General features: G+C 38.8%; 3 protein-coding genes and 1 non-coding gene across 12 annotated transcripts in view; 2 read left to right on the top strand and 2 right to left on the bottom strand.

The window, feature by feature from the left end:
* Window positions 1–525: 525 nt before the first annotated feature.
* Window positions 526–644, bottom strand: LOC114460417 (5S ribosomal RNA). The gene has a single exon (XR_003673636.1). It is a non-coding gene; the product is annotated as a 5S ribosomal RNA (ribosomal RNA).
* A 14,503-nt stretch (window positions 645–15,147) lies between these two features.
* Window positions 15,148–40,837, bottom strand: LOC114460363 (dynein heavy chain 7, axonemal-like). Of its 6 annotated transcripts, none has more exons than XM_028442289.1 (21): window positions 40,429–40,837; window positions 39,972–40,059; window positions 37,371–37,628; window positions 37,137–37,285; window positions 36,875–37,013; window positions 35,942–36,108; window positions 35,581–35,836; window positions 34,597–34,893; window positions 34,328–34,506; window positions 33,667–33,859; window positions 33,220–33,381; window positions 32,936–33,130; window positions 32,616–32,749; window positions 32,373–32,535; window positions 32,205–32,285; window positions 30,020–32,107; window positions 21,498–21,640; window positions 18,706–18,834; window positions 17,416–17,597; window positions 16,694–16,876; window positions 15,148–15,742 (listed from the first exon to the last, which is right to left on the bottom strand). In XM_028442289.1, the coding sequence occupies exons 4-16, from the start codon at window positions 37,202–37,204 to the stop codon at window positions 31,787–31,789; spliced, it is 2,355 nt and encodes a 784-aa protein (XP_028298090.1). In that variant the 5' UTR covers window positions 37,205–37,285; window positions 37,371–37,628; window positions 39,972–40,059; window positions 40,429–40,837; the 3' UTR covers window positions 15,148–15,742; window positions 16,694–16,876; window positions 17,416–17,597; window positions 18,706–18,834; window positions 21,498–21,640; window positions 30,020–31,786. The 6 variants fall into 6 exon arrangements, with proteins under 6 accessions (XP_028298090.1, XP_028298087.1, XP_028298091.1 ...); XM_028442286.1 differs by having other exon boundaries at window positions 37,371–37,580; XM_028442290.1 differs by having other exon boundaries at window positions 40,562–40,837.
* A 6,571-nt stretch (window positions 40,838–47,408) lies between these two features.
* LOC114460367 (dynein heavy chain 7, axonemal-like) lies at window positions 47,409–51,287 on the top strand. Its single transcript, XM_028442296.1, has 9 exons — window positions 47,409–47,699; window positions 47,790–47,965; window positions 48,417–48,609; window positions 48,893–49,054; window positions 49,144–49,338; window positions 49,524–49,657; window positions 49,738–49,900; window positions 49,988–50,068; window positions 50,166–51,287. The coding sequence occupies exons 1-9, from the start codon at window positions 47,418–47,420 to the stop codon at window positions 50,484–50,486; spliced, it is 1,707 nt and encodes a 568-aa protein (XP_028298097.1). The 5' UTR covers window positions 47,409–47,417; the 3' UTR covers window positions 50,487–51,287.
* A 2,185-nt stretch (window positions 51,288–53,472) lies between these two features.
* LOC114460386 (pleckstrin homology domain-containing family H member 1-like) overlaps window positions 53,473–61,191 on the top strand; it is a 13,802-nt gene continuing 6,083 nt past the window's right edge. Inside the window, exons 1-5 of one of the 4 annotated variants that reach the window (XM_028442344.1) lie at window positions 53,473–53,590; window positions 53,728–53,761; window positions 57,766–57,909; window positions 57,997–58,094; window positions 59,471–59,612. In XM_028442344.1, the coding sequence (XP_028298145.1) occupies window positions 57,832–57,909; window positions 57,997–58,094; window positions 59,471–59,612 (318 nt within the window). In that variant the 5' untranslated portion in view covers window positions 53,473–53,590; window positions 53,728–53,761; window positions 57,766–57,831. Of the gene's footprint in view, window positions 53,591–53,727; window positions 53,762–57,626; window positions 57,910–57,996; window positions 58,095–59,470; window positions 59,613–61,191 lie in introns of those variants that run through there. The other 3 variants (XM_028442341.1, XM_028442343.1, XM_028442342.1) reach the window with 3 other exon arrangements.

Genomic DNA, 61,191 nt, shown 5'->3' with positions numbered 1-61,191 from the left:
ATAAGTGCACGTCCTCAAACATAAATTTAGATTAAAAAATACAGTTAACATTTTTTATAATAAAATGATGATTAAAAAAATATTATTTTTATAATTTTTCAATATATTACTATTATAAAAATTAAATCATTAGAAAATTAATTGTTAAATTGAAATAAAAATCCAATTTTTGTAATTTTAATATTACTATTGTTTTTCAAATGGTCTTTTTTCATTTCCTGTTTTTCAGACATGTACTTTGCAGTCCTTCTGTATATTTTTGCCTTCCATTTTGTGTACGTCATAGTGATTTTGTATGTTTTGGAGTTGTTTTGTGAAATATTTTCTGGATCATTTTGTGAAGCTTACTGTTGGGGGGTGCACAAAGTCAGTCCGTGGGCCACCAGTTGCCCATGTCTGCTATAATGGGTGACGTGTAAATATATTTTGTGCATGCGTGCGTTGAAAATAACGCTGATAAAAAGATTTTTTGGAGTAAAGTGGTGATGGCGCTCCCCTGTGGAGGTTTGAATTCGAAGCGAGCAAAACTTACAGCACCTGGTATTCCCAGGCGGTCTCCCATCCAAGTACTAACCAGGCCCGACCCTGCGTAGCTTCCGAGATCAGACGAGATCGGGCGTTTTCAGGGTGGTATGGCCGTAAGCGAGAGAAGCAGCCGCTAAAGGCCTACTTCTAGCTCCGTTTAACCCACAGCTGTGCTGTGTGTCTGTGGCACGGTTCACATTGATCCTTTGCAGACGCTGCCTTGCTCCCTCACACAAAGTGCGCCTGCGCTCACAATTGCTGCTGCTTCCTCCACCTTCCCTCTGCACTGATCAAACTGTACGCCTGTGTTTTTCAACCTTGGGGCCGTGTACCCACGCGTGGTGGCCTGGAATGTCTAGTAATTGAAAAAAATAAATAAATAAACATTTAAAAAATGCTGGTTAAAAACATTTTTGTTTATTTTTTTTGTCATTTTTAAGATACTATTTTTTTTTTTTAAATTTAAACACCATCACACATTCTCAAACAACTGTATTCTATATGTTCACTGCCTCAAATATAACTGTAGTTAAAAAACAAAAAGTGGCGTAAAAATGAAATCAATAAATATTTAATTTTTAACTAAAAATAAAAATACTATATTTGTATTTTTTTAGATTATTATTCGTTTTCAAAACAAAACACAATTTCAAAAAACTTTATTCAATACGTTCACTTCCTCAAACAAATTTAGTTCAAAAATACAGTAGAAAACATTGATAATTAAATAGTTAATTAATAGAATACATAATAATTAAATAATATTTTTTGTAAGTTTTTAGATTAATATTCATTTTCAAATTAAAACACCATCACGCAAATTCGTACAACTTTATTTTAGACTTTTATGCCCTTGAATATAAATGTAACTTAATAGGAAATAAAGTATACAAATGTAATCATCAAATAGTTAATTCATTATAAAAGGGAAAAAAAAATACTACATTTATAATTGTTTAGATTACTATTCATTTTCAAATTAAAACACCATCACACAATCTCAATGAATTGCAATCTATAAGTACACGTCCTCAAACATAAATTTAGATTAAAAAATACAGTTAACATTTTTTATAATAAAATGATAATTAAAAAAATATTATTTTTATAATTTTTCAAGATATTACTATTATAAAAATTAAATCATTAGAAAATTAATTGTTAAATTGAAATAAAAATCCAATTTTTGTAATTTTAATATTACTATTGTTTTTCAAATGGTCTTTTTTTCATTTCCTGTTTTTCAGACATTTGAATTCGAAGCGAGCAAAACTTAGAGCACCAAATTGTGCAACATAAAATCCTAATCTATGTTCAATTGCCTTTGAATCGATATATCACAAAACTATTTCCCCATAAATTTGGAAATTTACAGAAATAGAGGTGGGCCCCTGGGATCCATTTAAAAAAAGAAAAAAGGGCTCTGAGCGTCTCATCAGAAGAAGAAGAACAAAGTGAGTGGCGTTTTGAGTCCGGACTAATAAAAATCAGTCTTTCGGTCAGTTTTGTAACCAGTGGATGGCGGTAATGCACCTGAGTGCAAACTGCCAATAAATCCCAAAAAGAAGAAGAAACTTCAATTCACACATGTCATATCCTGACTGTTAACTTGTTATACAACAACACAAAACAAGGGGGGAAGCCAAGATAGCGTTCGGTGCGCATCGTTTCGCCTGAGCTCCGGAATGTTTTGGGCACTGATGCTGTATACTCAATAGAAGATACGACAAACTTAAACAGGAAAGTATTTCTATAATGCCATACAAGAATGTGACAAAGACAACTAATGACAAAATGCATGTGATGAATCAACACCTCCTGGAGCAAGATTAAAACAATTGAAGAAACTGAACAGTACAGTTGACGTTGGAACCTGAAGCTTTTGAACCTCCCAGAATCCCTCAATGAAACCACTGAAGATGTGAGAAAAAAAGTTTTTAGTACCTAAAAGCCAACAGGGACCGGACACCAGGCCAGAAGGACCCGGAACAGAAGCAGCAGAGAGAGCAGCCCCCCCCTCCCCCCCCCAGGGACGACGACCATGGCCATAGCTGCCTTGGGCACCAAGTCGCACCTCTGGCCCCCAGGTGCACCGACCGAGCACCCCAGAGAGTGCCAGATCGTCTTTTCTCGATGCTGCCCGCGCAATGAGCCCTAGCCCCTGGGCCAAGCCCCCGTTGGGGGTGTCACCACATCACAGCCCACAAACCGGCTACAGCCCAGCAGGACTGCACAGCCCCAGCCGGCGCAAGAACAGCAGCCCAGGCCCCGCCCCCCACCAGACAGCGCAAGCCACGGGGCAAAGCCCCCCACCGGTGCACGGGCGACCGGCAACCGCCACCTCAGATAGTGAGAGTGTATGTAATATACCATTCAAGAAAACTGTCAATCACAAAAAACGTGAAAACTAGACAACAACAAAACTTTCTTCCACGACTTAAGAAAACACAAAATATTATGAACATGTGGCTCCAACGTGATTTGACATTGTTTGGAAGAATTCTCTTAATGAAAGCTGAAGGTATCTCTAGACTAATATATCCTGCTTGATCTCTCTTTGTTCAGGAATCAACGTCTAAAGCACAGTTACTCATTGCGCGGCTCGCGAGCCACATGCGGCTCGTTACGCTATAATTGGCGGCTTGCATGGTAGCTTACAGTTTCACAATGCCCATTTGCCTTTGAATGCATCCTCTCCACTGTTTACCGACAATGCAACAATGGACTTATGCTGCGTTTACACCAAACGCGGTTTCTGCGGCACAAGCGAACAGATTACATGCAAAGTCAATGGTTTAGACGCGCTGGGAGGCGAATTATTCGCCGGTGGGGCGGCACGGACTGTTTCGCGCGTGGAAAGCGAAGGCTGCTGCAAGCGCGCTCCCGATTTTCGTGATATTCGCCGTTCGCTTGAGTTGAAAATATTGAACTCCAGCGGCTGTTTCGCGTGACGCGCAGGCGCGAAAGCCAATCAGAGTCCTTGTTGGCAATGACGTCAGGCAGGCAACACGGAAACCAGTATTTTCACCCGTTCAACCATTGAGGAGAAGCTAATCGTAGCGGTGTGTGACCACAGGGAGCTGTATGACACGGCCTGTTATTTTAACCGGGACCAGGACAAGGAAGGATTTGGTGTGGAGGAGAATCAGCGAGGAGGTGGAGCAGCAGGTAAATGTTCTCTCTGTAGTTTTCATCTTTGAAAGTCGGCAGTGAGCGAGGATAGCATTAGCTAATGATAGCATTAGCCGCTAACACCAGCTATTTTCAAACGGTGGAAATACCCTGTTGTCATGTCCTTTGTTGACCCCTTTCTTTTACCGCGAGAGACAAGCAGCAACATGGGGCAGGGGGTTGAGGAAGACAGGACTGCAAAGTATGGTCAACCATCAGAGACTGGAGGTTTGTTTATCAGTGCAGACATGTAGAAATATATACCATATTCAGGCCTTTATGCATCACAGGGCTTTTTCTAGTGGGGGATCTAAATCTAGTAAAATGATTTAAAATGTATAGTAATGTGTTTCATATATTGTTTGCTGTCACTCAGAGGTAAACAATCAGATGAGTGATGGAGAAGGACAGGGAACAGATAGTGTTCAGGGAGAAGATGATGGTGATGGTGCTACAGCAGCATCTCCTGCAGAAACAAGTGCAGCCAAACCATCTGATATGAACATGACAGAAGTTGTTTTGCATTCTGTTATAAATAAAATGTATCTATAAATGCTTGGTATATCAGTGATGACAATGTTGATCATTACCTCATTTAATGTTTAATTAAAATATATCTATGATCTTATTTAAGTAACAGTGACTTGATAAGCTATTTATATATATATAATGTATTTGTTTATTTTTAAGGAAAAAGAGCAAAGAAGAGGCCCAGCCAAGGAACTCCAAGAGAGGTGGAGCAGCTTATCCTACAAACTACAAATATAACATGAATAAAGTCAAGGGCATGCATGCCAGCTTCCGCTCATCCCAGTATTAAAATAAATCTGGTCTTAAATGAAAATGTATTGGCCGTGTTATTTCTTTTTTGTGGGATGTCCAATTTACATTTGCAAAGGTGACTTAGTATGTTGTCGTAAAAGTGGCTCGCCTTTTGATTTTGCACTGCCAATGTGGCTCTTGTGAAAAAAATAGTGAGGATCACTGGTCTAAAGAAATGAACAAAATATTTTTCAACTTTACTTGAAAAAATAAAAAGCACGATATAAAAAAAGATAAACTGTCAGGATCCAGGAAAGAAGGGGGTTTTGAACTGTTAAATTTTGTTGATTTGAACTATATTTCTCAAAGCTCCTAAGTCTATCTGGTATTTTATTCCAAATAATATATTTAACAACCTTGGTGGTCTTCGTTTTCTACTCACTTGTAATTATAGCCGAAATTAACATTACAATTATGTAAATTTTATCAACAGGCTCCTCAAGCTTGGAAAATATGTTACTCTCACAATTTCTCCCAACACAAATCTATAATTTGGAATAATGAAAACATTACGATCAAAAGGAAAACAATATTTAGACAAAACTGGGTTGATTGAGGTGTTATTTCTATAAGTGATCTCTTTGACTCTGAAGGAGCATTACTAAGCTATAAGCGTTTCCTCCTAATCAAATCATTCCCTGTTACTAGCAAAGAATTTAACATTGTAACCAAAGTTATTCCTGATTTATTCCTTTTAATGAAAAGTCATCTTCAGTTTCAAGAAACCCTAAGAGTGGAACGTCTTCTAATGGTAAATGGTTTAAATATCATGGACTGAAAGTGCACAAACAAACATATACGGAATACATTTCATGAAAAGAGGAAAATATCTCCAAGAAAAAAGGCCTTTTGGGGAAACATTTTTACAAACATTAATTGAGAAAAGGCTTGGACACTGCCTTACAAATTTTGTTTTAATAACAGGATTAAAGAAAATCTTATTAAAATCTTACACAACATTTTTCCATCCAATTTGTATTTCTCCAAACTTTTAGACACCGACAATAAATGCAGCTTTTGTAATAATGAACCAGAATCCCTCTCACATTTATTTTATTACTGTATTTGTGGTGTAATTGTTTTACAATTTCCTTGTTGATATTGAACTTTACCTAGAGCTGTTGTTGGGATCAGCCAATAGAGTGTGTGTGTAGAGTCACGTGATATACGGCAAGAATAACAAAGTTTAAGTCATTGTAAACTAGGAATGTGTGATATTTTATCGTTTATAATTTATCATCAAAAATATTCTCACCGGTAAGAATTTGTCATCTCACTATATAAACGATAAATTCCCATGTCGGAAATTAGCGAAGGCCACGGGCCATTTGTCCCTCAATTTAGCTAAAAATTACCAAAAAAAACACGTGTTCCACGAGACAAAACTGTCCTTGTTTGTTGCCAACTTATTATTTTCTGGAGCGGAACATTGTTTAAGGAAGCTCTGACGTGCACCGCCACCGCCCCCTTCACACACCGCCGTCTGTCTGTCTGTCTGTCTGTGTGTGAGGTGATCGTCACGGCTACCTGAAGCTGCCGTGCTGCGATACATCATGGACCGCTACTTGGTTAAAACCAGACAACCATCCAACAAAGGGAACACATTCAAGTTCCTCCGTCATGTCCACCCAAACTTCCACAAACATGGGGACAGAGATGAACCTGTAGCAACGATTATGAACTGGAAACTCAACTAAAGCTAACTATGCTAAGCTAACACACCGACACACAGACTGGGCTAAGAGCTAATGCTAACCACTCCAAATAAGGAACAGACCAAATAAAAAGAACACTTCTTACTGTCATAAAACCACAGACAGCCACCGATTTGTTAATGGTCAGATTTAACACTTGTATGTGTAGCGGGTCCCGGTCTGGTCTCCGCTAGCAGATGTATAGATAATTCTCCTGAGCGGAGTGCTGTAAGTGTAGGGAAGACACAGCAAAGCCTGACACATGTGACTCTTTCTCCATTCAATTGGATTACATTTATTTACACATTCAAATAAACCCCTTTCTGCATTTATGAATTATTCTTATTATTTCTGCTTGCAATGAAGCACTGTTATAACCACAGATGTTATTGTTTACACAAAATGACCATTTTACATATTTTCACAAAAATATGAAATTCAGTACAAAACCAAAAATCAACATATTTCTTCACAATCATGTCATCGAACTGTATCACCAATCATTTATATATTCTTGTTTAAACACCTTGTTTTTAACCTCTTAATTAAGAGAGTACATTTTGTCATAACTAAACATATTTTAAGTATTTACTTAATGAAATAGAATAACCTGACATGCAGTTATTGATTTACACACACACCATTAACTAACCAACTTATTAACAATCAGAAACATGACTAACTCCTGGCTTGTCACCAAACCCAAGAACTCTAACCACACCAACAGTCTCAGTTTAAGTACAGGCCCTAAACCTAGGCTTCAGTTGTAGCACATTTGTATCCCTACATTAGCATTAGCTTAAACAACCAAACAATGTATTGCACTCACACATCATATTTCACACATAAAGATAAAACTACAAACACATTATTGTCCCACAAAACAACCCACAAATGACCAGGAGCCAATAGAAATAGGTCAAGTACACACTTACTACGGTGTCGACCGCCTTTTTGCTAACTCTCCTCGTCACTTAGCATGAAACTTACATTTCTACACACATTTTAGCTAACAGGCAACTTATCACTGGAGCACCCTATTATGTTTTAAACACCTGTACTCACATAAAAGGTGAGAAACTAACCTGTAAGTGTAGGGAAGACACAGCAAAGCCGGACACATGTGACTCTTTCTCCATTCAGTTGGATTATGAGGCACGTCCGGTGCGCACCGCTTACGTTTCAGGTTAGTGTCGCCATCTAGTGTCCGTTTCACAGCATGACATGGTAAAGAAAAATGAAACATTGCAACAACAATAAACTTAAATTGACTTTGCATGGGAAGGAAACCAAAATAAAAACATCTCAACAAAACACTCATTTTGTGAGTATCACATATGGAAGGAAAAAAACTAACATGTCACATGTTGTGTGAAATAAATGTTAGCATGAATACTAATGTCACTATTAATCTGTCCCAATTTGTGAAACGCAATATTTTTTAATTATATTTCACGTGTTCACAGACAAAGCTGGTCCCATTAGATTAATGTAACTATTGAGATTATTACACCTAAATATACTGAATGATTAAATCATCAGATTGATCTGGTTCAATTATAGGAAATCAGAGAAATATTTATCAATAATAACTTTATGTAACTCATTATCAGATAAATGAAACAAGATTCAGCAACAGTAAAAACACTAATGGAGTTATTTTTGCTTTTCATGTGCTATTTTTTTTTTAGAAAATAATTTTTTTTCAAATGAGGAAATGAATGAATTACATATAATAACACTAATAATAATTTAAAGAACTCGTACTGTGCCTGTAGGAAGTATGCATTCATATAGTGGGCGCTTAAGGAGAGTTGCCAATTACGGGCATAATAATAACATACTCTGTCGTATTATTAAGGGGCTTATTTGCAGGTGCAAAGTAAAATAACATGTGCAATTTCCCTGGTTTAATTCTATGAGACATGCGCATGATGAATGTGTTGGGGTTTTTTTACTCATTTTTGTATTTTTTGTTTTAATTATTGTTTGTTGTTGCCATTGTAGTGTTATTCTGGAGTCATTTTGTGTTTCGTTTTTTTTTTTATGTAGTTTTGTGCATTTCTGTTGTCTGTTGTGTTGAATGAATGAATTAATGAGCTGAGCCACACACAGGGGTTTGCCATTCCGGAAGGTGATTTACTGTGTGAAACAAAATAACATCAGTACAGCCACTCCACATTTCACATCCCACAGAAATCTGCAAAAAAAACAAAGGAAGAGGTGCCACAGACATGTGAGACTGCACTAGTGAGCTTACATACACGTGCTAACAGGAAACTTTTCTAAGTGCTGGACTAACATTAAAAAACGCAATTTCACCCATAAACTGCTAACATAAATGATGGCAAAGGCCTTATAAAATATAAAAAATGTTAAAATATAACCTAAATAAAGTATTTGTTGAAAACTAACATTTCAACCAGGGGAGCTGATACAGCTGCTTACCTCCTGACTGCTTCCTCACAGAACTAAGGTAGGACCCACGAACTCACAGGAAGTAGAGTCACCGCCAAAATAAAAGTCTTCAGATAAAACATTTCAAAATAAAACCATAAAACCAAATACACCTTTTTTTTTAATCAAGGCCACAGGATTTTGGTGAAATCGATCAATAAGACCACATAGGCTACACATGGACCTTTTCACCTTCAGAAAACACCTCTAAACACACTTATTCTGGACTTGCTTTTAATGTGTAGCCATTTTATCTTGTAGTTTATCTATTGTTTATTACATTGTCTTTTTACTTTTGCTTCTATGCCTCAGTATTTTTACCTATTGTTTACGCACTGCGTTTTTTATCCCTGTAAAACGTCTTTGAGCACAGAAAAAGCGCTATATAAATAAAATGTATTATTATTATTATTAATAATAATAATAATAATAATAATAATAATAATAATAATAATAATAGCATTAGCCTAGCATTAACATTGACTATCATTAGCATTAGCCTTGCAATACCAATAGCCTAGCAAGAGCATTGTCACTTGAGGAGCCAATAAATGATTGTAAAAATTAAATTACCTACGTCTTCATGCTGTCTAGCTGAAATATGTGTTTGTGTGTGTGTTTTTCTTTTTGTTTTTTTTTGTCGTAATTCACTAGTAATTGAATTTTTGACAGCCTTTATGCTAACTGCTCGTGATCTTACCTCAAACAATCTAAAACCTAATTAACTCACATAGTATTTTCCCTTTAAAGTGGCCTCAACAGTGTAATATTTGGGTTCAGCATTAAGATAATAACAAGTAACTAAAAACTCCAAATAGAAACTTTTTTGCGTTCAAAAATTGTTCGATTTGTCCCGATGGAGCAAGTATTGGCGGAGTTACAGTAAATTAAAGTAATCACAGTGAGACGTTCATAGTCCGTAGGAAACCTGCGCATCCTAATTAACTTTACGCGCAAAACCTGACGTGAAAGTAAATATATGGTCATGCTACGTAAATATATTATTTTATCAGTCATATAAAACGTTTAGAGAGCCCATATCAATGCATACACATAAAAAAATATATATTCGTGTATCTTGATACATTTTGTACGTGTGTACGTGAACGTGACAAGGAGGAGGCGTTATTTAAAAATCACCTGCTGATTTTCAGTTACTCTGCGAGCAGCGAGAGACGGAGACAGACGTGCGGAGAGCTTTGAGCAGAGAAAACGTTTACCAGACCAACAGAAAAGTCTCTTTAGAGACTCCTACAAAACCAGAACCAGACCAGGACTTCAGACCAGTACCAGACAGAGAAAGACTTCAAACCAGAGGACAAGTTAAGACCAGGAGGAGACCATGGGGCCACGCATGGCAGAGTGTCCAGAGTGTAAGTCACGTTGAATTATTCTCATCTGATAAACCTACTTTAATCATTAGCATTAAACATGATGGAGCCTAAACATTGTATCATTTAATCGTGAGGTTTGTGTCTTTAAATTAGGTTTGTGGCCTGAGACGTTTGGTTTAAACTTTACACAGGTTTAGGTTTAAAAACGGTCGAATAATTCAAAATAAACATGTATAGGCCTTCAGAAAACTGTGTTAACTCAATGAAAATTAAGAAATGCTGATAGATTTAGTGATAATTTTACTCTGAAGTGAGCGTTTGGGCTGCAGAGGTGTATTTAGTGAAAAAGTAAAAAAATATTTAAGTCCTGATCTGAGGTAGATTTGATTAGAAATGTGTATTTTATTTCATACTTTATAAATATTAGAAAATTGATTGTTTTTTGTGTGTTTTTGTTTATTTTTAGCAGCCAGTGATGTTCAGTTAGACTGGGTGAAATGTAGTTTGCATTGTTTGTGTTTGAATTTTTCTGTGATTCATTTTAATAATGTTGGTAATGTTTAATCTAAAGATTTGATATTTGTAATGTGATGAAATTATATATATTTTTAAATCACTGTATACTAACCTATTTCTTTATTCATTAAATTACTTTTTAGTTATAGGTTTTTTCCCTGACAGCGCTGGAACGCAAGGCTGGGTCCAGAGCTGGGCAGGACCTCCGGGTTTGGTCCCAGGTTTGCCTGAACCTCCGGGTTCGGTCCCAGACTGGGCAGAACCTCCGGGTTTGGTCCCAGGCTGGGCCGAACTTCTGGGTTTGCTCCCGACCTGGTACTTGACTCCAGAAGCAGCAGAAGACCTTGAAGAACCAGAAGACCTTGAAGAACCAGAAGACCTTGAAGAACCAGAAGACACAGACGCCCCTGAGGAGGAGCTTCCTGAGTGGACTGCGTTCTACTTCGACGAGGTGACCCCTGGCTGGGAGACCCCTGAGGAGTCTGCTTGCTCAGCCTCCAGTGACTCTGAAGGTGAGTATTCCCAGGAGTCACCACTTGGACGCAGTGTCTCCAGGAAGAGGTACGTAGACGGTTCTGAGGAACCTGCATCGTCCGACTCTGACAGTCACTGTGAGCCTGGGACGAAGAGGCCGAGACGGGACGACAGCTCTGACTCATCTTAGAGTCATCTGTACTTTTCCTTTTCCTGCTCCTCTCCATCTATGAGCAGAGTTCCCCGTTTGTACCCGGCTTCCTTGTTTCAGGTAAGTTGGCCTTTGCGTCTTGCGAGACGACTGATGTCCCAGGCAACGACTGGTACCGGGACTTTTTTAATGGTAAGGATTTTATTTTTTGTTTCTTTATGACAGGCCACAGTTGGAGTGGTTGTCCTGTCACTGTTATGAAAACATGCATAATATATTAGGTTGAGTTAGGTTAGAGTTAAAAATTAGAGATAACCTTTTTAATCCCAGCAAGTGAGGACAGGAGGAGACATCAACAGAGGACAGAGACTAAAGAAGACTTCTTTATCAACCACAACAATGTAAGTAAAAATACTGAACACACCTTTACTGTAAAAATAAACTTGACTTTATAATAATGCTTGTAAAATGTTAAACAGGAGCACCAGCATCCACAGCTGCTTGAGGAGGAAACATCAACAGAAAGCAAAACAATTAATGTAAGTAAAGTCTCTCATTAGCACAGAAAGACACTGAAGTAATGTTTAATGTAAAAATAGAGGTGATTTTATACTAATGCCTGTAAAATGTTGGACTGGAACAACAGCATCCACTGATGGAGGAGGAGGATGATGAAGATGGAGGACAGGAGCACCAGTATCCACAGCATCCTGAGGAAACATCAACAGGGGACAGAAAGACTTCTATTCACCAAAACAATGTAAGCAAAAATACTACACGTTTAATAAAAAATAATATGGAGACATTACGCTATACTAATGCCTGTAAAATGTCAGACAGGAGCACCAGCATCCACAGCATCCTGAGGAGGAAACATTACCAGAGGACAGAAAGACTTCTATTCACCAAAACAATCAATGTAAGTAAAGCCTCTCATTTACACAGAAAGAATCTGAATACGTGTTTAATGTAAAAATAAAGATGATTTTGATACTAATGACTGTCAATTGTCTTGTTTTGCTTCAGAGGAGAATCCAACAGTTCCAGATGTTCGTCACCAGCACTGCAGTGTTTACACAGACTGCTTTGGTTTCAACTTTCTACAAAAAACTGTTGAATTTTCAACTCACTTTCCATCTGAATCCAAGCTCATCTTCATCACTGGGATGTTTCTTCATCAGTTCTTCGTACAGACTGACACAGCTCACACATGGAGAAGATGATTTATGGAATATGACATTTAGATTTTTCCTTTTCTCAACAGTATGATGCATACATCCCAACCCAAATTTCATGCATTTTTTTGGCTTAACTTGAGCCAATTTCCATCAATAAATTGCTAATGTATTATTATTGACTATTACTATTATTTTACACCAGGTTTTTGTCATGGTTCATGATTATTTATTGATCCTTTACAATCTAATGGTTCCCAGTGCTCTCCCAGTAGGTGTGACGTGGACATCTGCACACATGTAATGGTTTATAAATGAATGCACTCGTTCATGTGTGTAGTTATGTGTGCTAAGCATAACTACATACATATATATATTGTACAGTATAATAAAATGTTATTTCTTGTCTATACAGTGTCTGTGAGTATTTATTAGTGGAGTACGTATACCAGGCTTAACTCTAACTACATTCATCCATGAACTCTCACCAATTCATTTGATTTAATTTAATTTTGAACATAAACAAAACAACAGTGTATTTACTACAATGAAAATGCTAATAATAGTAATTTAGAAAACAATCAAACAAAGCAAAGTGAGAATAAATGATTAAAATCCTGCACGTGAAGCCTGTACATGTTCAAAAAGGAGTAGGAGGAGATAGAAACTTATATGATTCTAACCCTTATACTAACAAATAACTTTAGGCTTTAAAGTGAGGCAGTAACAAAGCTTTACTTCACTAAATTTGGCCCTCAAAGAGTTGTACATTTCAAAATGTTACCCCATGCTGTGAACAATTCCTGGTGGGAACCCTGATTATGTTTTATATTTATATATACAGTATATGTTCATATTCAGTCTACTATAGGATGTTTTATGTTCTGTCTTATATATTTGTTGTTTCAAGGGCTCTTACAGAAAAAAAAACTAGTAAATAAATGAATACCAAAAGCAGAAACATCTATTAGGAGTAAATATTATTTTTTTACTGTATTTTTTTAAATATCATTTTCAAATAATCAAGCCACTTTAGCCCTTCAGGATGTTAGTTGTTGTTAGCTTGTTTAAAATAATTTAGTTGGTTTAAAATATGGCATTAAAGGCTTGTTTCTTGTTCTGTTTAGATTGTTAAAAAAAATCATTTTCTTTTAGTCTTGGTATTTTATTTTTTAATAACTTTACATGGTTTAATGTAGTTTAAACTAAGAATTTAAACTTGTGCCGTTTTGCTTCTTTTTACTTCAAATGAGCCCAAAAAGTTATTGATTTATCATATTTGACTTTGTGTTGGATTTCTTCTGTTTCAGGATTTATTTCATACGCAGTAACACATTTTTTCTGTGTTTAAAAAAAAAAAGTTGTAAATGTTTCCTTTTTTTTTAGCCAAAAATATATTTTCACAGGAATATGTTTATTTCAAGTTTCATTCATCCTGCTGTGATATGTACATTAAGAAAGATGACACACAAATTTACCTACATCTTTTTTCACCTTCAAGTAATAGAACACAAAAGTCCTGTTGGTAGGTTTTGTTGTTGTTATAAATACTGTAATTTCTCATGAAATGCACTAGATGACAGCAGATCTCATTATATCCTCAAAGGTTTGCAATGATTCTGTAAAAAAAAATAAAAAAATAAATGTTTGGGTCTCATTCTAAAAACACAGGAACCTCATCAACGAGAGAGATACTATATATACGTTTCTTAATAGAAAGTGTTTCAAAGTGTCAAACAAAAAAGGTCCACAGTGCTTCTAACACTGACAAGGGCAACTTGTGGCTCAGGGGCCACATGTGGCCTTCAGTATAATTTTGTGCAGACCCAAAGTAACTCTACAAAATAACATAAACCACAGCAACACAAAATGACTCTAAAACTTTAAAAAAGGACAATAAAAATTCACAAAATGACAATAAAAATCAGCCAATCAACCCACTACAAAGACATACGAAATCACAAAAAAAAACAAAACAGAAAAACACAAAATGACTACAAAAATAAGTTTAAACTAGACAAGACCTGTATTTGAAAGGCGAATACGTATTTGGCAATTAACAATTGGCAAAAATAACAACCTGTATCTGGATTTGTTGACAAGTTATATAATGCAGGAAAAACAGAAGACTGACCTTGACCTTAAATATAACCTTGAGCAAAGGTCAAAGCACACAAAATGACTACAAAAACAGAAATATCCACAAAATGACAACAAAAAAATGACAATAACAGCAAACGCTACAGAATGACTCGATGAACACACAAAATGACATAAAAAACAAAATGAATCCAAAAAACAGAAAAATACATAAATTGTCCCGATAGAGCAATTATTGGCGGAGTTACAGTAAATTAAAGTAATCACAGTGAGACGTTCAAAGTCTGTAGGAAACCTGCGCATCCTAATTAACTTTACACGCAAAACCTGACGTGAAAGTAAACATATGGTCATGCTACGTAAATATATTATTTTATCAGTCATATAAAATGTTTAGAGAGCCCATATCAATGCATACACATAAAAAAAATATATAATCGTGTATCTTGATACATTTTGTACGTGTGTACGTGAACGTGACAAGGAGGAGGCGTTATTTAAAAATCACCTGCTGATTTTCAGTTAGTCTGCGAGCAGCGAGAGACGGAGAGAGACGTGCGGAGAGCTTTGAGCAGAGAAAACGTTTACCAGACCCACAGAAAAGTCTCTTTAGAGACTCCTACAGAACCAGAACCAGACCAGGACTTCAGACCCGTACCCTACAGAGAAAGACTTCAAACCAGAGGAGAAGTTAAGACCAGGAGGAGACCATGGGGCCACGCATGGCAGAGTGTCCAGAAACTTGTATTAACAGATACATTCTCAAGTATGCGGGTAGAACAAAATGCAGGTGAATTCACATTATTTGCACCTCTCACTGGAGTTTGTAGTAACTCAACTCTGGGTCTACCTCTACCCCTACCAAAAGAAAATACCTCTGTGGGAACTTTTTGTCTTTCCCCTTCATCCACAATAAATGTCATTTTGCTTTCAAGTGTTTGGTAGTTCACAAAAGGGAAGGTTGAACCTTTAAGCAAAACCGATCTGATGATATTTCAGCTGTGTGTATGAATGTCTTTTTTTTTTTTCTAAAAAAAACCAAACCCCCGGACTCTCGACGTGATGACAGCAACCTCCGGTGACCGAGCTGACGTTGATCCACTGCTCCAAGAACCACGATAAAGGGCTGAGCGATGTGAATCCGGGTCACGGCACCACTGTAGCCGGCATGTCTGCACTAGTCGACTAGAATCCTTCTGCGTTGTGTTGAATGAATTAATGAGCTGAGCCACACACAGGGGTTTGCCATTCCGGAAGGTGATTTACTGTGTGAAACAAAATAACATCAGTACAGCCACTCCACATTTCACATCCCACAGAAATCTCCTGACTACTTCCTCACTGAACTGAGATTTTTACTAATTTATCAATTTGCCAAAAACACGGTTGAATAATTTACAAATAAATTCCTCCCATCCTAGCAATTTCACATTTTTGCACGAACAATGAATAATTCACAAAAGATACACATCACATGAATCAAAATAAAATAAATAACACATGTAGTGTACAATATATTGTCTACACACCTGTGTGAAACAAAATAACATCAGTACAGCCACTCCACATTTCACATCCCACAGAAATCTGCAAAAAAAACAAAGGAAGAGGTGCCACAGACATGTGAGACTGCACTAGTGAGCTTACATACACGTGCTAACAGGAAACTTTTCTAAGTGCTGTACTAACATTAAAAAACGCAATTTCACCCATAAACTACTAACATAAATGATGGCAAAGGCCTTATAAAGTATAAACAATGTTTAAATATAACCTAAATAAAGTATTTGTTGAAAACTAACATTCTATTTCATCCCTTCTGACCGCCAGAGGCGGTGCTTCAAGCACTGAATGATCATTCTTGCGCTGATATAAGACATGGGTCAAGCTGACCCATTATCATAAGAGATGCTAACAGAAAGCTAACACAAGGGGAAGGTAAAGTGTAATGGGATTATTTATTAAAGGCTCAGTAATTGAGAACATAATTGTAATTGACTTTCAGGGTAACAACAATAATTTTAATTGTAATTGGTAAAAATGCAGGTCACGGTAATCGTAATTGAGTTGTAATAGAACATGGATAATTGAAGCCGTAATTGTAATTGAAAAACGTAATTGACTCCAACCCTTATTTAAATGGTAAGATATCACATTGTTTATGTCTTTTTTGTAGTCATACACATGAATAGAAACACAGATACCATCAGGAACCACTGTGTAATGATTAAGATATAGAACGTCCTGTTTTACAGAACTGCAGGGTCATCATACCTGTGCCTTGGGTGGGTTGCCCAGGGTGAGGATATCTGTAGGTTTGTCTGTGCTTGAGCTCTTCAGCTGAGTCCTGCTTCTGCTGCTCTCCTCTGACTTCCTCAATCTATATTGCCGCTGAAGCTCCAGTATCTCTCTGAAGGCTGTTGCTTTATCGTTACTTTTTACAGTCATTTTGATTGGCTGTGGTTTGCAGAAAGAACACACAGATAAACAAACATGATGTTTATCATGAGATAGAATTATATTGTTATTGTTTGATAAAGTTTATAATCATGTCATGACGGGAAAAATCAATGTAATTTCATCTCCCATCAGGCATCATATCAGATGTCATTACTTCTGGAGGTGAACTAGTTTTATAATGAAGTCACATGTACAGTAGGAGTGTGGAATCAAACATTGATGGGCGACCGTGGCTCAGGTGGTAGTGGGTCGTCTTCTGATCGAGAGGTTGGGGGTTCGATCCCAGTACCTGACTATGTGTCGAAGTGTCCTTGGGCAAGACACTGAACCCTAAGTTGCTCCCAGTGGTCGACTAGTGCCTTGCATGGCAGTCCTGTCCCACTGGTGTGTGAATGTGAGAGTGAATGGGTGAATGAGCTGATATGTAAAGCGCTTTGAGACTGCTTCAGTGTGGTGATAAAGCGCTATATAAAATCAAGTCCATTTACCATTGTGATGCAGATTTATGTTGGCTTTATCCTTCATTCTTCACTCACCTTAATTCCCGCTCATCCTCTTCGTCCTCCCTCTCCTTCTGTCTCCGTTCCATCTCTCTGTACTTGGCAATCATTTCCTCTTGGTCCACCTGAGCCTGCCTTTGGTTCACCTCCTTCAGCTCTTGCAGGTTCTCCAGAACCTCCATCTCCCGTTTCGTGTCTTTTGTTCTGTTTTCAAGCACCTGAATGAAGAACAGTAACACAGAAGTTAAAATCACTCACACACATAATACAGTGAAAATAACAAGTGAAATATTTTGCCATATTTCACTTATTGTGTTGAAGTGTGGGGTAACATATATATACTAGAAATATTTTACCAGTGATTTTGTTCCAAAAAAGAATGACCAGAATTATTTACAAAGTTGGTTTTAGAGAACATACAAATTCCTTATTTATTAAATCCGGGTTATTAAAATGTAAAGACACAATTTAACTGCAAACATCAGTTTTTATGTTTAAAGCCAAAAGCAGAACAGAGTGTGTTCATAGATTATTTGTAAGTGCGTCTGAGGATGATGATCACAGGAGGAAATTATATTTTAAGCACCAAGTCGCTCGTACTACTTCAAGACTAATGTTCTCGTCTGTTGTCGGTGTGAGGTTGTGGAAAGCTCAAGAAAATGATTTGAAGGTTTGTACAAATATTTGTCAATTTAAAAAAATTATAGGGCAAAAAAAATCTGCCAATGTGCTTTAGAAAGTTGACTTGTAAGGTGATTTGTTAATTTTGATTTGTCATTTTTGGGTTATCAGAGAAAAATAATAATAATAATAAATTCATTTTATATAGTGGTAAGCTATTATTGTGACTGACGGAAACGACTGACGGAAACGAGGCAGCCATAATGCGTCATCAGCCCCTTTGACCACCACCAACAGACTAAATTCATACTAGGCAATGTGAGTGAAGTGCCTTGCCCAAGGACACAATGACAGATATCACTGGAGCAACTGCCCCCCACTGTGCACCTGGAATTCTCAGTGGTCTCCCATCCAACTACTAACCAGGCCCAGACCTGCTTCGCTTCCGAGATCTAACAAGATCGGGAATAGTGGAAATGCTGTGGATTGATGAGGGGAAGGTTGGTGGGGTCATCAATTATGTATTGATTAAGTTAAGGGACAGAAATATAACAATATTATTCTTCTTATTGCTCATTTCCAATAAAATGTTTCATTTAGACTTTGATATTATTCGATGTACATGGGGAATCTTTGTTGGTTTGCATTTTCATAAAATGAATGAATGAATCAATAAATAAACAACAACAACAACAGAAACCTGACCTTCGTGGGGTTGTTTAGTTCCTCATCATCCCTCTCCTGCTGGATCCTTTTCATTTCCTCCAGTTCGTCAGGCTGGAAGTTTTGCGTTGCACCGTGCTCCATGGCGTAGTCTGAGTTATTTGGGTCAGTCTACAATATCAAAAGAAGACATGATTAATATTTCTGAAAACAGACATTTTTTTAATGTCAACAAAATGTTTGGGATAGCCATGGCATTCATTCGAACCTTGAAAGTAATCTCAAAAAGACATCGAGGGCACTTAATATACAAACGAAAGATTGGCAGCCCCATGTACCGCTCATTCTGAACAGTCTCTTTACAAGCATTGAACTTAATTAATTAATTAATTAATTGAAAGTTTCTCCCTCTAAAATTAGTTTGATATTATTTGTTATACTGTGTTACAAATAGTGTAGAGTATTAAGGATTAGTGCACAAAGTTACAAGGGCCAGCTCAGATATTTTTATACAACATTTTATTTGAACTAGATTTATATTTGAGAAAATGAAAATATAGAATACAGTTGTTTGAGATTGTGTGTGACGTTTTAATTTGAAAAAGAATAATCATTATTTAAGCTCTTTGAGCTTCCTGCCTCTTCCTGCACTTATGTCTATTTCTGATATTATGTATTGTTTTTTAAATACATGAATTAAAATGAATGAATAAAAACAATTTAAAAAAATATGTGATTTTAATCAGTCATTTATTTTAATTTTTATTATTACTGGACGTTTCAGGCGACCCCACACGGGGCCAAGACTCCAAGGTTAGAAAAACATGGGTAAAGTGTTGCATGCAGATATGTTTTTAAAGAGTGACAAGTATTTTCTAGAGCCTAGGTTCCCAAAGTGGGGTACGGGTACCCCCAGGGGTACGCAAATTATCATGGGGGGAAGTGGATAAAAATGAAAAACACTGACAACATTGGAAACTAGAATATAAATAGAGCAGTTAATGTTCATGCTAGGTTAATGCTAATGCTTGGCTAATGTTATTGTTAGGTTAATGCTAATGCTATGGTTAGGTCGCGAAATCCGCGAAGTAGTACTTTTTTTACAATTATTATACACGTGAGATCATGATAAATTAGATTATATCAGATTAGAGCGTGTTAGATTATATGCATTAGATTATAATGAAATTATTATAGATTAGATCATGACAGATTAAATTACATTAGATTGATACAGTAGGTTATTTTGGATTATATTCAAACATATTAAATTAGACTAGATCATATTAATTAACATGCATTAGATTAGAATGAATTAGATAAAATCATATGGATTAAATCATAATAGATACGGTTATATTACATTATATTGGAACATATTTAGATAGATTTAGATTAGATAGATTAGATCAGATTAGATATGGAACATCCTAAACCTTTTATTCCTACCTAAAACTCACTGGGTAAACTGGTCCAAAAAGCACATCAATGCGTTTACTTGTAAAATATTACATCTCATTAAAAAAAAAAAAAAAAAAAGACTAAATAATAAAAGTGAAAAACAAAAAGTGCTAATGATGCTCTACCTTAGCGTTGAACAGCTTGGCTCCAAACAGAGGCCATTTTCGAGCCACAGTCAGATATATCCTCACACATTCGGATGCAGTGCACCCACGTAGCACGAACCACTTAGTGGCCAGATGCTCCATAAGGTCTCTGAAAGGAGACGAGGACCAGACTTTAGACATTCCTTTACTGTCCACATGGGGAAACCTGTTTTACACAAATGACATCATAGAGGATAACTGATTATCACTATAAATTAGAGATGCACCAAATATTCGGCCACCGAATATATTCGGCCGAATATTGTAAAAAAAGCCACATTCGGCCTTCGGTTTAGTGAGTTAAAAACAAGGCTGAATAGTAGCGTATGACGCAATCAAACAACCTGCAGTGATTGTGATTCGGAAAAGTGTGTGTGCGTTGCTGCAGGAGGAGCAGCAGCAGCAGCAGCTCCTCCTTTCCACACACAAACACAGCCAGACTCTGTCCTTACCGCTCTCCGTTGTCCGTCACCGTGCAATTCACAAGCAATGTCGGGTCTCACTGCAAAGACTGGTGTAGCATTAGCATGGAGCGCTAACAGCTGATGAGTGTAAACAATGAGTCTGTGGCTCCAAGCAGTGACTCCCAACACAATCAGAAGCAGGAAAAGTAGTGCAGCAAAACCATTATAAAGTGATGTTTTCATCATACCTCCCCTTTAATGCACTTAAGCTTTTTTTGGAATTATTTGAAGGGATAATATAAATGAAAAACGTTGTTGTGCTTTTTTATGAAAAGCAAAGACTACTGGAATATTTGAAAAATGTCAGAATATTCAATAAACATTTACTTTCTTTCTTTCTTTGTTAATTTTGGACCAGCTGTCCACGACCCTCCCAGTACAGGTCTGCGAACCACTTTTGGGTCCCGACCCACCAGTTGAAAATCGCTGTTCTCGGCTATTTATGCACTATTAAAAAAAATAGTGAAAAACAACAACCGCATTCGATATTCGGCCAAGTGTTTATATTTTATTCGGCTTCGGCCAAAGATTTTCATTTCGGTGCATCCCTACTATAAATCCTATCTGTAGTTTTCACAAAAAAAAAAAATCTAATTAAACACTGTATAAATATAATAAATGATTATATGTTGACCAGTGGAGAATTACTTTAATCTGCTCTACGAACATAAATTCCAAGTTAAATTTAAATACAAGTCAGTCAATAACCATTAAATATATGAATTCTAAAAGTGAATTAAAAAGAACAGGATCTGACTGTTACCGGAGCTGCTCAGAGCTGCAGTCTAGTTTGTAGCGTTTAGGGTAGAAGCGTTCTAAAGCCTGCAGCAGAATCAGCTGTGATTTAGGCTGAGGAGAACCAGTAGGAGACGATGCACTGGGTCGATCCAGATCCCCGTGTTCCACCTGTGGAAAGAGGACCAGATTATTAGAATGATACGTAACGCAGGATACAGAGAACACACAAATAGATCATTCTTAAAAACACCAGATTTAAAATTCAGAAATGTCTAAATTATATGCATACCCCACCCCCTTCAGCAGACTCTCCTTGTTCTTTTGTATATAGTTATTGAGATAAGGGAAGAATTTTATATATTTGAAGTTCTGAGTATGAAGATATTAGGTTTCAGTAGCAAATAAGCAGACAAAAAATACTCAGGTTGTCTAAGGCAGGGTTTCTAAACTCATTGAGTGCCATTCACGTCTATAGACGTGAATTGTGTTTTTCGGCTGGGGTTGCTAGGAGACAGTGTGACGAAGCTCTCAGAATCAGAATCAGAATCATCTTTATTCGCCAAGTGTATGTTGTACACACGAGGAATTTGACTCGGTCAACTGTGCTCTCTCCAATAGTGAAAACATTCAATAATAAACAATCAACTAGAAAAGATGATAATAAGTATAAATATAAACAGTAGTTAGACTAGAATGTGCAAACTCAATAAAATAACAAGATAATAATAATAATAAAAATAATAATAATAGTATAAAAAATAAATAAAAAATAAAAATAAAAAAATAAGATAAAAAGAAGGAAAATAATAGAAAAGAAAGATAATAATAAAATATATTAATAATAATAAAAGGAAAATAGTGCAGTAGAGCATTGATAAGTAGTGCAGGAGAACATTTAAATTAAAGGTATGTACATGTACATTCTCAGTGTCAGATTGATCCAGGGTTGTTATGTTTGGTTCCAGGGTTTTTTCACAGAACCAGGTCTGACACTCTTTGACTGTTTAGTGTTGATCAGAGTGACAGCCTGGGGGAAGAAACTGTTTTTATGGCGGGTTGTTTTGGCGTACAGTGATCTGTAGCGTCTGCCTGAGGGGAGGAGTTTAAACAGATTGTGTGCAGGGTGAGAGGGGTCTGCAGTGATGTTACCTGCCCGTTTCCTGACCCTGGACAGGTATAAGTCTTGGATGGAGGGCAGATCGACACCAATGATCTTTTCTGCAGTCCTGACTATCCTTTGTAGTCTGTGTCTGTCTAGTTTGGTTGTAGATCCAAACCAGACAGTGATGGAGGTGCACAGAACAGACTGAATGATGGAGGTGTAGAACATGGTCAGCAGCTCCTGGGGCAGGTTGAACTTCCTCAGCTGACGCAGGAAGTACATCCTCTGCTGTGCCTTTTTCCTGGTTGAGTCTATGTGAGAGGTCCACTTCAGGTCCTGTGAGATTGCGGATCCCAAGAACCTGAAGGAGTCCACGGTAGCCAATTCCCTATTTAAAATGGTAAGGGGGGGGAGTGGGGGGGGCTTTCTTCTGAAGTCCACTGTCATCTCCACGGTCTTGAACGGGTTCAGTTCCAGATGGTTCTGACTGCACCAAAGAGCCAGCTGTTCCACCTCCCGTCTGAAGGCAGACTCGTCCCCGTCCCGGATGAGACCGATGACGGTGGTGTCATCTGCAAACTTCAGGAGTTACACAGAGGGGTCCCCTGAGGTGCAGTCATTGGTGTAGAGGGAGAATAGCAGTGGGGAGAGAACACACCCCTGGGGGGCGCCAGTGCTGAGTGACCGGGTGCCAGATGTGATGCTTCCCAGCCTTACTTGCTGCTTCCTGTCAGTCAGGAAGTTGGTGATCCACTGACAGGTGGAGGCCGGCACTGTGAGCTGGGTGAGTTTCTGGTGAAGGATGTCCGGGATGATGGTGTTGAATGCAGAGCTGAAATCCACAAACAGGATCCTAGCGTAGGTCCCTGGGGAGTCGAGGTGGTGCAGGATGTAGTTCAGTCCAATGTTGACTGCATCCTCAACCTGTTTCCGGTGAATATTTAACATGTACAATGATGTAGAGACCAAATGGTGACATGTCTGTGGCAGCAGCGCACCTTTGGATGATAGATCACCTGTGATGGGCAGAGCTCAGAGGAGAGAGAAAAGAAAAGATTTTTTTTTTTTTTTAAATATTTTAAAAAAAATTGTATTCACTGCAATAATAAAGGAAGGACTCAAAAAATACTGATGAAAAAAGGCAAATATGGGGTGATTAAATAAATTAATTTAAAAAAAGAAAATTTAATTAAATAGTATTTGTTTGTTTTTTTAATACAACTGTCAATACAATTGAAGTAAAGTGCAAATATAAATTCAGCCAGTGAATGCTCTTGCGGCCCCCATGGACCACAGGCTTAAAACAAACATTTTTTGACGGCCCTCTAGGAGGCGCTCACGGACCAACCATGAGACGGGGCCCTATGGTTAATGGTACGTTCACACCAAACGCGTTTTCACTTGCGTTGTTGGACGCTTGTCACCAGTGTCGAAGATGCTCGGGACGCGCGCCCAACGCGTCGAGGGGAGGAGCTTCTCTGTTGCCGGTGGTGTTCATAAAATGGATGATATTGTGGAGATCAGTTACGTTCATAATTCACCCAGTGACTGTGAAGTGGTGGGGAACATTGTGTTTCTGGTCAGATGTTTTTTGGTGTGGTTGAATGGAGAATAAAGTTTGGAGTTCCTTGCTGAACACGCCACCTCCGACTCCCGTTCATCGGCTCTACATTATCCAGAGAGCGGCTTGGCTTTATTTGCACCTCGGCGCCGTTTCTGGATTCACCAGAGCTGCGCTCGGACGAGAGTCGCTTTCAGCACTACTTCCGTCTCTCCCGTGCCCAGTTTGACGACCTGCTGACGCGCATCGGCGCTCGCATCCCCTACCAGGACACCAACAATAGGTGCTCTATTCCAGCAGAAGTGCGCCTGTCCATCTGTCTCTGCCTCCTGTTAAGTGTTTTTTTCTTCTTCTCATTATTCTGAATACGTCACGGTTGGGGAATGCTCCTGATTGGTCGACGCGCCGCGATATGTCCCAAAAGTTCAACAATCCCAACTTCAACGTCGGCCGCGTTGAAGGCGCCGGACGCATGTAAAAAGCGTTTGGTCTGAACGCGCCATAAGAATCACTGATCTAAGGCATTTCTGTAATTTGTAATTTTGTTGAGTATAACTATGGTACATTCTATTTTTAAGTGTTGTATGTGGGTATATGTTGACATATAAAACTATGTTTTCTTTTCTTTCATTTCATTATATTATTTTGGAAACCTACATGTAAAAGAGGGTGATCAAACCTCAAAGAAACATTTTCTGTTTTTCCATTTTTATTTCGTTACACTTAATTGTTTTTTTTTTATTTCTCTCTGAGTTTTGTTTTAAGAAAGATGACTTGTAAAGACCACAGGCATCTATTTACTTTATTATTTTATCTGTCAAATTGTGTTTTATTACACCCTTTGCAAACTGTGTGTGATTGTTCAAACTAAAATACAGAGAAAATTAAATATAAACATAGCAAAGGTTCACTCCCAAAAAGGTTGCAAAGAAAAAGACAGGCGGCCTCCGCCCCTGTGTCGACCTCAGACAGGTAAACAAAGCGGTGGTCCCGGACAGATACCCACTGCCCACAGTGGAGGAGCTCTCTGCACAGTTTCATGGCTCAACAGTCTTCTCGAAGCTTGACCTTCGCCAGGGCTACCTGCAGGTTCCCCTACACCCTGGCAGCCGCAACCTCACCGCCTTTGTGACCCACATGGGGGTCTTTCGCTACACGCGGATGCCCTTTGGACTCAGCTCCGCTCCCAGCTGCTTCCAGAAAATCATGGCCACCATCTTCGCAGGTATTCCTGGGGTGGTTGTGTACCTGGACGATATTGTGGTGCACGGAGCAACATCCGCCCTGCATGACGACCGCCTTTCCAGGGTGCTGGATGTGCTCGCCGGTCACAACCTCACACTGAATGGGGAGAAGTGCATCTTCGCCGCTCAGGCTATTGAGTTTGTGGGGTTCCGCTTGACCGCTGAGGGGCTAAGTCCGCTGCACTCAAATGTCGATGCTATCCTGCGTCTGCCTGAACCCTCCTGCCCGGCGCAACTATCATCGTTTCTGGGGATGACTGCGTTTTACTTACGTTTCCTTCCCCTCTACTCAGACACTACTGCGCCGCTGCGTGCTCTCCTGAAGCAGGATGCACCCTGGATCTGGTCTCCTGCGTGCTCAGCTGCAGTCCGCCGGCTTAAGTCACAACTGACCTCTTCACCTGTTCTGGCCCACTTTGAACTCGACAGCCCAACGTTCGTGACCTGCGATGCATCCAACACTGCGGTAGGTGCGGTCCTGTCTCAATCTCACCAAGGGACTGAGCGTCCAGTGGCGTTCGCTTCTAGAGCGCTTACTCCAACGGAACAGAAGTACTCTGTGGGAGAAAGGGAGGCGCTAGCCTGCGTCTGGGCATGTGAGCGGTGGCACATGTACCTCTACGGTCGACATTTCACACTACGGACCGACCACCAGGCCCTCACGGCCCTCCTAGTCACAACAGGTTCAGGCCACAAACCGCTGCGGCTTTACCGGTGGTCTGAGAGGCTGCAGGCATACAACTTCTCCACACAGTTTACCCCAGGCAGGGAGAATGTGGTAGCAGATCTCCTCTCCAGAGCCACACCTGCCTCTGCACCAGACACCAGCCAGGATTCCTCAGAACCGGAACTGATCCACTTGCTTCACACGCCCCTCGAGGCAGCTGTTTCACTGAAAGACCTTCAGTCGGCCTCTGCACAGGACCCTGTTCTCACCCAGCTCTGCACTTTCATTCGTAACGGCTGGCCTGCCAGGGTTCCTGAGGAACTAGCGCCCTTTCACCGGGTCAGAGGGGACCTCTCCTGCTGGAATGACGTCTGCGTGGCGAGAGGGCTATGCACAGTGGTCCCGAGCACTTTGAGAGAACGGGTCCTGGCCATGGTCCACGACGGCCATCTGGGCGTCGTGAGGGTCAAACAACGCTGCAGGGGCCTGGTCTGGTGGCCGGGCATTGACCGCGACATCGAGGACCTGGTCAGAAACTGTACAGCCTGCCTCACCAGTGGTAAGACCGGCTCTCCCCCGCCCCCACCCTTGCAGCCCGTGCCGTGGCCTCGGGCTCCCTGGACCCACATACAGGTGGACATTTGTGGTGAACTTCATGGCACCCCTCAGCATCAGCGCTTCCTCCTGGTAGCTTACGATCTCCACTCCAAATGGCCGGAGGTGCTGTCTGCCGGGTCTGTCACCACTACAGTGGTCATCGGTTTCCTCTCCTCTTTGTTCGCTCGCTGGGGTGTCCCTGACGCCATCACCACTGATAACGGGCCTCAGTTTGTTTCGGCTGACTTTGTGGCTTTTACAGAGGGGAGGGGGATAAAGCACATTAGGACTGCCTTTTACCACCCGCAGGCCAACGGAGGCGTGGAGAGGTTTAATCAGACCCTTAAGAACGGGCTCAGAGCACACATGGCAGATGGCCTGTCGTTCTCAACATCACTGCAGAGCACCCTACTGCACTACAGAGCAACACCCCACACTACCACTGGCAACTCTCCAGCCCTACTGATGCTAGGGCGTGAATTACAACTTCCGTTGGACCGACTGCGCCCTCCGGTGAGAGTTACTTCAACAGCAACACCCTCCCCAGGCGACAGAGTGGATCAGCAGCAACGTACAATGAAGCGGTGGTTTGACAGGAGACACCGTGTGAAACCGCCTACACTCACAGTATCAGACTGGGTCCGAGTCCGGCGACCCACTCGATCGCACAAGCTGCTCTCTTTCTGGTCTGCACCAACACAGATCACAGCACAACTGGGGCCAGCCACCTTCCGCGTTACCGATGGTTCACGCTGGCATGTCAGCCGCCTCCGGCGGGTGAAGCAACCGTCTGTGGCGGATCAGCAAGCCGCAGCTCATCCACGCTGCACCAGTGGGGTCTGGGACCTTCCAGATGTACTGGCGGAGACCCAGGCTGTACCAGATGTGCGGGCTGAACCCCTGCGGGTTGGACCCCGTCCGGTCCGAGCCCGCCAGAGGCCCTTGTACCTCGATGACTATCTTACTGACTTTTAATGCACCAGCATAGTGTATAGCCTGTGAGGTGGCAGAATAATCCACCGGGCTATGCGGGTAAACCGGCAGTCTACCCGGTTTATCTAGCCAGGTTGGCCGTTTGGCCTTGATGTTAGTTTGTGCACTAAAGGGGGGGGGTCTTAGCTCATGACCATTGTTCAGATGTTTTAAGGGGGGGGGTAAATGTTACATACCACTGTGACCTGCATATTTGTAGGTGTGTGCGTCGACAGTGTGACGTAAGCGGGAGCCCGGTCTCCCGGGGAATTGTGGGTAATGTTAACAAAAATAAAGCTGCTCTCAAAAGCACACAGTCGCCGTCCTCCTGATTGAAACACAATACCACCCTTTGCAAACTGTGTGTGATTGTTCAAACAAAAATACAGAGAAAATTAAATATAAACATAGCAAAGGTTCACTCCCAAAAAGGTTGCAGAAAGATTTTTAGAGAGAGAAGGAAAACTATGGAAATGCTTAAAGGATGAAATAAAACAACCGTGGGCGACCGTGGCTCAGGTTGTAGTGGGTCGTCTTCTGATCGAGAGGTTGGGGGTTCGATCCCAGTACCTGACTATGTGTCGAAGTGTCCTTGAGCAAGACACTGAACCCTAAGTTGCTTCCAGTGGTCGACTAGTGCCTTGCATGGCAGTCCTGTCCCACTGGTGTGTGAATGTGAGAGTGATTGGGTGAATGAGCTGATATGTAAAGCGCTTTGAGACTGCTTCAGTGTGGTGATAAAGCGCTATATAAAATCAAGTCCATTTACCATTTACCAACAAAGCAGCAACAAAAACCAGTTTAAAAAGCTTTTTAAATCATATATTGTTAGTAAGTATAAGACAGAAGTGCAACAATTTTACCTGTGACAGCAATAATTTATAATAGATATATAAACTCAATAAACATAACAAAAAGGTATATATTGGGATCGAGTATATTGTGAATTGTAATGTTGCCACACCATATATTTTATTTAAAATGTAATTTATGAAATTTGTGGAGTATTATATACAGATATAAAGTGCTAATAACACACTTACAACAGTCCCTGCCGATTGATTAACGTGGATGCCAATAGATGAGTAGCAGCTGATCAAAGTTCATCTGTTTCACCATCAAGATGGATCCCGGAAGTCGTCTCTCAACAGATAGTGCGCTAGCGCCCCCTCACACTCTGAGGTCAAAAGCTGAATAGGTTTCATTTCTGGGCCGTCCAGAAGTGAAATAAAATTAAAATAAACATTTTAAAATGACCAAATTACTCCAAAATAACAGATACACACACTTGGGGTATATAATGGGATGCGCACGCGCGCGCACACACACACACGCGCGCACACGCGCACACACGCACACACACACGTCATTATACGGGGGGATTAAAGAATGAATAAGATATTGTTTTATCCCGTTCTTCTCCGTGTTATCACATTATAAAAAAGTTTAAAAATGGCAGGAATTAGTGCACGTCTCGAACGATCTTGAGAGAAAATCCCGAGTTCAAGACAAGACCGAGTCAAAATGCTTCAGAGTCCGAGACGAGACCAAGACCTTTAAAATTTGGTCTCGAGACCAAGACCGGTCTCGACTACCACAACACTAACCACCGCTGAACTTACAAGATGTCAATTTAAATTGTTTCATTCTAACTGATTCATAATTGTTCCCAACTAGTTTCTAATAAGCTTTTTCTTCACAGAGATGAGTTCATAATCCACATTTCACAACTTGCAGGGAGCAAGACTGTCACAGTAATGTAACAAAGCCTGCTATTTGAGCATCAGTATTTAAAATGTATAATTTTTAATTAGATGCACAGCAGAGATCTATTTTCATAAACATCTGCTTTTGCAATATAGTAGGGCAAAACCATTTTTTTTCTCCACTAAATATTAGGTACTAAGTCCAGAACTGAAGCCAAAACCAAGAGCAGAAGTAGAGGCCAGGACAGAAAGAGCATAAACCCGCAACCAAACTAGTGGTTAAACTACATTCTAACATGATAAAATAATACAGCACTGCAGTGATCTGCCGTGTTGCTTCCCCTCCTTTTTTCCATAGTATCTTCAACTGGTCAGAGTAGTGGTCGAGCCTGCTCATGAATGTGGACAGCAGTGGCACGGTGGTGATTCGGGTGAACTCCGCATTGAGCTACAAAGTTCAAAAAGTAACATTTTCAAATACTTCCGACAACTCAAAACAGGACTAAATCCAAACCAAAACTGATCTAAACCTGGACAGCACTAGAAGTAGGATGAAATCAGGATTGAACAAGGTCTAAACCAAAGTCAGAATAAGGACTAAACAAAGATAAAATCTGGACTTTTAAAATGTCCTCAAATTAAAACTCGGTAGTGTTCTGTTCATAGCCACAGTTTCAAACCAAGACTCAAACTCTTACCTCAGGTAGTTTGAAGAGGGTGGGCCATCTGCTCGTGAACTCCGTGATGAATGGCTTCTCTTCAATCACCTCTCCTTCTGTGTGCAAACGTCTTATCCATCTTTATTTTGATTATTTGATGGTTGTATGTTTTCTGCACCTCCATCAGTAGTGCTTGCCTTTCTTCTTCCAGACTTTCCTTTGTTTCTCCTACATGGTATTGTGGCAAGAAGTTCACTTCCGCTTTCCGTGGCTTTTTTACTTTGTTTCGACATGGACTCGGTTTCTCTCGTGCTGTAGTGTGTTTATATTTTAAGCTTACTTTCCAGCCTTCACAGCCCGTCATAGATCCAGTCTCCTTGAGAAAGGGAAATTTTTGTATTAACGCTTCAGCAACATCCTCAATATCTGCATTTGAGGGATAAAATTTACATTTTGCAATTCCTGAGGCCTACATATCTGATATGTCAGATTTAAGTTTTGGGCTTGGGTCTAAGAGAGTTCCATTGTTTCCATAGTCTCTTTGGGCTCTGTCTAACTGAAACTGCACATTAAAACTAAACTCCTGTATTGGAAAGATTAACGGCCATTTCCAGATGCGAAGAGATGAACATGAGGCGCTGGAGACTGGGAAGGAAAGGATGTCAGTGTCTGGCAAGGATGGTGAATCAACCAGTGGAGATGTCTCTGTGCAGGCAGCTGTGGGTGCTGTGGTGGGTGCACAGTTTTGTGTGTAAATTACTTTGATTGTGCACTTGTCTTTGATGTCCCTAGTTGTGGTTAGGTTCATGTATTCATTGTCAAACTCAACATCTCTATATTGCAACCGGTAATCTTTGTTCAATCCAAACTGTCTTTGTATTTCTTCTTTTAAAGTAAAGTTAGTAAGTAAAATGTATTTATATAGCGCTTTTCACAGACAAGGGGCCACAAAGTGCTTCACATTTTACAGTTTAAAACAATAACAATAAGAGTACATATGCCAGTACAGTGCAGTGTCGGTAGAATGCAAGAAATAAAAGGGTCCATACAAAGCCTACATTGGACAGATACAAAAGTGTGGCTAGAAAGCCTCCCTAAAAAAGTACGTCTTTAGTTGATTTTTAAAAACATCCACAGAGTCCAGCATGCGCAGTGTGTGTGGAAGTTGATTCCAAAGGCGAGGAGCTACCGCTTTAAACGATCGATCTCCTCGAGTTTTAAAGCGAGTGCAGGGGACCATCAGCAGGTTCTGAGAAGAGGACCTCAGGCTCCTATTGGAGACGTAGGGCTGGATCAGGCCTTTAATGTATCCAGGCGCCTGACCATGGAGAGCCCTGAACGTCAGTACCAGGATTTTAAAATGAATCCTGTATATGACAGGGAGCCAATGTAGAGATTTTAAAATAGGAGTAATATGGGCTGTCTTGTGGGTGCGGATCAGGAGCCGTGCAGCAGAGTTTTGGACTACTTGTAGGCGAGCCGAGTCCTTTTTACTAAGGCATGTAAACAGGCTGTTACAGTAGTCTAATCGTGAGGAAACAAACACATGCACAATCATCTCAACCTCATGATGGGACCATGCGTGTCAGCTTAGAGATGTTTCTCAGATGGAAAAAACAGTTCCTAAAAAGCTGTTTAGAATGCTGTTCTAGGGACATCCCTTCATCAAAAGTTACTCCAAGGTTCCTCAGACTACCTTTTACAGAGCTACTTAGGGCGCCAAGGTGCTGCTTAATGAGAGGCACAATACTGTCCGGAGGAACGACAAGGGATTCTGTTTTACAGGAGTTCAGCTGGAGGCTATTTTCACTTAGCCATTGCTTTATTTTGGCCAGGCAGTTTGTGAGGAAAGCAAGTCTCTGAGGTTTGGAGGACTTGAAAGAGCAGTACAGCTGGAGTACAGCTGGAGATCATCAGCATACAGGTGATAGGAGACCTCACTGTACTTGCCTTCAAAGTGTCTAATGCAGCCAGAGCAGACTCAAATGCAGGGATGGCTTCAGCCAAGTCACCCTCACACTCATCTTTTAAAGCCTGGGCTTCATTGGCTTTTTTAGTGGCTTTCTCCTCATCAGCGCCCACGACCTTACACTTAGCCTCCACTATCTTAGACTCCCCTCTAATTTCCTGGAGTATTACAAAAAGCATACATTAACATAATTGTTTTTTTTAATTCAATGGCATGTTATAGTTAAAATAAAATGAGCGCATGAAAAATATTTACCTCCATACTTATGGAGGTTTCCTCATCAGCCACTTTCAGTTGCGGCTTTAGTTCTTCCAGCTCTACCTGCATCTTTCCAACCTACAAAAATACATAATTACTATAAAATGAACACCAAAAAAAAAAACATACAAATAAATGTCAGTCATAAAATGCGTGTTTCAATACCTGTCCTGCTGCAAAGTCGAGCTTTTCCAGGCCGTTGGTATATCTTTTTTTGGCATTCATCACCATTTCTCTTCTCTCGGTGAGCAGTTTACGGAAAACCGCAATCAGCTCCAGGTAGGATGTAGGTGTCACGTAATTATGACGACCCAGTTCAGCAAGGTATCTGAAATAAAAACAACATTAATTAAAGAAATTGCATATAGGCTTAATCTTAACATGTGTCAGATATAGACGTTTACGTACTTATCTGAGAGGTCCTTGGCAGAGGTGTGAAAGGTTTTGCAGACTGGGATGATCTTAAGCAATTCGTCTTCACTCAAATCCTGTGACTCCAAAAAGGATGTTGCGACTTGTTCGAGAGCTTCTTCTGGCCAAGGCTGTCACGGAGCAGAAATTAAGAGGAGAGAGAGTGTTATAATTTAAAATCAAAGATTTATCATCAATATTTTGGAAACAAAGAAAGCTGAAAAGTAACTTGCTCATGTGATATTTTCACATTCAAGCAATAGCTTAAAGTGTACATAATAAAAAAAAAATCTCAGAAGATCAATACACAATCTCACCTGGAACCAGTCGATGGTACAACAGTTAATGAGAGAAGGAAACTGACGCAAGCGGACTCGGAAAGCGTCTCCAATTGGACTGAATGCCACGACAATGTGGAGATTCTCTCTGCAGCGCGCCACAAAGAAGGCAAACACAGCCAAGTTGCTCAAGTCCAAATTCTTATTATCGCCCTGTGCAGCGGGGCGTACAGCCTAAAGAGAGATACAGAAAGCATTGTGTTATGTGCAAAGAATACACAATGTGTAAAAGAGATATTCCAATGATACATCTGATAACCAACCTCAATGATCTCTTGTTTCTCATCAAGAGCAAACAAATTGGACACTTCACCAGTGTTCAACAAACTGTCCACATCTTCGAGGAAAGCTTCATCTTTGATCTGAGTGTCAGTGATCAAGAACACCATCTTTTCTCCTTTGACTCCAGCGTTTTTCAACAACATCTGTAATTTAGGATAAAGTAAGCACATTAAGACTTTATGATGGAGTGTCTTAAATTGCAGTTAGTTGACCAATTTTACATTTGGCCATTCCCATCTAATATTACCAAAATTATACTACAAATAAAATCAATTACGTTGAGAAAATTAAGAAAAAACTAAATTTGATTGATTTCTGTTTGTAGACTAAAAAGAACACAAAAAGTGGGTGTCAGAAACAACTTGTACAAAAAAAAAAAAACATACACACAAACAATTCATTGGAATTAAAGGTTTTTTTTAGCTCACCTTAAGATCATCTCGCCATTCAGTCATGCCGTAGCTTTTTGAGATTTCCGGCTGAAACAAGTTCATATTGGCCATGGATGTGGCTAGACGTGTGATGGACTGGCGACCACTGCCTCCCACTCCCACAAGCAGGGCATTGCCTCCAGGCTGCTTCAACACACGGCTGATACGAGACAAGTGCTCCAGGACGTAGCTATGTAACGCAGAATAAATAAGTAAATACATTAGACTGAAAAGAAACACAGAAATATTCACATTTACAAAAACAACCAAAAAACAACCCATGTTGAAGTTTTTTTTCCTTAATTTCTTAAAAGTTTCGGTAACTCTTTACTTGAAGTTTTATACATAAAGGCTGACATTACACTGTCATTATTATGACATGACATTAGCATGAATAAGGTGTCATAAAGGCTGTCTTTAAGTGTTGTTACCCATACCCTAACCCTAGCCCAAACCTTAACCTTAACCTTAACCCTAAGCCTAAGGTGTCATAATTTAACACTTAATGACAGCCTACATGACACCTTATTCATGCTAATGACAGCGTATTGTTGGCCTTATGTAAGAAACTTCAAATAAAGTGTTACGAAAGTTTCCAAGTTTGTGTTTTTTGAGTAATAACAGTACCAACTGTTGTAAAAGGTGATGATCGACTCACCGAAAGATGACGAGGTCCATTTTAGTCTTGTGCATCCCATTATATTCTACCAGGCACTTTTCAACAACATCTTTCAAGGTGTCCAGGGATTCCACCTCAGCGTACAAGCGGAGATCGCCTTCCAGGTCTGGGTTTATGTAGTCTCCAAACATAAGTTGTTTCATGTCGTCCTCGACCAACTATTATTACAAAAAAAAAGGTTAATTGCACAAATCTAAAAAAGAAATTCCCTGCAAACTTATGGTAAGAATACTGAAACTTCAACTTACTGTAGGGCCAGTTTTCAAGTCACTGAAGACCTGCTCAAAGGACACCTGGAAGTGGTCATCGAGGATGCTGTTCATCTGCTTGTAAAGCCATTCTTGATCCTCTTTATCTACCAGACAATCATAATACACACGGAAGACCTCGTGGACAAACAGCCGTATCATGGTATTTTTGTTTTCCACGGATTCCTTCTTCAGCAGCAGGCAGCCTTGGATTACTCGAGAGAAGTCTCGCAAGTTGAAAGTGTAGTGTGATTTGGCCGGAGTTGGAAGCAAATGCAGCATCGCTTTCTTATACACCTTGTGAGCAAAAATACAAACAATCAACATACGTAATGTGGAGAAGAGTGTAAAGGCTTTTTACAAGCATTGCAGTTCATAATAATGATACTCTTTATATTGAGTACACACTCCAGTACAGTAGGTGGTGATATATGGGGTGCCGATTGTAAAGTTGTGCATGCCAAAATGAACAGCAACCTTTTGCAACATTTATCAAGAAACCATGTTTAAAAAATGTATGTGATTTTTTATTTTTACATTACTTATGACCAGATTTACAGCAATACTTCTTAATACTTAAATCTAAATCTAAATCTAAATGAAAAATGTTAAATCTAAATGTCAAATGTTAAACCTAACTGTTACCTGTTAATGTTAAATGTTAAATCTAAATCTCAATGTTCAATCTAAATGTCAGGGGTGAAACTAAATATTTAGCTAATATGCAAATTCACCAGAATGAGCTTTTATGTTGGTACTTCCGGTAAATTTGCCTATTAACTAAATATTTACTTTATCTCGTGACATTTAGATTTAACATTTAAATTCAACATTTAGATTTAGATTTAACATTTAACATGAATATTAAGATTCAATATTTAACATTGCACTACTTTACAATTGGCACCCCACAGCGATATGCACCTATTCATATCGTGGTTGCAACACGCCAATAAATAAGAAAGAGAAGATAATGATACTCACTTCCATTGTAGCAGACACAATTTGGTTGCCAAGGATGCAGGATTCAGAAGAGAATTTGTGGTTTTCCAGATAGGTTGACACAATGGTGGAGAAAATACGGACCATTGTATCATCACTGAAAGCGTTGATGCTAAACATGTTAAAATGTTGCAGGAAGCGAATTGTCACAGCATTCCTTCCACCACCCGGGGGTCCCATAGCAGCAATGAGCTGTAGGTCAATGAGGGAGATCGCAGACGTATCCTTTAGGTCATACCTGTAAAAAGAATAATAGAAAAACAGTATGGATTAAACACACATACAAGAAGGTTTAACATAAACTTTAGTGTGGTTTCTATTGTGTGGTCTGCTATTAAAGTACCAGTTTCCATGGTCGATGAACTGCCGAAGTAGTTCCACAGGTGGCTGTGCACCAAAAGTGTCAATGGCAGGCATGTTCATGTCATCTATAAAGAGGAGGCATTTCTTCCCAACAGGCGGACCGAACACTCCCTTCCTTCTCTTATCCAGCCTGGACAATATGGTGAACTGTAAAATAAAGCAAATATTTATTAAGTAACATTGTCAAAAATGTGTTCTATAAATTCATTCCAAATTATTTGGAATGAAAATGCTTTGACTTTATACTACAAATACATGGACATTTTGTGTTGTAAAAAAAGTATTAATAGATAACATTATAATTGTAATCACGTAATTGATAATTAAATACAAGTAAGATGTAAATATAATTGCAATTGTATTTGAAAAAATATATTGTTGTAATCATAATTGAGTTCAGATAATTGACTTTGTAATTGTAGTTGTTATGGAAATTCTATAAAAACTGTCAGGGCCAGTGCATAAAAAAAGGAAAAATTTAGATTTTTTTTATCTGAGATAAGGCTATAATAAACCCCTAAACATAGTGCAAATATGTTGAGCACAATTAAACTGGTGAAAAAATCCAGTAAGGCATGAAAAAATACCAAAAATGTTTTTTTAAAAAAACACCCACATTTTGGAGATAAAGCAATTTTTTTCTTTTTTAATTTTGGAATTTTTCCTGAGATAAGGCTATCATAAGACCCTAAAAACATTTTATGGGATTATTAATTAAAGGCTCAGTAATTGTGATTGAACTTTAGTAATTGAGAATGTAATTGTAATAAAAAAAAAATGTAATTGACCCCAACCCTGGTAGATAAAGGAGTTGATATATGAGAAGGAAAATATAGGGAGAAAGGAGAAAATTTGAAAATTTAAAATTACCAACACAGCAAATAATCTGAAAACTACAAAAAGACATGCTCACCTGTGTTTGATTTTCACTCGTCCGAGCAGAGAAGTTCATAAAGAAGGGAAGGTACTGATCTTCATCCAGGTTGTTCATCAGTTTGTCTTTCACATACACTGACTTTCCAGTACCAGTCGGACCAACAAACAACGCAGGCCTGAGCAGTGGAAAGACACATAGGATTGGATTAAATGTTAACATTCTGGTGGGTCACAAAACACATGCAACAATACCATATGGAAATGTTAGTCTCTTTATATTTGTGTTGATAAATACTCACACTCCGTAACTGATACAAAGGTCCATCATGTACGTGTAACGCACTGTATCAATGGTTGGAACAATCATATCTTGCACTTTGGTGTTTTTGTTCCATTGGGTATTTTTGATGGCAGTATCCCAGTGAAGCCATCTTCCCTTTCCTTTAAACTGTAGAAGACAAAATAATAATTGTTTTTACAAAAATCTTAACAAGTGAACTTGTGTTTTTTTTAAAAAAAAATTATGACAGTACCTCATAAAAGTAGTCATTCACCAGACCACTCTGTTCTATCGGGCAGTCCCATTTTTTGATCTTTTCTGGAATGGGATGTCCAGTATTTTGTCCTGAAAGCAACGTTCTGAAGAACGAGGCTGACCACTGCTCCTCCTTTGCTGAACTGATAGAGGCTGTAGCCCAATCCTGTCACGGGGCGGCTGGTCAGAGCACACTCTCTGCCGCAGACTATCAAGAAGCAGAAAGAGAAATCCTGCAGCAGTCCCAGCAAGACACCTGTCCACCATGATTTGTTTTAGCCAATCACACCATAACAAATGATGTCGTCATGGGCATGCGCCGCAAAGACGCTGCAAACAAGAGCTGACAGAGGGTAATCAATTTTGAATTTTAAAACTAACACCGATACATTTTCTCAAGTTAGAAACAAATCTATTCGAAAGTTTTCCTCATTAAAAAAATGAAGGTGATTATCAAAATCTATGAACAAAAAACTGTAAAAATAAAACTTTTCACCCCTTCTAATAAATTTATGTCGTCTATTTTAATCAGACTTATTATTCAGCAGACAAAAATATGACTGAACTTTTACAAGATCACGTTTTCATTTAGCAGAAGCTTTTATCTGAAATGACGTACAACACGAGCAGTTAGGGTTCAAGGACTTGTTCAACATCGCACAGTGATGTTGGATTCGAACCGGTGACCCTATGATAATAAGCCTGCTTCCAGAACCATTACACCACCACCTATGGGTGAAAGTCAGTTCAGAGGTTCCCCACCACAGGTCCTGGATCTGTACCAGGCTGTGCACCCACTGAACCCCACAGTCCCTGCAAAAATGGCCACTTTGATAATTCTTTGATGTATCCCCACAAGTTCTCTCATAAAGAAAACATCAAAATCAGGGCACTACACAAACTTTTTTAATGGGAGCACAGAATAAATAGTTGACTTAAAGGTGCAGTCTGCAACTCTTATGAAATGACTTTGTCATATTTGCTAAAGCTGTCACTATGTAAGAACAGCTTTACATCAAACTAGTAGTTTGTGTGAAAAAAAAACAGACTCAGTGAGTCCCCCCTGCTGCCTTTGGCAGATTGCCAGAATGCATCGTGACCGAGCAAAAAGAACTAATCCAGAACCAGAATTGAGTTTGATGGGCTGTCTGAAAGCTGTTGCTCAGTCCCCGCCCCTTTCTGGGAGCTAGAGCGCCATCTTTTTTTTACAATGTATGGTCTGGAGGAGTAGACGATGGAATTGGTGACTTTTCTGCTTGAAAAGTTATTAATGCTGCTTGATTTACAGTATTTTTGATTTGTAATTGTTACACTAGAACTCTGTAGTGCATGAGTTCTTTGTGTGCGCGCAACAGCCTCCGTGTGGGTTGCTGTAAGTGACACTGTGTTGCTGCTGCTGCTGAGGTTTGTGCACATTGAGAGAGAGAAGCACTGCAATAATATACTTTTGACAGTGCACGTTATATTACTGTGATGTTGCTGTCAGACTAACGTTAGCTTGTTAGCTCCTCTGAGGGAGGGACTTTGGAAAGTTTGAAGGCAGGGAAAGAGAGCAGCGGGGAGGGAGGGATCTGAGAGTTGCGGACTGCACCTTTAACTGACGTACCGTAGTTTAGGAGTACAGATTGACAGTGACTCGAGATATGTTTGCAAAATGTTTTATGTAAGTGTGTTTTTAATAGTTGTTTTTGAAAAACTAAATTTAGTTAGTTGAGTTCTAAAAAAACGTGGGTCCCAGGGTGAGACCAGTAGAGAACCCCTGATTTAGATCATCTCTGCTCTTCCTCCTCCGTGTGTGTGTGTGTGTGTGTGTGTGTGTGTACTTTGACTGTCATTTGTAGTTTTAATGCCCCCTCTCTCTCTCTTTCCTCATTTTGTTTTTTTAATTATTCTGTGATGGACCGCTTCATTCTGAAGTTTGCCCAGCTTTAGTGTGGAATCGTGTATGCCCTACACGTGTACGCTCTATCACTCTGCTCGGCGCGTTCTTCCCCGCCCCTGTCCCAGGTCTGATAAGCGCGCCCCACATGCGCTCCGTCACTCCGCTTGGTGCGCTCAGCACGTTCTACCTCGCCCCACGTCCGCTAGGCTCGCCCTCCATGTGCTCTGTTGCTAGGCGTGGCTGGACACCTCAGCGCGTAACTTCCCAGTTTCCTTCTTTTGGGTTTTCAAAATAAGGTTACCCTACGCAATCGCACAGATGCGACCAGCAGAAATTTTCACTCGCACACACTGAAAAAATTACTTGCATATACGACCGATTTTGTCGCAGTCTCAAGCCTTGTCAAAGCGAGGTATTTCTGGGCATTGCCAACCTGAGAGTTCGTGGGGATAAATGAAAGAATATCACCTCTGAGAAAAACTGGCAGTTGACAGTCGAAACATGTCAGGAGATAACATTTCCTGAAAAACCTTGTCTGAATAAACAAAACTTTAACATATATTTCAAAAAAGAAGACAAAATTAAGTTGCTGGAATCAGTATCAGTAGATTTTCTGGGTGAATGTCCAGGTGAAGAAGAAATATGAGTAGATGAAATAACTATAAGACTTCACAGAGAGATATTGGGTTAGTAAGTCATTGATGGTCTTCAGCTTACCTTCCATACATTCATTGACTGATTCATAGTCAGCATATGTCCTTCCCTCTGGCCTCTTGGTGGGCTGCACCAGCAGAATGGTGTGAGACTGAAAACAGACACCATCACACTATAAAAAACTACCCATTCAACTGTTTTTGGAAAACATCATCAAACCAAGCAAGTTAAAATATAATTGATGTATAATTTAGACTAACTTTTATTTAATGATGTTTTAATCTTATTAAAACGGTATGTTATCACAATCGAACTAGGTTTCATGTTTCTAGACAAGTGCAATATTGACTAAAGCAGTAACCAAAACTAAAATCATCATCTATATATAAATTAAAAGAAAATGTTGATTTAGAAGTTGTATGCATATTCATTGTTTAATGTTAATGACACAGTATTATGCATATTGGTCATGTTTAAAAAAGGAAGGTTACATGATACATTTATTTTGGTAATTTTATACTTTTTAAAGCAATGTCTCCTTCAAACACGAGCGGGTCGAGTCTCCGAAATCCTTCCGCCATCACGTTAGCCAGCTGTGACGCTTTTCCTTCCTTATATCTTCAGGACTTGCACAGAACGGTGTTATAACTCACCGGCGACAGGCTCTGTAGTCTTCAGACACCATGTAGAAATGTGCGAGGAGTCCACTGTGAGTCTTTAGTTGGTTTATTCACAACTTCACAACGTGACTGTATCTGGAGAACTACTTGCATGGGACACTTTTCTCTGGAGAGGTGGATCATGCGCACTGTTGACCAGTACGGCAAGCGATGAAGCACAATCATAACAGAATGATTTACAAGCTGTCTTTTTTAAAAAAAACAAAAATCATTTTTTACCTTTGAACCTGTTAGGTCTAAATACGTTAAGACCGTTGCCCAATCACAACTCAAGGAGAAAAACACTATCTGACTTAAAAGGCGACCAGAGGCAGAGAGGTGCGAGCTGCAGCTCGGAGAAAAACCCAACAAAAAGAGACACAGAAGTCCGATATAAGTTGGATTGCTCTGAAGTGATGCCTCAGAACTAGGTATTTATTATAGAAAACATAGACCACACCCAGAGGGGCTGTGCAACAACGCTCTGGGTGCAGGGTTAATACCATATATGGTAACACAAAAACTTTGGGGGAGAAAACAGCTCATATGTCCATGCAGTGGGTCACTTACACCCACACTGGCCCAAACTAGTTTAGACCAGCTGTGGTGGACAATGGATATGTTTTGCAAACACACACACACACACACACACACAGTTAATCATGGATAATTTCATATTCTAACTATCGTTTAATCATTTAACTATAACTAATAAAGTAATAAAAAACCACACACACTATAACATATCTTACAGAACCGAATGGTCAAAGCTTAGCTTCCATGCACATCCACACCCCCCCCCCACACACACACAGACCTCCCCTGGAGTATAGATAATTCAAGGGAGGTCTGTGTGTGTCTGTGTGTGTGTGTCAAATATCTCCCCGACGCGGTTCCAGTTCGACCTGAAACTCGGTCGATGGGTTCCAAATACCCCGAGTGTGTGTATCTGTTATTTTGGAGTAATTTGGTCATTTCAAAATGTTTATTTTAATTTTATTTCACTTCTGGACGGCCCCGAAATAAAACTTATTCAACTTTTGACCTCAGGGTGTGAGGGGGAGATAGACGGACCTCACCCGGAAGTTGTATATTGGACCACCATTTAGTCCGGTTACAGTCTGTGTCATGACACACGTCCGTAGCGTGGTAGTGCGCTCCCGTGGACTTCTCTTTTGAGGAAACATACTTTTTACTGTTCCTTATTTGGTGATAATGTTTCAAAACGTTTATTTTCATGTTAGTTTGCCCTTTCGCTATTTAGACCGGACAGAGCTCACCCGGAAGTTATGGACGGCAATGGCTGCTGTGTTGAAAGCTGCACATTTTTTTCGCGGTACGTGTGTGTGAGAACCAACGGGGGAGATTAGAGTCTCAGGTAGAGTCACACACACACACACCCTCCCCCGATCAGGTGGGCTTCACTATCGATCACCGTCTACGTGACATGCGTGCAGGTATGTGAGTGTTGAGTGAAAAACGGATCACCATGTAGTCCGGTTACAGTCTGTGTCATGACACCCGTCCATAGAGTGGTATTGACTGTAGTGTTACGCTCTGAGTCAGATCTAAGTGTTTACATGTTACATATTGAAGGTCACCTGATTACTGCAGCTTCTCTCACGACACACCTGCCACTACATCTAACTTCTTCTTCTTCTAATGGTTTCCGGCAGGCTGTACACTAAAAGAAGCGTAATGCTGCCCTCTTCTGTTCACTTAGAGTCACTCCATTTTAGATTCTCAAATAGAGGTTGGAAGATTGAAGATATCTCACGACTGCCTTATCTATTAAAATAGACTCTGTTCTTGATGCAAATATTGACTTTATTGAGAACACTGTCAGCCCAAGAGCTGAAAGTTCTTTAAATAACGTTCCCCTTTCAACAGAATAACATCCACAGGCCAATAGAACGTGGGAAATAGTCTCAAGTTGACCACACTGACATAATCCATCCGGATGTTTGCCTATTCGATTTAAATATGCAGCTAGTCCACAATGCCCCAGTCTTAATCTGGTTATCTTAACTTGATTTGATCGGCAAGTTGCCCACAGGAGTCTAGTGCCCTGCACACAAGGTTGACACTTAAAATAATGCCTCCCTCTAGACTCATTCTCCCACTCCCTTTGCCATTGCTGATACACAGTAGCTTTGAAAACACTGACACACTCAGCCTTCCCCAATCGGACCACATATTCAATTTCCGTCTCGAGAAGAGCCTTCTTTGCTAGCCTATCAGCAGCTTCATTCCCCACAATACCTGCATGAGATGGGATCCAGGAAAAAACAATACTAGACCCCATCAACTCTATCCGGTGAAGGCAACACAAAATCTCTATCACAGTATCTATCCTAGCCCCGGAGGGATGGTCAGAAATTGCCTGCAAGGCAGCCATGGAATCCGAATATATATACAACATCTCAGGTTTATTTCGTTCAATCCAATCTAAAGCCCACCTAATGGCTAACAACTCAGTCGTGAACACAGATACATAATCAGATACACGCATACTTTTCCCAATTTCATAATTCATAATGTAGACTCCAAGACCGGCTTTTCCTGATCTCGGATCCTTAGACCCATCTGTAAAAATGTGACAGGCCGTTTCTTTATTTAGAGCCACAAATTCATTTACTTGGCCAAAAACAAAACTCTTATCCAGCCCCAGCATGCCCAATTGAACGTCCGGCTCTGGCAAAAGCCAGAATGGGACAGGGGACCACATTAGCTCAGCAACACTCCCATTCTCCAAACCCACGTTACCAGCCAGCTGACAAATATGTCTCAGAAAATGCGCTTTTCCCTCCCTTTTTGCAAACTCCCAACAATCCTCCAAGAGGCAGTTGGCCGCAGATTTATGCTGCAGTCCTGCTAGTCTGGCCCAGTACTGGAGCCCCAGCTTCTGCCTTCTAATTTTTAAAGATGTTTCCCCCATTTCAACCAACAGTGCAGGTATGGGTGTGGTTCTAAAAGCTCCACTGCACACTCTTAAGGCTTTTGCTTGAACTCTGTCCAGCTTTTGTAACACAGTTTTTGCCGCAGCTCCAAATACAGAACAACCATAATCTAATGCAGATCTTATCATTGCTCTATAAATCATAATCAGAGTTGACCTATCTGCTCCCCAGTCACTGCCAGCCAAATTACGAAGTACATTTACAACTTTTTCACACTTACCAACAGTCTTTTCAATATGCGTATTCCATGTTAGCCTCTCATCCATCCACATTCCGAGAAATTTAAACACTTTTACCTTTTCTAATTGGTTTCCATATAAATACAAAGTCATTTGTGGAATTTTCTTTTTCAGGCCAAAGATCATGTACTTACTTTTAGATGCTGAAATCCTAAAACCCCACATTTTTGCCCAGTGTACTACTTGATCCAGGGCTACCTGGGTTTGCTTGATTAAGTGTTCTGTATTTTTACCCCTACGCCAAATAGCGCCATCGTCTGCAAACAGGGATTTTCCAAAACCTGGATTAACACCCTGAAAAATGCCATTTATCATTACATTAAATAAAACAGGGCTAATTACAGATCCTTGAGGCGTACCATTCAAAATACTAACGATTTTTGAAAGTTGATTTTCTACTCTTACCTGTATTGTTCTACCATTAAGGAACTCTTTAATCCATACAAACATTCTTCCCCTAATGCCAGCATCGAAAATTTTAAACAGCAAACCCTCCCGCCACATACTGTCATAAGCCTTTTCTATATCGAGGAAAACTGCCACGGCCTCCTTATTAACCACTGCCCTTCGGATATCCTGATCCAATACTGCAACCGAGTCCATGGTATTTCTTCCAAACCTAAATCCGTTTTGATAATTCACAAAATAACCAGTTCTTTCTAAAAAATACACAAGTCTATTAGTGACCATCCTCTCCATCACCTTACACAGCACTGAAGTCAATGCAATAGGTCTATACGACGACGGAGAAGAAGGATCCTTTCCCGGCTTCAAGATTGGAATTACTACAGCATGTTTCCACACCCTTGGCATCGATCCAGCTTCCCAAATGTAGTTAAACAAGGCATGGATCTCTTCCAGCACTGGCTCATCCAGATGCTGCAAAATCTTATAACTTATCTCATCTTGTCCTGGTGAAGTATTGGCCCCAGCCTCTACTGCATCTTTAAGCTCCTTAAAAGAAAAATACAGATTAAACGAGCTGTTCGTGTCTTCACTGCATGTTAGTTTCCAATTATTATCTCGCAGAACTTCATTTCTCATTCTAAGACTTTCATCCCCCAAAACTGTCGAGTTATGCACTTCTTGAAATACTTCTACACACATATCAGCTTTTTCTTTGCTACAGACAGCTTCTGCACTGCTATTCTTTAACACCGGTATAGCAGTATTACTCCTTTTACTACATCTAACTACTGACAATAGATACGTTTAGTGAAAGTTAGGCAGGTACACGTGGATGGACTGGTGCGCATGAATTTAGAATGGATTCCCCCCAAAACACACCAAACAACAAAAAGATGAAAATGACTCAAAATACACAAAACTAAATATTTAAGCAAAATACACAAAATACAACAGAAATGCAAAAAAACTGCACTAAAAAAAGATACAAAATGACTCCAGAATCACACTACATATGCAACAAAAAACAATAATTATACAAAAAAAAAAAAAATGCACAAATGACGGAAAACAAAAAACTAAACAATATTTATACAGGAAGTACACAAAACAACAACAGAAATGCACAAAAATATACAAAAGGCTCCAAAAACACACAAAATGACTCCAAAAAACATATATTACAGAAAAATACACCAAACAACAAAAATATGAAAATGACTCAATATACACAAAACTAAATATTTATACAAAAAATACACTAAAATAACAGAAATGCACAAAACTACATAAAAAAAATACACAAAATGACTCCAGAATAACACTACAATGGCAACAAAAAACAATAATTAAAACAAAAAATATAAAAATGAGTAAAAAAAAACCAACACATTCATCATGCGCATGTCTCATAGAATTAAACCAGGGAAATTGCACACGTTATTTTACTTTGCACCTGCAAATAAGCCCCTTAATAATGCGACAGAGTATGTTATTATTATGCCCGTAATTGACAACTCTCCTTAAGCGCCCACTATATGAATGCATACTTCCGATGTGCACTGTACTAGTTATTGATAATATCAAACTAATACAGAAACAAATGAAACAATCTACCTGTTGTTCAACTGGAGGATTAAGAGATAAAATATTTTGTAACATAAATAAACTGTCAAGAATGAATCTCTTATAAATGTCCAGATTTGACAGACGCAATATGAGAAACATCCACTAGAGGGAGCTCTTTATTAGCTCTCAGAGATGGTGTTCCTCTGTGATAATAAATCCAATTGTAAACACAAGATCTTTTCCTAACTTTTCCTGTTTTACAAATGCTTTGACCCACCAGTTGAGAAACCCTGCTCTATAAGCATGTTGCTGAGTCATATCTTAGACCAGACATTTTAAGCTGGTGGCCCCAGGGCCACAAAATTAGACCCTTTGTCTCTGCGACCCCGAAAGTAACTGCACAAAGTGACGTCATAAACAAGTATGTATGCCTTACCTCAGAATTTTTCGTTTTTTTCACATTTTTCAATTTTTAAGCACCGATATTAAGTAAGTATTGCTAATATTATTTGAACTAGTTTTTAGGGTCTTATGATGGCCTTATCTAAGAAAGAAAAAAGTCCAAACTTTTTGAATTTTTATGCCTTTCTATAGCCTTACCTCAAAAATGTTAGTTTTTTTTTTTTTTTCACATTTTTCTATTTTGAGCACCCAATTATAGTGTGCATATAATATTTGAACTAGTTTTTAGGGTCTTATGATAGCCTTATCTCAGAAAAAAAAAAATCCCAAATTTTGGATCATTTCATGCCCTATTACAGCCTTACCTCGAAAATGTTTGTATTTTTCACTTTTTTCTAAATTCACCCTAATTTAAGTGTGCTCACCATATTTTAACTAGTTTTTAGGATTTTATGATGGCCTTACTGAAGAAAGAAAAATCTTAATTTTGGAATTTGTATGCCTTACTATAGCTTTACCTCAAAATTTTTTGTTTTTTTCACATTTTTCTATTTTAAGCACCCACATTAAGAAAGTATTGCTTATATTATTTGAACTAGTTTTTAGGGTCTTATGATAGCCTTATCTCAAAAAAAAAAAATCTAATTACCTCAAAAATGTAATTATTTTTCAAATTTTTCATGGCTTGCTTCATTTTTGCCCTAATTTAAGTATGCTCATCATATTTGAACTATTTTTTAGGGTTATATGATGGCCTTACCTAAGAAAAAAAATCAAAATTTTGGAATATTTCATGCCTTAATATAGCCTTACCTCAAACATTTTGATGATTTTTACATTTTTCAATTTTTTCATGCCCTACTGCATTTTTGCCCAAATTATTGTGTGTTTATCATATTCCAACTCATTGTTAGGGTTTCATGATAGCCTTATCTCAGAAAACATTTAACATTTTTCATTTAGATTTAGATTTAGATTTAAGTATTAAGAAGTATTGCTGTAAATCTGGTCATAAGTAATGTAAAAATAAAAAATCACATACATTTTTTAAACATGGTTTCTTGATAAATGTTGCAAAAGGTTGCTGTTCATTTTGGCATGCACAACTTTACAATCGGCACCCCAGATATCACCACCTACTGTACTGGAGTGTGTACTCAATATAAAGAGTATCATTATTATGAACTGCAATGCTTGTAAAAAGCCTTTACACTCTTCTCCACATTACGTATGTTGATTGTTTGTATTTTTGCTCACAAGGTGTATAAGAAAGCGATGCTGCATTTGCTTCCAACTCCGGCCAAATCACACTACACTTTCAACTTGCGAGACTTCTCTCGAGTAATCCAAGGCTGCCTGCTGCTGAAGAAGGAATCCGTGGAAAACAAAAATACCATGATACGGCTGTTTGTCCACGAGGTCTTCCGTGTGTATTATGATCGTCTGGTAGATAAAGAGGATCAAGAATGGCTTTACAAGCAGATGAACAGCATCCTCGATGACCACTTCCAGGTGTCCTTTGAGCAGGTCTTCAGTGACTTGAAAACTGGCCCTACAGTAAGTTGAAGTTTCAGTATTCTTACCATAAGTTTGCAGGGAATTTCTTTTTTAGATTTGTGCAATTAACCTTTTTTTTTGTAATAATAGTTAGTCGAGGACGACATGAAACAACTTATGTTTGGAGACTACATAAACCCAGACCTGGAAGGCGATCTCCGCTTGTACGCTGAGGTGGAATCCCTGGACACCTTGAAAGATGTTAAAAAGTGCCTGGTAGAATATAATGGGATGCACAAGACTAAAATGGACCTCGTCATCTTTCGGTGAGTCGATCATCACCTTTTACAACAGTTGGTACTGTTATTACTCAAAAAACACAAACTTGGAAACTTTCGTAACACTTTATTTGAAGTTTCTTACATAAGGCCAACAATACGCTGTCATTAGCATGAATAAGGTGTCATGTAGGCTGTCATTAAGTGTTAAATTATGACACCTTAGGCTTAGGGTTAAGGTTAAGGTTTGGGCTAGGGTTAGGGTATGGGTAACAACACTTAAAGACAGCCTTTATGACACCTTATTCATGCTAATGTCATGTCATAATAATGACAGTGTAATGTCAGCCTTTATGTATAAAACTTCAAGTAAAGAGTTACCGAAACTTTTAAGAAATTAAGGAAAAAAAACTTCAACATGGGTTGTTTTTGTAAATGTGAATATTTCTGTGTTTCTTTTCAGTCTAATGTATTTACTTATTTATTCTGCGTTACATAGCTACGTCCTGGAGCACTTGTCTCGTATCAGCCGTGTGTTGAAGCAGCCTGGAGGCAATGCCCTGCTTGTGGGAGTGGGAGGCAGTGGTCGCCAGTCCATCACACGTCTAGCCACATCCATGGCCAATATGAACTTGTTTCAGCCAGAAATCTCAAAAAGCTACGGCATGACTGAATGGCGAGATGATCTTAAGGTGAGCTAAAAAAACCTTTAATTCCAATGAATTGTTTGTGTGTATGTTTTTTTTTTTTGTACAAGTTGTTTCTGACACCCACTTTTTGTGTTCTTTTTAGTCTACAAACAGAAATCAATCAAATTTAGTTTTTTCTTAATTTTCTCAACGTAATGGATTTTATTTGTAGTATAATTTTGGTAATATTAGATGGGAATGGCCAAATGTAAAATTGGTCAACTAACTGCAATTTAAGACACTCCATCATAAAGTCTTAATGTGCTTACTTTATCCTAAATTACAGATGTTGTTGAAAAACGCTGGAGTCAAAGGAGAAAAGATGGTGTTCTTGATCACTGACACTCAGATCAAAGATGAAGCTTTCCTCGAAGATGTGGACAGTTTGTTGAACACTGGTGAAGTGTCCAATTTGTTTGCTCTTGATGAGAAACAAGAGATCATTGAGGTTGGTTATCAGATGTATCATTGGAATATCTCTTTTACACATTGTGTATTCTTTGCACATAACACAATGCTTTCTGTATCTCTCTTTAGGCTGTACGCCCCGCTGCACAGGGCGATAATAAGAATTTGGACTTGAGCAACTTGGCTGTGTTTGCCTTCTTTGTGGCGCGCTGCAGAGAGAATCTCCACATTGTCGTGGCATTCAGTCCAATTGGAGACGCTTTCCGAGTCCGCTTGCGTCAGTTTCCTTCTCTCATTAACTGTTGTACCATCGACTGGTTCCAGGTGAGATTGTGTATTGATCTTCTGAGATTTTTTTTTATTATGTACACTTTAAGCTATTGCTTGAATGTGAAAATATCACATGAGCAAGTTACTTTTCAGCTTTCTTTGTTTCCAAAATATTGATGATAAATCTTTGATTTTAAATTATAACACACTCTCTCCTCTTAATTTCTTCTCCGTGACAGCCTTGGCCAGAAGAAGCTCTCGAACAAGTCGCAACATCCTTTTTGGAGTCACAGGATTTGAGTGAAGACGAATTGCTTAAGATCATCCCAGTCTGCAAAACCTTTCACACCTCTGCCAAGGACCTCTCAGATAAGTACGTAAACGTCTATATCTGACACATGTTAAGATTAAGCCTATATGCAATTTCTTTAATTAATGTTGTTTTTATTTCAGATACCTTGCTGAACTGGGTCGTCATAATTACGTGACACCTACATCCTACCTGGAGCTGATTGCGGTTTTCCGTAAACTGCTCACCGAGAGAAGAGAAATGGTGATGAATGCCAAAAAAAGATATACCAACGGCCTGGAAAAGCTCGACTTTGCAGCAGGACAGGTATTGAAACACGCATTTTATGACTGACATTTATTTGTATGTTTTTTTTTTTGGTGTTCATTTTATAGTAATTATGTATTTTTGTAGGTTGGAAAGATGCAGGTAGAGCTGGAAGAACTAAAGCCGCAACTGAAAGTGGCTGATGAGGAAACCTCCATAAGTATGGAGGTAAATATTTTTCATGCGCTCATTTTATTTTAACTATAACATGCCATTGAATTAAAAAAAACAATTATGTTAATGTATGCTTTTTGTAATACTCCAGGAAATTAGAGGGGAGTCTAAGATAGTGGAGGCTAAGTGTAAGGTCGTGGACGCTGATGAGGAGAAAGCCACTAAAAAAGCCAATGAAGCCCAGGCTTTAAAAGATGAGTGTGAGGGTGACTTGGCTGAAGCCATCCCTGCATTTGAGTCTGCTCTGGCTGCATTAGACACTTTGAAGGCAAGTACAGTGAGGTCTCCTATCACCTGTATGCTGATGATCTCCAGCTGTACTCCAGCTGTACTGCTCTTTCAAGTCCTCCAAACCTCAGAGACTTGCTTTCCTCACAAACTGCCTGGCCAAAATAAAGCAATGGCTAAGTGAAAATAGCCTCCAGCTGAACTCCTGTAAAACAGAATCCCTTGTCGTTCCTCCGGACAGTATTGTGCCTCTCATTAAGCAGCACCTTGGCGCCCTAAGTAGCTCTGTAAAAGGTAGTCTGAGGAACCTTGGAGTAACTTTTGATGAAGGGATGTCCCTAGAACAGCATTCTAAACAGCTTTTTAGGAACTGTTTTTTCCATCTGAGAAACATCTCTAAGCTGACACGCATGGTCCCATCATGAGGTTGAGATGATTGTGCATGTGTTTGTTTCCTCACGATTAGACTACTGTAACAGCCTGTTTACATGCCTTAGTAAAAAGGACTCGGCTCGCCTACAAGTAGTCCAAAACTCTGCTGCACGGCTCCTGATCCGCACCCACAAGACGGCCCATATTACTCCTATTTTAAAATCTCTACATTGGCTCCCTGTCATATACAGGATTCATTTTAAAATCCTGGTACTGACGTTCAGGGCTCTCCATGGTCAGGCGCCTGGATACATTAAAGGCCTGATCCAGCCCTACGTCTCCAATAGGAGCCTGAGGTCCTCTTCTCAGAACCTGCTGATGGTCCCCTGCACTCGCTTTAAAACTCGAGGAGATCGATCGTTTAAAGCGGTAGCTCCTCGCCTTTGGAATCAACTTCCACACACACTGCGCATGCTGGACTCTGTGGATGTTTTTAAAAATCAACTAAAGACGTACTTTTTTAGGGAGGCTTTCTAGCCACACTTTTGTATCTGTCCAATGTAGGCTTTGTATGGACCCTTTTATTTCTTGCATTCTACCGACACTGCACTGTACTGGCATATGTACTCTTATTGTTATTGTTTTAAAATGTAAAATGTGAAGCACTTTGTGGCCCCTTGTCTGTGAAAAGCGCTATATAAATACATTTTACTTACTAACTTTACTTTAAAAAAAGAAATACAAAGACAGTTTGGATTGAACAAAGATTACCGGTTGCAATATAGAGATGTTGAGTTTGACAATGAATACATGAACCTAACCACAACTAGGGACATCAAAGACAAGTGCACAATCAAAGTAATTTACACACAAAACTGTGCACCCACCACAGCACCCACAGCTGCCTGCACAGAGACATCTCCACTGGTTGATTCACCATCCTTGCCAGACACTGACATCCTTTCCTTCCCAGACTCCAGCGCCTCATGTTCATCTCTTCGCATATGGAAATGGCCGTTAATCTTTCCAATACAGGAGTTTAGTTTTAATGTGCAGTTTCAGTTAGACAGAGCCCAAAGAGACTATGGAAACAATGGAACTCTCTTAGACCCAAGCCCAAAACTTAAATCTGACATATCAGATATGTAGGCCTCAGGAATTGCAAAATATAAATTTTATCCATCAAATGCAGATATTGAGGATGTTGCTGAAGCGTTAATACAAAAATTTCCCTTTCTCAAGGAGACTGGATCTATGACGGGCTGTGAAGGCTGGAAAGTAAGCTTAAAATATAAACACACTACAGCACGAGAGAAACCGAGTCCATGTCGAAACAAAGTAAAAAAGCCACGGAAAGCGGAAGTGAACTTCTTGCCACAATACCATGTAGGAGAAACAAAGGAAAGTCTGGAAGAAGAAAGGCAAGCACTACTGATGGAGGTGCAGAAAACATACAACCATCAAATAATCAAAATAAAGATGGACACAGAAGGAGAGGTGATTGAAGAGAAGCCATTCATCACGGAGTTCACGAGCAGATGGCCCACCCTCTTCAAACTACCTGAGGTAAGAGTTTGAGTCTTGGTTTGAAACTGTGGCTATGAACAGAACACTACCGAGTTTTAATTTGAGGACATTTTAAAAGTCCAGATTTTATCTTTGTTTAGTCCTTATTCTGACTTTGGTTTAGACCTTGTTCAATCCTGATTTCATCCTACTTCTAGTGCTGTCCAGGTTTAGATCAGTTTTGGTTTGGATTTAGTCCTGTTTTGAGTTGTCGGAAGTATTTGAAAATGTTACTTTTTGAACTTTGTAGCTCAATGCGGAGTTCACCCGAATCACCACCGTGCCACTGCTGTCCACATTCATGAGCAGGCTCGACCACTACTCTGACCAGTTGAAGATACTATGGAAAAAAGGAGGGGAAGCAGCACGGCAGATCACTGCAGTGCTGTATTATTTTATCATGTTAGAATGTAGTTTAACCACTAGTTTGGTTGCGGGTTTATGCTCTTTCTGTCCTGGCCTCTACTTCTGCTCTTGGTTTTGGCTTCAGTTCTGGACTTAGTACCTAATATTTAGTGGAGAAAAAAAATGGTTTTGCCCTACTATATTGCAAAAGCAGATGTTTATGAAAATAGATCTCTGCTGTGCATCTAATTAAAAATTATACATTTTAAATACTGATGCTCAAATAGCAGGCTTTGTTACATTACTGTGACAGTCTTGCTCCCTGCAAGTTGTGAAATGTGGATTATGAACTCTTCTCTGTGAAGAAAAAGCTTATTAGAAACTAGTTGGGAACAATTATGAATCAGTTAGAATGAAACAATTTAAATTGACATCTTGTAAGTTCAGCGGTGGTTAGTGTTGTGGTAGTCGAGACCGGTCTTGGTCTCGAGACCAAATTTTAAAGGTCTCGTCTCGGACTCTGAAACATTTTGACTCGGTCTTGTCTTGGACTCGGGATTTTCTCTCAAGATCGTTCGAGACGTGCACTAATTCCTGCCATTTTTAAACTTTTTTATAATGTGATAACACGGAGAAGAACGGGATAAAACAATATCTTATTCATTCTTTAATCCCCCTTGTATAATGACGTGTGTGTGCGCGTGTGCACGTGTGTGTGTGTTCGACCTGAAATTTAGTCAACAGGTTCCAAATACCCCAAGTGTGTGTATCTGTTATTTTGGAGTAATTTGGTCATTTTAAAATGTTTATTTTAATTTTATTTCACTTCTGGACGGCCCAGAAATGAAACCTATTCAGCTTTTGACCTCAGAGTGTGAGGGGGCGCTAGCGCACTATCTGTTGAGAGACGACTTCCGGGATCCATCTTGATGGTGAAACAGATGAACTGTGATCAACTGCTACTCATCTATTGGCATCCACGTTAATCAATCGGCAGGGACTGTTGTAAGTGTGTTATTAGCACTTTATATCTGTATATAATAACATATCATTCACTATTTTGTTAGCATTGTTTGTTGAACTACGTGTTTGTTGAAGATGAACCAGCTCCATGTAACCAGCAATTGTATTGTGTATCACAGTTTTTAGAGCGGAAAAGTGCTACGTACTATTCTGGTAAGTAAACATCATGTGTATCCGTGCACACAGCATTAGAAACGCTCATATTTTCACCACGTAAGCAAAACAAAAGCGCGTGAGGCTTTTACTCCGTAGCAGAGCACCACACACAGGAGTAGTCACGTCCTTTATAGCGCACAGGGAAAATCCCCGGAAAAACCTGCAAAGTCAGTGTTAACATGCACATCTTTTTAATGGCGACAGTTAAGAAAGCTAAGCTACATATTAGTCATTCTTATTATTGTTTTATCTTATAGTTACTGGTATTCATTAAATTATTTTGTTATTGTTATTATTACTATTATTATTATTACCATTACTATTATTACTACTTTCACTATTATTATCTCTATCTAATGGTACTACTACTGTATTGTTGTTATTGCTATTCCTATAATATTCTTTTTTTTAATTATTTTTTATCTTATATCTTATTCTCATTGTATTATTTTTATTATTGCTATTACCTTATTATTTTATGTTATTGTATTATAGTTACTGGATTTTCATTATATTTTGTTATTGCTAATGTTATTGTATAATCTTACTACTATTGTATTAAAGTTATTGCTATTCTTATAATTACCATTATTATTTTTTTTATTATAGTTACTGGTGTTCTCATTGTATTATTAGCATTGCTTTATTATCATTCTATTACCTTATAATTATTTAATATTGTTTATTGTTATTGTTTTTAGTGGATTATTATATTATTTTGTTATTGCAATTATTACTATTAATATTATAACATTACTTTTATTACTAGTACTACTTTCACTATTCTTCTTTCTTCTTGCTTCTCTCGACGAGGACAGTCGCACTCTCTGTTTCTCCCTCCCTTCCTTTCTTATCTCTCCCAGCTGCTGCTTTGTCTGGTCTTGTGAGCCTAACAAGAGCCTCTCTCTGTAACTCATCCAAAACCGGAATAATGGAATTAATTAGTTGGTCTCTCAGTGCTATCGATCAGATTTTTTCGACGAAAAGAACCGGGGGTGGTGAACCCGCATGTCCAAGCGGGACGTTTGCGGCTGGATACACCCTTGACCCTTGGAACAAGTGGCGAGTTGTGTGTCTGTCCATCCTTTCCGTGGAAGACGTGGAGGACATCTACATGATTGGAATAATGATAGTAGGCATGCTGCTGATCGGCTGGTGGCTCCCTAATCTATCGAAAAGTCCGTACTACGCTGGCGACTGTTTTGGAAAAGCTGCCAGTGATTTCTGAAGGATGTAGCAGGGCTCTGAACACTCAGACTCATGTGTTGATCGATATCAAAAGCAAGCTGCTTTTGGATCGTCTACGCGTTATGGATAACAACTGGGAGAAGTTGGAGACCCGGCTTGGAAGGCCATTCATTGGATTACAGCAGAGAGACCCAGGACAGAAGGCTATTGGAAATTGACATAGCCTGTATCAAATCACATTGCTTATCTCCCTTTCGGCTCCCCAGCCAGCCAAGGCTAAAGCCAAGGTTGTCTCAACTCTTATCACCAGGAAGTTTCTGCAGACGGCGGCTCTTACCCCCACTCCCTCCCCCCGCTCCTTCCCTACATTCCCACCTGGAACTGTTGATGCTGAACTTTTCCACACGTCATCTGGTTGTCAGTAACGCAGCTACAGGTCTTCAACTTCAAATGCCTCGTTGGCCATCTTTCCCCACCTCCCATCCACAGCTGCATGGAGGCGTGGTTGCAGCGCCCATTGGCAGCACGCCCATGTCCCCAAACGGCTGGAATCCTGCTGTTCTTCCCACCTGACTGTGTCATGCTTACATTTATGTTTGCAGAGGTGGTTTTTTTTCCTGGTTTCACACTGTTTTCTCTGTTTAGGGAAATCAGTTTCAAACTGGCAGTTTTTTTTTCCCCTCACCCCTCCTCTCCTCCTGTTGTTGATCCCTTTTTCACCTAAATATGTGGGCGCCGCAAAAGGCTGCCCCGGTGTGTTGATGTGTCTTGTTTCACTGCAACTACCAAGTCAAATTCCTCGTATTGTTCTAAACTGTACCTGGTCAATAAAGCTGATTCTGATTCTGATTCTGAATATTATATCACTATCAACATATTTATTATTATCAGGGCTCTACACAAACTTATCCAGTGGTGGCACTGGTGTGACCAACTTTCTCAGTTGGTCGAGTGGGTGTACAGTATAGACATGTATAGTATATGCATGCTGAGGAATAGTTGACTTAACTGGTGTATTGTAGTTTTGTATAAAGTAAAGATTGACAGTGACTCAAGATATATTTGCGGAATGTTTTAGTGTCAATATTAAGTTATAATTATTATAATATTACTATTATTACTTTCATTATTAATATTATTTATCTATTTGTACTAGTATTGTATTCATGTTTTTGCTATTTTATTATTATTTTTAATTATTCTTTTATCTTTTAGTTACTGGTATTATTATTAATATTATTGCTATTACCTTGCTGTTTTATGTTGTTAACTATTGTATTATAGTTACTAGATTCTCATTATGTTATTTTATTGCCATTATTATTAATGTTATTATTGTACAATTGTACAACTACTGCATTAATGTTTTTGATATTCTTATAATTACATTATATTCTCATATTCTTTTTTTAAAATTATTTTATATTATAGTTACTGGTATTCTCATTGTATTATTAGTATTGCTATATTATCATTATATTACTTTATCATTATTTAATATTATTATTATTTATTATTGCTTTTTTATCACTATATCATTATAGTTACTAGATTCTTATGTTATTTTGTTATTACTATTATTATAACATTACTATTATTACTACTTTCACTATTAATATTATATCCCTATCTAATTGTACTACTACTGTATTATTGTTTTTGCAATTATTATTTTTTATTCTTTTATCTTATAGTTACTGGTATTCTCACTGTATAATTTTTATTGCTGTTACCTTATTGTTTTATGTTGTTTATTATTGTATTATAGTTACTGGATTCTCATTATGTTTTGTTATTGCTATTATTATTTTTATAGTTATTGTTTAATTGTACTACTACTGTATTAATGTTATTGCTATTCTTATAATTACCATTATATTCTCTTTTTATTATTTTATATTAGTTAATGGTATTCTAATTGTATTATTAGTATTGCTATATTATCATTATATTACTTTATTATTATTTAATATTGTTTATTATGAATAATATAGTTTTTATCATCGTAACTAAATTTTAATTTTAACTTCTTTGATAATTACGTTTCAAAACGTTTATTTTCATTTTGAAATCAACACAAATTAGACCAAACGAGACGTGAGAGGGAGGAGCGTCTGAGCGGCACGCACAGTGATACTACGTACTATTACTACTAAGAAGTAACCCACTAACAAACTAACCTCTAACATGGTGTGGTGGTGGGAATCCAGCAGCAAAAGGACTCACTCAGTGTGTTCCTGTGTGCCAGTCCCAATCCTGGATAAATGGAGAGGGGCACCTTTAGTGTAAAACCCACCAGTTTTCTGTGTCTCTTCTCTATGGTCGTATGTTGGATGTACATGACATGTTTGTGTGTAATTAATTTTCCCACTGGGTTTTGTGTGTTTTCCCCTTAATAATAAAATTAGGGTAATTAATACAAAAAAAATAGCATAACCTGTGCACTTACCAGGGAGACAGCATTACAAAAGTTCTGCTATTCCCCTCGTGTTTGACCCAAATCTGCAAAGGTGATGCTTTCAATGACTGTAGGATTAATCGGTTTTAGCGATATGTGTTGATAACAAGTGGAATCACATTAGATTTTAACTCTTTTACACCAGAAAGATGTCACATTTAACTAAGCATCACTCTCGGCCATGTTTGGGACTGATCACAGTATTGTTCAGTGCATCTTTAGCTTCTATGCACTGCTGTCAGACAGTATTTCTAATCTCCTGGCACAGTTATTGCATCACAACTACATGCCACACATTCAGAGGTGGACAGTGGAAGCTGGTTAGATATGGTTAAAGGGGGTGTGTCTCATAAAGGTGGTGGGATTCGATGGCTCCACGACTGTGGAGGAGTTACTCAGCACGCTGAACCTGAGGATAGGAATGAGGAAGCCTCAGCTGATGGGTTTCGCTCTCTTCACTGATGATCCATCAGGAAAAGACCTGCAGCCCTCAGCCAAGGTAGGACCGTAGGTCAACACACACACACGCACGCTCATCCAGTATTAATGCCTATGGCTGGAAACTGATCTGAATCTCTTTTGTCAGATCTGTGATGTCATTTCCAAATGGGAACAGACTTTAAAAGAGATGCATCCTGGGAAGAACGAGGGAGGGCGTATTGTTCGACTTACATACAAGAGCAGGTAAGATTTGATTTGTTTCAACAGGAGCTTTTGTGTTATGAGTTTGTCACACCACAGAAACATGCGTCATTGACATAATGACACAAAAATCGCTAAATATAAAAAATGAGGTTTCAAAATCATTGAAAAACAAGCACTTCTCTCTGCTCTGAGACGCTGGGGGCGTGTCAGTTAGAGGCGCTGAAACCACGCCCACTCGTGGGAAAGGTGCCGCCTCCTTACTGTGTCTATGGGAGAGAACAATGTGAAAGCGGTCCAGCGTCAATAGTGCTTCCAAAAGTGATCGGACCAAAGAGGTGTCAGCAGAAAGGTCTGCTCCGCCCAAAATATGTGCATCCCTGCCCGGTCGAGTCAAAACGGCGCCTGATAGAAGCGAACAACTGTAAATGGTGTATAAAAGTGCTCATTTCATGAAAAATGTAGCACCAGCGGACGCGTTTTATTCCCCTGAGTCTAAATATGTGGTTTGTTTTTGGCTAGGGGCCGAATTGCGTCCGCTGGAGGCCACGGAAGTTTACTGAGCTTAAGCAGCAGGGTCAGGTTTATGCTAATGATGGCTCCTTTACGCAACGCGTCCCTGATTTCTACATTTATGACCCATTTAATGTGTTTAGAAGAAAATGTCAGAATTTGCTTTACACGGACTCAAGTTTAGAACATTGTGATGTAGAATTTTAACAGTTTATTTTAGATTTCCTGCATTTGTAAAAGTGATTGAAATGGTAATTGTCAGAGGTGAAAGTAATAGATTACAAGTACTCACGTTCCTGTAATTGAGTTGCTTTTATGGTACTTGTACTTTTTTGAGTATATTTCTAAATCAGTAATTTTACTTGTACTTAGGTACATTTGAAAACAAGTAAAATAAATCATTACATTTCTATACCCAACCATTACTGAGTAAATTATAATGACAATTGGCTTGGGACTGTTATAGAATTCAGAAATTAAATTGTATTGATTTGTTTTTATTTTTTATTTTAAATTGAACTCTTTGGTGTTATGTTTAAAAAAAAAAATGGTACATTTTGACAAAACCTTTTATTTTATACAGATGCCTTTGTGGAAAATACATTAAGTTCCAATTGTATAAGATTTGGTCTCTTCCTTTTTAAGTTTATACATGAGATGTTATGTATGCAAGGGAACAGTGGCAAGATTTATTACCAAACATAGACAAGGGTGGTGAAAGTAACGATAATAACTTTTACTATTTCATTGAGCTACTTTTTACTTGTACCTGAGTATTTTATGTATGACTTACTCAAGTAACAGTACTTCTACTTACGTACTAGAATATATCAGTACTCTTTACACCTCTGGTTATTGCCTCTAAAGTCAGGGGTAATGACTGGGTTCTCTCTACGTATGTGCAGACTTTGTTTCAGATCTCAGGTGAAAGGAGAGACAGAGCGAGAGCGCCTCCTGTTGGCCTACCAAGTCAATGATGAAGTTCAGCAGGGCCATTTTCCTGTGAACAAAGAGCTGGCTCTGGAGGTGGCAGCCCTCATGGCACAGGTCTGTGAAAATGGTTTTTATATCATTTATATTAAATTAATTATAAATAATGTAAATCTGAATACTTGCTAAAAAACAATAACTAATTAGTAAAAGTAACAAATTACCACCACCTAGTGTTAGGGGGCAAATAAATCCCCTTCAAATTAAAAAAAAAAAAAAAAAATTACTAATTCAGACAAAAACCTGCCACCCACTGGAAATCCATCCATCACAAACAGAGATATTATGAATCCAAACCAAGATCTTCCTCTGACATTTTAATTAGAATTTTTATTTTCTGCAGTCTTCAGAAGAACAAAAACAGAACAAACAACACTAATTGTCTCAGTAATCAGCTGAAAGGGTGTAAGTTACACAGCTACACCTTCACAAAAAACTGAACTAGGTTCTCCAGATAATATTACAAAAAAATATATGGAAACAAATATTACTATTGTTACTATACACATTTAGTATATAGTCTACATAGTTTTGTATATGCAGTTTATACATGCACATCAAATATATATTTATATACATATATACTGTATAACTGCTTTCGTCCAGTACTTTGTCTGTTTTTGTTGTTGTTTGATTTTTGTGTTTCTACTTGTATTGTTTAACTTACAATAAAAAAATCAAAAAAATTAAGTGAATTTTAAAAACAATTTTTAAAAATCGATTTTTGAACTTTATGAATCGCTTATGTGAATCGATTTTTTCCCCCACCCCTAATATATACATATACATACATACTGTATATACACATATACTGTACATATTTTACTATTTAATATTTACTCCACAAATTTCATAAATTACATTTTAAATAAAATATATGGTGTGGCAACATTACAATTCACAATATACTCGATCCCAATATATACCTTTTTGTTATGTTTATTGAGTTTATATATCTATTATAAATTATTGCTGTCACAGGTAAAATTGTTGCACTTCTGTCTTATACTTACTAACAATATATGATTTAAAAAGCTTTTTAAACTGGTTTTTGTTGCTGCTTTGTTGGTAAATGGTAAATGGACTTGATTTTATATAGCGCTTTATCACCACACTGAAGCAGTCTCAAAGCGCTTTACATATCAGCTCATTCACCCAATCACTCTCACATTCACACACCAGTGGGACAGGACTGCCATGCAAGGCACTAGTCGACCACTGGAAGCAACTTAGGGTTCAGTGTCTTGCTCAAGGACACTCCGACACATAGTCAGGTACTGGGATCGAACCCCCAACCTCTCGATCAGAAGACGACCCACTACAACCTGAGCCACGGTCGCCCACGGTTGTTTTATTTCATCCTTTAAGCATTTCCATAGTTTTCCTTCTCTCTCTAAAAATCTTTCTGCAACCTTTTTGGGAGTGAACCTTTGCTATGTTTATATTTAATTTTCTCTGTATTTTTGTTTGAACAATCACACACAGTTTGCAAAGGGTGGAATAAAACACAATTTGACAGATAAAATAATAAAGTAAATAGATGCCTGTGGTCTTTACAAGTCATCTTTCTTAAAACAAAACTCAGAGAGAAATAAAAAAAAAAAACAATTAAGTGTAACGAAATAAAAATGGAAAA

The sequence above is a fragment of the Gouania willdenowi genome, unplaced genomic scaffold (genome assembly GCF_900634775.1).
Source record: "Gouania willdenowi unplaced genomic scaffold, fGouWil2.1 scaffold_434_arrow_ctg1, whole genome shotgun sequence".
Lineage (NCBI taxonomy): Eukaryota > Metazoa > Chordata > Actinopteri > Blenniiformes > Gobiesocidae > Gouania > Gouania willdenowi.
This window is presented reverse-complemented; position numbering and strand designations above follow the sequence as displayed.

Bases quoted from the DNA above. Each gene is read 5' to 3' on its own strand.
- LOC114460363 (XM_028442289.1), bottom strand. From the start codon at position 37,204: ATGATTGTTCCAACCATTGATACAGTGCGTTACACGTACATGATGGAC. The intron at 34,894-35,580 runs GTGAGTATCATT...TTTGCTCACAAG, and splicing joins TTGTGTCTGCTACAATGGAA to GTGTATAAGAAAGCGATGCT. The intron at 33,860-34,327 runs GTGAGTCGATCA...TGCGTTACATAG, and splicing joins ATGGACCTCGTCATCTTTCG to CTACGTCCTGGAGCACTTGT.
- LOC114460367 (XM_028442296.1), top strand. From the start codon at position 47,418: ATGCTGCATTTGCTTCCAACTCCGGCCAAATCACACTACACTTTCAAC. The intron at 49,658-49,737 runs GTACGTAAACGT...TTTTTATTTCAG, and splicing joins GCCAAGGACCTCTCAGATAA to ATACCTTGCTGAACTGGGTC. The intron at 50,069-50,165 runs GTAAATATTTTT...GTAATACTCCAG, and splicing joins AAACCTCCATAAGTATGGAG to GAAATTAGAGGGGAGTCTAA.